We start from the raw sequence: 65,723 nt of genomic DNA on the forward strand, positions 1-65,723 counted from the left end.
ATTTACGAGTACAGTTCCCTTCAATAGCTTAGGGCCGCATCAAATAAAATAAACAAATAGGAGGCCTATATTATTATTTTCCAGCACAGTTCCCTATTACCCCCACTTGCTGCTATAATACTATATATAGAAATACTGCTGTTGGCCAAGGACAGATGGACATATAAAGGGCCCCCATTACCTTCCGCATCAAATAAAATAAACAAATAAAAACCTAGACACAGAAACAGTGTTTTGTGTTGTGTAGGCTCCTAGCATGTAAGCAATGGGCCCATTATAAAATGACTGTAGAAAAACATTCATCATTATTTTGTAGTAGTAGGCCTATATTATCATTTTCCAGCACAGTTCCCTATTACCCCCCACTTGCTGCTATAATACTATATATAGAAATACTGCTGTTGGCCAAGGACATATAAAGGGCCCCCATTACCTTCAATTGTTTAGGGCCTCATCCAACCTCAACCCGGCTCCTCAGTGTTGTCGCAACGGCCACATGACCCCGGGACCCCCCCCCCTCAGGCGAGGCGCATGCGCAGGCGGCGCTGGGGGGAGGGCGGCTGCTTACCTGGCGGCCAGGGAGGCGAACGCGACGCAAACCGCCACTCCCTCCTCCCCCTCCCCTCGAGCGGGTCAGTTCAAAGGGCGGGGGCGGGGAGGCGCCGGCGGCTCAAAGTCCGCATCCTGCGGTTCCCCCGGCGACCGCTAGGTGGGGCCCGAGATCCAAACAAAGCGGCCGCCTGGTCGAGAGAGGCCGGTCCCATCCACTAGTGCAGGGCTCTTGAGCGCCTGCTTGCTTGCTTATTATTCCAGGCGCCTCTATAAGAAACAAAAGCCCAGGAGCAGGAACGGCAGGCAGGACAACGACCCTAAGCAGGTCTACTCAGAATCCTACGCAGGGTCGATTCAATGGAGCTTGCTCCCAGGAAACTGTCCTCAGGACTGCACGGTCAAGATGCAACCTTAAAGACTCCGGACTCTTGCTTTTTCTAGTACTGCAGACTGACTAACACGGCTACCCACTGTGCATTATGATGCAACCTGGCTTGGAAATAAATGACTTGCTCCCCTTCGGGATCAGGGTGAAAATTTCACGCATAAAGTGAAAGTACGGGGAAAGTGCAATTTGAACTGGGAACCTTTGAAAAACAATACAACTGTACTAATCAACAGTAGAAAAGGGCAAGAGGCCAGGAGCACCTTAAAGACTCACAAGAATATTTTCTGGCAGGGTAGGAGCTTTCGTGAGCCACAGCTCACTTCTTCAGCTACAGCTTAAAAACAGAGACATACTTAAAAGACAGATGGATTCCCATTCTAGCTGTATCTGAAGAAGTGAGCTGTGGCTCACGAAAGCTCACACCCTGCCAGAAAATATGTTTGTTAGTCTTTAAAATCCTACTGGACTCTTGCTCTTTTCTACTACTGCGAATTATGTTTAGCGAAGTCTGTCTTTCTCACCGGGACTCAAAGCAGGTTGCAAATGCCGTTAAGACCTATCCGGTTCACCAGCGAGCGAATTACAAAAGCACGATTAAAAAAAAACAAAAAACCATTTGAACCCGAACAGCACAGATTTTCCTAATAAAACTGAATAAGGCGGTGGGGCTGAGCGGATTAGATGTAAGAGAAAGACTCTTCAGCCGAATCTACCCACGGAGTACAACATGGGGGTCAAACAGTTCGCTGCAAGCCCAAAAATTCTTAATTTAAAAAAACGACGCAGTAAGACGGTGATTTGAAGGATTGGGGGGGGGGACCAGTGCAAGCCCAAAAATTATTAATAAATAAAAAAACGCAGTAAGACGGTGATTTGAAGAATTGGGGGGGACACGACCACTGCAAGCCCAAAAATTCTTAATAAATAAAAAAAAAAAACGCAGTGAGACGGTGATTTGAAGAACTGGGAGGGGGATGACCACTGCAAGCCCAAAAATTATTAATAAAAAAAAAAAAACGCAGTAAGACGGTGATTTGAAGGATTGGGGGGGGGGGACCGCTGCAAGCCCAAAAATTCGCTGCAAGCCCAAAACTTCTTAATTTAAAAAAAAAAAAAAACGCAGTAAGACGGTGATTTGAAGAACTGGGAGGGGACACGACCACTGCAAGCCCAAAAATTCTTAATAAATTAAAAAAACGCAGTGAGACGGTGATTTGAAGAACTGGGAGGGGGATGACCACTGCAAGCCCAAAAATTCGTAATTAAATAAAAAAACCAACGCATGAGGACGATGATTGGAAGAATTGGGGGGGGGGACGACCACGTGGGAGGCCGACGCAGCCCTCAGCCGGCCAAACGCGACGCCCGGCTCCCTTCGGGCAAGTCGAGAGGCAGCGCAGAGCGTCCCTTCTCCTGTGTGACGCACCGCGATGACGCAGCTCGGAAGCAGCCGAACGTTCTTTTCCGGAAACAAACCGTTCTTTCCTCATCCCCGAGGCCCTGTTTCTGCCGCAGCCGCGCGGTCGGGCCGGTGAGGCGAGAGGCGGCCGCTGGGTCGAGATGCTGCGCGGCTGGAGCGGCTGGCTCGGCCTGAGCCGGGCGGAGGAGGAAGAGGAGCCGCCTCCCCTCGAGGGGGAGGGAGAAGCGGCGCCCGAGGCGGGGGAGGCGGCGGCCCTGGCCCAGGAGCAGGTGGAGCTGGAGGTGGATCCGGACCCGCTTCTCAACCAGGCCAAGGGGCTAGGCAGTAAGTTCGGGGAGGGGCCGGGGCTCAGTGGCTGGGCCTCTGAGGCTCGGCATGCAGAAGGTCCTCAAGTGCCATGTTGTCTTATATAGAGTCCAATGAAGACAACTAGGAGAGTTCACTGGTTCTTGTAGGCTATCCGGGCTGTGTGACCGTGGTCCTGGTATTTTCTTTCCTGACGTTTCGCCCGCAGCTGTGGCCGGCGTCTTCAGAGTCACACTGAAGGACAGGGTCTCTCAGAGTCAAGTGTGTAGGAAGAGTAATATATAGTCAGAAGGGGGTTGGGTTTGAGCTGAATCATTGTCCTGCAAAAAGTATCCAAGGTAATGTGCTAATCATTGTCCTGTAAGTATCAAGATAATGTGCTAAAGAGGGTGTGGTATGTTAATATGGAACCATTGTATCCTGAAGTGATCTGTCAATGTGTGAAATCCAAAGGTAATCTGCATGGCTATTGTGGACTGTAGTCTTTGTTAGTCTGGAGGTTTTCAGGACAGGAAGCCAAGCCTTATTCATTCTTAAACTCTCTTCTTTTCTGTTAAAGTTGTGCTGATGTTTATGAATTTCAGTGGCTTCTCGGCGCAATCTGTCAAAAAGTTGGTAGAATTGTCCAGTCTTTTCAGTGTCTTGGAATAAGACCCTGTGACCTGTTTGGGTCAGTCCATGTTCAGCCGCTGCTGATTTCTCAGGTTGGCCAAGTCTGCAATATATTTCATGTTCTTTTATCCTTGTTTGTATGCTGCATTAGCACGTTATCTTGATACTTACAGGACAATGATTAGCACATTACCTTTGATACTTTTTGCAGGACAATGATTCAGCTCAACCCAATCCCTTTCTAACTACATATTACTCTTCCTACACACTTGACTCTGAGAGACACTGTCCTTCAGTGTTACTCCTCTGAAGATGCCTGCCACAGCTGCTGGCGAAACGTCAGGACAGAAAATACAAAGACCACGGTTACACAGCCCGGATAACCTACAAGAACCAATGAACTCTGACAGTGAAAGCCTTTGACAATATTTTTAACTAGGAGAGTGTTACGGATTCCGTGGACTGCTCAAAAAACAAATCAGTGGGTTATAGATCAAATCAAGCCTGAACTGACCCAAGAAGCTAAAATGACTAAACTGAGGCTGTCGTATTTAGGTCACGCCATGAGACGACAAGAGTCACTGGAAAAGATAGTCATGCTAGGAAAAGTGGAGGGTCGCAGGAAAAGAGGGAGACCCAACAAGAGATGGATGGACTCAATAAAGGAAGCCACGGCCTTCAATTTGCAAGATCTGAACAAGGCTGTCAAAGATAGGACATTTTGGAGGACTTTCATTCATAGGGTCGCCATGAGTCGGAAGCGACTTCACGGCACTTAACACACACACAGGAGGAGGTTAAAAAGAGCAACAGTTCTTTATTTAGCTAAACACAGACCTGGGGTGAAATCACGCACAAATAAGATGCAGAGTTACTCACCCGAGAAACAAAGGAAAGTCGGTATCGTTTATGCATTCGCAAGGGGCAGGCCCATGGCTGCTGACAAGCAGATTGAGACACAAAAGCACCAATGCACATTAAGTGTCTACTTCACTCTAATTAGCATAACCTATAGATATGGCCGAAGGCTGTCTCTAAGCCTGTTCTAGGTCTTGTGACCTTAGTAACTAGAAAACACATTCCTAAGGATGAAGGTAATTCAGAGCTCTCTTCTGGTGAAAGGCCGTACCAAGCACAGAGAGCATGATTTGTTGGTTCATGGCTCCCGGATGCCAACTTCCCAAAGCTTCCCAGTGTGCGCGTATGAATACACAGTGTTCTAAACCAGCCCTTATATCTGGGCATTACATTCCTTGGTTGAATCCCCGGCACCTCCAGTTAAAGGGACCAGGCAAGTAGGTGATGTGAAAGACCCCTGCCTGAGACCCTGGAGAACCGCTGCCGGTCTGAGTAGACAGTACTGACTTTGATGGACCGAGGGTCTGGTTCAGCAGAAGGCAGCTTCGTGTGTGTTCGTGTGGCTCCCGCCCTCCCCGCTACTAACTCTAACCTGTTAGCATCCCTCTCTTAGAGCCACGAGCGCCTCCGGTGCAGCAGGTGTCCTTGTTTCTATGCTACCAGTCAAGTCGGCCCCTAAATAGTGTCATCGTCCCAGCCCCCTTAGCTCCTAAGCTAACCTGTTCAGACATCCTTTCGCTGGTCTCCCTTAAGCTGCAGTTCTGTACATACTCGTACCCCCACTTGGAAATAGTGATGCCAGCTGCCTGGAGAAAAAAAATGTCCTGTCTTTTAAAAAGATGATTAATTAGATTTATAACGTTCCTTCTGTGAAAAGCTCCAGGTGCCCATCTCCACATATTAAGGCCCTATAGGACATCTTTCTTTTAGGCTGTTGGTAACCCTACTTGGTAGTAAGTCCTGTTGAACAGAGCCCTCATTTTCGTTTTACTCAGAAAAAAGTCCACTGACGTCAAGGTGGCTTACTCTCAAGTAAGTTGTACCCACAATCATAACTTGAGGTAGCTGTCTACTGCTCATTTTATTTAGTTGAAGTGGCATGGATTTCAATAAAATAAATATATTGTGGGTTGTAGTTAAAAGGTGGAGTCTTGAATGCACTTAACTTGTAAGCTCATTGAACTCACTGGGAGTCACTCTATATGCCTCTTGTAATTTGACTTTGGAGACTTCTTCAGCTGTAAGAGCTACTGGGGTGCTTTCTGAATTACATCTGTAGTTTTCAAAATACATGGAAAAAGTAACATACTTCACTATTTTGATTATTCTCATCAAGGTTCATGAAATTCTGTGCCAGTGGTATTTGTTTAAAACATAGATTTATCACTGTTCTGTAATTAGGACATATATTAATGTTTAGATAAATTAGTCATTAATGAGAATTTCCCCATGTCTGCTAAAAGAGCAGTGAAATATGACAGGCACGTATTTTTCTGGTCTTGTAGTGCAGACCCTTTAAAAAAAAAAACAGTTCTGAAATGCAGTTGTTGGATATTTTACTGAAGCGAACTGCTAGCAGAATGTTATGCTTGTTCAGGATTGCCTATCAGTTCCAATTTCTGATCAAAATGATTAACCCTGAACAGTTGCAGTGAATATAAATAGCACTTGTGTCTTTGGACATGTACCTGTGCAGGTGTTTCTGAACATGTAAGGGTTTCATAAATTGACCAGCCCAGATAAAGTAGGATAGGTAGGGGTCTTTAAATAAACATAAAAAAGGATGTATTTTGACACATTGACAGTGTAATCCCAAGACCACTTCCTAAAAGCAAGCCTAATCTAGTAGGCCTGAGCAGGCTTCTGAATAGATCTGCTTATGATCACTCTCTGAGTTAAGTTTGAGGTTAGTGACTTGTCAATACTTTGAAGCTATAACAAAAGGGTTGTAGTGTTTAACTAAACATAGGGGCTAGCCAGGTTGTCATCACCCAAACAAAAAGATATTCTTTAATCCTAATTTTCCTTCAATTTCTCAAAACTTCTTGTTGCTTTAAAAAGCCCATTTAATTTAGTGTTCGAGCCACTATAGAAAACAACAGGTGAAGAATGGATTCATCCACCACCATTGAATGGTGTAAGATTTACAAATAAGCAACAACAAATTCTTCATGCACATTAATTTTTATGTGATACATCAAAATATTCTGATCCAAAGCGATAAACAAGTTTTGGGTCGGATCCAACTATCTGTTTAGATCAACCTTGGCCAGTTCCCCTCCTTATTCTATCTCTGTTCTACATGGCTTTTTTCTCTGTGGGTCCCATGGTCACAAAAATAGCCTTTTTGTATTTTACCTCCTTTTCTTACCAGTGGAAAACCTGGTAGGATCCAGTCCTTTATACTGACTGAAAACTGCTGAGAGATGCTACAGCAGTCATTGATGAAAATATTAGGTGCCACACTGAAACTTCTAGGAGTCACGGTGTCCTGGTGCCTGGGATTTTTCAAGCCCTCGTCTAACCACTACTACACTAGCTTTCTAAATTAAAAAACACCTTTAAAGTCTAAGCATGTGTGTGTGTGTGTAACTGTTTGACCCTGCATTATATTGGTATCTTGGGATTGTCATCATCCAAAATTGTGTTATAATTTTCTACACACAAAAAAACAAATATAAGGTGCTGCTTTTTTATTCAGTGAATCTTTGAAGTGGTCTCAGTTTTTGTTCTCTAGCTAGCACCATTTGAAAGAAGCAAGTCATTATATGGCACATTGGCCTTGTACATAGTATGTAGTCCTCATGTAATTGGAATATTCCTGAATTAATAGTAGCAACTGAAAATTATGGAACCCTGATTTTAACTAGTTATCTATGACTAATAAATGTTAGTTTATTCTGCATCTGTAAAGTTGAGAAAACTTCCTTTACTCTGGCTTTGTGTCTTAGCACAAGTTGTAAATGCAGTATCTCTGAAAAGAAGACACAGTATGGCTTGACATTCTGCATATGCACATTCCCCTTTGTGCATCATACATATCCAGAATTTGTCATATCTGCAGGGGGAGAGATTATTATGCGTGGTGCATGGAAGTGATATGCTGAAAGTAACTCTGAATGCAGATAAATGCCAAATAAGATGTGCTTAATGCAGTTTCTGAAGTTCAAATATAAGTATCCTTAGTTTACATGTTCTTTTATTTTCAAAAGGTTATCTGTTCAATTTTGCCACTACTGCCACAAAAAAGATATCTGAATCAGTGGCTGAAACAGCACAAACAATAAAGAAGTCTGTTGAAGAAGGCAAAATAGAAACTATCATTGATAAGGTACCTTCTCTACTGTAAATAGTGTATTTTGAAATCTGGTATGTACTCTTGCATGTTTTGCTTGAAAATTTCCAACATTTTAGGAATATTTAGGAATATAATTCAAATAATAAGATAGCAGCATAAGTGAGAATTTGACTTGTTCAATTGCAAGGATGGAATTAATCTTATAAGAAATGCTGCAGATACCCACTGAAAAAAAAATTTAAGTCTTCCTCCAGTGGAAGAGCCACAAGCTGGAGGACGTTTCAGAAGGGTAGCTGTGTTGGTCTGGAGTAGGAGAGCTAGATTCAAGTCCAGTAGCATCTAAGAGACCAACAAGAGCTGATGGAGGGAGCTTTGACTCTCTAAAGCTTTTACCCTGAAACTCCTGTTGGTCTCTAAGATAAAGATGGAAGAAGCTGTTCAGTCTACTGTATAATTCTGTCCAATATCTCATGGGTCAGCTGTTCCATCCTCTCCTTTAATATCTCTGTCCCTGCTTTTTCTCCTAATCCTCCTCCTCAGAGTAGTTTTCAAATGACATCCAAAGTGTTAGATGCCTAGATAGGATGATCCTTGTGCAGGTACCTTATTTCCTACACCAAAATGTAACATGTCACATCAATGTTTAGCTGCATTATTGCATATATACTAGAAATCATAGCAAGCATGGAAGTACTATGATATACAAAATGATTCAGTGTATAGCAATATCATTTGAGATGCTAATCTACATGAGGGCATTTTAGTTCTTAACGGTTATAACTTCAAACAGTGGCCATTATTAGCATAACCTACAAAAGAGACACAGATAGTAAAAAAAGTTCTAGCTGTAAAGATTGATAAAATCAGAAAATTAACTGGATAATTGCAGCATGTATTCTTTGATACAGATATAGTTACGTTTGTCCCAGAATTATGACTTTTGCATAAAAAACTATAGTTACATATCGTTTGTCATAGCTGGAAATAAGATTTTGGTTACCACTGGTGTCCGAAGAACGATACACTCTGTCTATCTGGGATGGTCGTCCTCTTCCACCGAGCGCACAGCTTCGGGAGGGATGCATATGGAGCGGTGAGGGAGGTAGGGGACACCCGCCTAGCCAGCCAGATCAGCCAAATCAACCCTGGCAATCAATGGGGTGACAGATGTCGCAGCCAGATCGCCCTCACATCCATACCACTAGTGTCCTATGTTAGCCTTGCTCTAGGGAAGGGAGGGAGAAATCTTCAAGCAGTTTTTCTACCTCATATTTTGAGATGCTGTTGGTTTCTTCTGCCCTAGCTTAAACTGAGAGGAAAACTTACTGATTGTCCTTTTCCCTATACACCACAACAGATAATTAAGTTGGTGGATGAAATGAAACAGGATCTGAGGCCCCATGAGAGCAACATCCATATTTACCTCACAGTTAGGAGCAAAGGACAGGAAAGATGCTGCCATGTATTGATCCTGAATATCTCTTTGTATGGAATGCAGCTGCACTTAAGTCACCACATCTGATGTGTACTGTTTAAAATTAAACATAGCTTCACATATTATTATTGCGTTTGACTTTGAATTTCAAGGCCATACACATACATTCCAAGAGCAGTTCTTGCTTAGAGATTATGTCCAAAATCTTTAAACTGTAGTATGTTATGACTGATTAGCCTCATTTTTGTTTTTGTCATTCTGTAATAACTTTAATTTTTCTTGTAGACAATTATAGGAGATTTTCAGAAGGAGCAAGAAAAATTTGTTCAACAGCAGCACACCAAAAAATCAGGTATTGTGTAAATAAAGTTAATTTAAAAGCTGAACTAACGCTCATATCCTTTGTCATTTTCTAGAATGACAAAGACATAAATGGAGCTTTTTAATAGCTGTTTTGTTAGCTTTTGCTAGAGGTATGCTGATGAGAGTTCAAAGAGTAGCAATGTCATACTTTGTAATTAACACTTTAATTACTGGCTGTTTGGCTTACCCTTGCAGATTCTGTCTTAATTATTTTCTGTAAGCAAACTGTGTTAATTTGCACAGGGTTATTTATGTCATTCTTTCTTTAATCTTATGCAGAGGTAGGTCATCTGTAGAAGAGTTTAGTTCTTTTCTACTGATGGTTCCGAGCACAGATACACAAGGTTAATTTTGCAATTTGTTTTGGACTATTAATGGAAGCTAGTAATTAAAAAGCTATACTGTCTTCACATCACTACTGAAGATGAGCCCTGACCTGGCAAACCGCCTCTGTTTGTCTCTTGCCTTGAAAGCCCTATGGGGTTGCCCTAAGTCAACTGCAACTTGATGGGCTGTCCATCACCATCGAAAATAATCTTGCCATCTTCATAAGTAAGATTGCTTTAAAACAGCTGAGTTTATTAAAATACTTATTATATATTGACTTAATTTATACCCAGACTTTCTCTCAAACATGAACCCAAAATAGCCCACGTTGTTCCCTCCTCACAACAAGCCTATGAGGCAAGTTAGCCTGTGTGACTGTCCCAGGGAAGGATTGTGGCTCAGTGGTAGAGCATCTGCAGACGGTCCCAGGTTCAATCCCCGGCATCTCCAATTAAACAGGCAGTACATGATATAAAAGACCTCTGCCTGAGACCCTGCAGAGTCGCTGCCTGTCTGAGTAGACAATACTGACTTTTGATGGACCACGGGTCTGGTTCAGTAGAAGGCTGCTTCTTGTGTTCAAGCTTCCATGAGGGGTTCAAACTTGGTTATCCCAGATTCCAGTGGTTATCCAGAAGTGGTATAATCGAAAGCATACAACATCTTGTCATAAAACTGAGCAAAAATTAAGATGCTTTTTAGAAACCGTAAAGCAAAAAGCATTAAAGTACTACTTATATGAGGGGAAACAGTATAATGAGGGCACCCATTGTTGCTTTTACAAGTATCCTTACCAAAATAATCATCTATTTTATCTTTACCACTATTGTGAGCCATTTCCTTATTCATCCCATAAGTCATTTTTCTATCTGAAAAGAAAAATTCATTTTGCAACCATCTCAAAGAACTAATCACTGCCAGAGGATGGAGTGATGGCCAACAGCAAAGATGGTTTAAAAAGATGATTAGACAGACTTATGGAGGAGAGATCCATCAATGGCTGCTAGCCGTGGTAACTAAAAAGAATGCCCACATTCATAGGCAGTAAATCTCTGAATACTGGGTCTAGAAGACAAAATCAGGAAGGCCTCAGCGCCCTGGATGTATATGCTTCAGGGCACCTGGTTGGTCAACAGGATGCTGAACTAAATGGACTATTGATCTTATGCAGCAGATTTCTTACATTCTCAAGTGAATAGGTTTTTGGTATTCCTAAAAATAAAAAAAAAACACTTGGGTCCATGTTTTGAATTAAGGATATGGGGTGGAAATTACCAGGAAATGCTGCTGGCCAAACCCCACTGAAATGAATGGGAGCAGTATAAGCATGCTTGGAAGCATTATATCTGTGGTGGGAAATCTAAAGAGATACTCCTGTGACAGAGATAGCCATGAAATACCATGAAAGTTAAAACACTCTCCTTGGCTAGCGAGGATCATCTGCTTGCAGTTGTCAAAGCTTAAAAACTATTCTATTCCACAGATAAATTGCTCGCATATGTTCAGTTAAACTGAGAATATTTCTAATAATTGGGATCTTTGATCCTAGATAAACATTTATGAGGGTGGTGACTGGGCTGAATGTGCACAGCTGTACTTACTGTATAAGGTCTTTTTAGCATTGAGAATTGGGTGTAGCAAACCGATGCACTATATGCACATATGGTTGGCCTGGAACTGCTACTTATCTCATAGAGAACATTATTTACTTTTATATCCAGCTTTATATCCCACATTCTTTATATCCTGCCTTCTGTCCTCATAAGGACCACCAAGACAGCTAACGATTTAAAACATACATGATAAAATTACCTTTTAAAACCATTGAAATCAACCATCCCACCACACCATTAAAATAATTAAAAACAAAGTTAAAATACAAATAATAAAAACAGCAATTAAAACATTGATTAGGAAGGCGAGGTCACTGAGCAAATGCCAAACAAAACAAAGAAGGCTTCATCCACTGGCAGAAGATGACAATAGAAGGGAACACATGAATCTCCTTGGGGAGAGAGTTCCAAAGGTTTGGTTGTATAATGAGAAGGCTCTCTCCCAGGTTGCCACCTGCCTAATCAGGTGAGGGCACCCGAAGCAGGGCCTCTGAAGATGACCTTAGTTAGATGGTTGGGCAGGTTCATAATGGAGTAGGTGATCCTTCAGGTATGTTGGTCCCAAACCATATAGGACTTTGAAGGTCAGGACCAGCACCTTGAATTGTGCCCAGAAATAAATTGAAGCCAGTGTAGATGGACCAAGACTGGAGTGATGTGATCCCTACAACCCACTCCAATCAACATTCTGCAGCCAGTTGAAGTTTCCAATCAGTTTGAAGGGCAGCCACATGTAGAATGCATTGCAGTAATCTAATCTAGATGTACACAGGGCGTGCATTACAGTGGCCAGACCTTTTCTACCCAGGAAAGGCCATAGCTAGCTAACCAGTCAAAACTGGTAAAAGGCACTCATGGCCACAGCTGCCACCTGCTTATCCAGCAGTAGGTCCAATAGGTCTCAGTCTGCAGACCTGTTCCTTCAAGGTGAGTACAACCCCATCCAGAACATGACACGTTAAATCCAGGGTCAGACCTTCTGCCCACCAGTCCTACTTCTGTCTTTTTGGGATTAAGCTTCAGTTTATTAGCCTGCATCCACTCCAAAACTGCCTCCAGATACTGGTTCATGGTTTCTACAGCCTCCCTGAGATCAGCTGGAAGCATAAGATAGAACCTTGTGAGACCCCAAGTCCCAAGGGGCTGAGCAGCAGTTCCCTAGCACCATTTTCTGAAACCTACCTTCCAGGTATGACTAAAACCACCGCAAAACGGTGCCTCCCTATCCCAGCCCAGATAGGTGGTTCAGAAAGATATCATGATCAGAGGTATCAAAAGCCATTGAGCGGTCCAGGAGAACCAACAGAGTCACATTCCCTCTGTCCATCTCTCAGCGCAAGCCATCCACTAGGGTGACCAAATCTATTTCAGTCCCATAACCAGGCCTTTAGAGGGCTTACAAAGTTGCATACACAGCTTTTTACGTATCTTCAGGTATTAAAACTGTTTAAAACTGTTGAGACATTTGCAGTGGTGCTCCATGGTGCACCCACTACCCTGTGTCAGAATTCCTGCAAACGCAAAAAGGCCTCGCAGTAATTGCTTTCTGATGCCCATCTTGAGATTTGCAACAAATTAAAGAATAAAAACAGTTTTATCCAAGCTGAATGCTCTTCTGATGGATCCTGGCATTTCACAACTTAAGGTAACAGTAATTCTACTTTCTACTAATACTGCCTGCAAATATTTTAAACATTCCCTTTTTGCTCACAGAGGCAGCTGTGCCTCCTTGGGTAGACAGCAATGAAGAAGAAACAATTCAGCAACAAATACTGGCCTTATCAGCAGTAAGTTTTTTTTATTATTTGCAAATATGTGTTTCAGTCATTTCTTAAAACAGAACTGTAAGCTAGAATATTATATGCCAATTAAAGTAGTAGGATCACAAAATTCCTAAAACAAAACCAGTTTTTCATTGAAAGGTGTTTTTCCTTATGGGTTCTGGCAGAACTATTTAATAGTCTAATTGCTTCGCTGAATAATGGATTCAGAGGGCTCTTTAGAGACATAATAAACATATTTACACTCTTGACTGACGTGCATTTTATTCTTCAAAGGACAGAAGAAACTTTCTGCGTGATCCACCAGCAGGGGTTCAGTTTAATTTTGACTTTGATCAGATGTATCCAGTTGCCATGGTAATGCTACAGGAAGATGAGCTTCTAAACCGAATGAGATTTGATCTGGTCCCGAAACAGTGAGTAATCTTTAGAAATGTCTTAAATGAGTGCAGCTGACTAAGAAATAGCAACTGCTCAAGTTTAAGGTGTTAACTTTCATCAATATCCTGTAATATTCCATTATTTTCCATTTACATTAAAAATGTGATAATTCATGGCATGCTACTCCAAATGTAAAAGCCACAAACCACATTTAAATATTAAATTTAAATTATTTCTAGAAAGATTTTTGTCACAAAGGAGTTTGTCAGATACTATTAGACCATCTCTGAAGAAGATGTATTGGTCATAGAATTTTATGTGAAAGTACCCACTATAAAATTTATCATGGGATTCTGTCAATACAGAGGTGTTGACTGAGAGGCACACCTAGGTATGGGTACTTCATGGATACAGCCATTCTCATAATTTAGGGGTCTCCAATATAATGCCTGCCATTACTTTTCTTGGTACCTGCCAAGTGTTTTTATGAAGCGGGCAGGGCCAGGTGGAGCTTTTGCCCAGCAAGGCTTCTGATTGGCTGTGTTTTGCCACCTACTACCACCAGTGCATATGGATCTTAACTGTCTGACTGAAGGTAAGCTATGGCAACAATTTTGTGTCTGGCTCCACTTTCTGTGACATCCATTTTGTGGTTGCACCCACCACCCTGTGTCAGAATTCCAAAGGTGCCTGCAAGCTCAAAAAGGCTGGGGACCCCAGGCATAATATATGCAATCTTTCCTTTGTCTATCAAGCAAAGAATTGCATAAATTGGGCTACAGATGGATATTCACGGCACCCTATATATGATGTCTCTATCCTGTTCCCATAAGAGTATGAAATGTCTTTAGTGTTACCAGGTAGAACTAGACATTGCCTTCATAGCAATCTTGCATTTAGATCTGTTAACCATGTCAAAAAATTTCTCTGTCCATTAGAGAAAGTCCCTTAAAGCTTACTTCCCATAGCAACTGTGCTGACATAAAATCAGTACCATTATCAAACTATACAATCTCTGTCTTTAGTGTAAAGGAAGAGGTATTCTGGAGGAATTACTTCTACCGCGTCTCTCTAATTAAACAGTCCGCACAACTCACAGCATTGGCTGCACAACAGCAAGCAGTAAGAAAAGAGAAGGATGGCAGTGAAGAAGGTATAGAGCTGACAGGTAGAGATTTTATTTTCATAAACAACTTGCTATGTTGGATGACAACCCCTTTTACTGATCTCTTATTTAAAGGTCTTTTACTTGAAATCCAGAAATATGAAACTTTAAAAAGCAAAACAATTCTTGTATTTCACAGCATAAATTCTTACAAAATGTTTTACTATAAAACTTTTCTCAGTGAGCATAAATGGTTCTGGGTAGGTTAGGCTGTGAGTGACTGGCCCAAGGTCACCCACTGATATTATTGGGGATTTGAACCTGGGTCTCCTAGTCCAACAATCCAACCACTGTACCATGTTGGTTTGCACCATTTTATTAAGGCAGCTATAATTAGACAAATCAAACTAAACCCTGAGAAATACAAATGTCAAAACCCCCCGATGTATCCATCACTCATAGGATTGGGTGTTTAGCTCACATATCAATTGATTTAGTAAATCTGAACCCTGTATTTCTTCACTTCTATTTTTTGTGTTCTGCAAGTATGTCTTCTGGATGCCTGTGTATGATTTAATGTTCTGTCAAGAACAAGTGTGCTCTGTGTTCAAAAATACATGAGAAGTTGCACCCAAGAGTCGCTTATACCTGTTACTAAAAGGAACTAACAGTTCAATTTATCTGGCTAGAGGTTAAGAGAAGCTGACGATTCCTAATCGTAAGATGAAGTTAGCAGATGGAACTCCTTTAACAAGAAAATACAGCTTTTCCTGCCCAATGAAACTCAACTTCTTAGCGCTTATAACACTATACAATTATACCACTTGAAACTAAATTCTTACCCCGTTAAATGCTCCACATAAACTGAAATAAGTCTTCGGAATTCTGTTTGTCTTTTCTAGAAACTGTGCGACCAAAGACCCCACCTGTGGCAATTAAGTCTCAGCTAAAACCTCAAGAGGTAAAGCTATTCTATACTCTTAATCAACATCTACAGCATAAATATCTTTGTTTGTGGTCAGTCAAAACTGAGTTCTAAAGAATTCCTTCTCAAGCAAAAGTCACAAGTTTATTAAGGGACCTGAGTGGCCATAGCATTTCAGACCACCCTTTGAATTGGGCAACTGCCTGTGTCATCTGCTCTAGGCAAACGGAAAAAGTGCATTTGTTTCCTCTTGCCTCCTCCAAATAGCACAGTGCTATTTCCCCACCTGAGAAAACTTGCATTGTGAGTACTGATCCAGTCCTCCTTAGGTCTTAACAATCTAGGTAGCCTTTGCTGTTGCTTTGCAGGTCTGGTATGGTAGAAGCACAAAAAGCACATGAGGTCAGATGGATCCATCAGGCCTCCTTTTTCTCTACTATCTGCCCTTTTTGCTACTGTTGTGATAATTTATGCCCATAAACCTGAGAAGAGAGGGAATCTGTTTCACAATTTTCCATGAAGACCCCATCCTGTTCTCAGTCTGTATAGAAATTCAGTGCCTGTTTCCTCAGTGTTTCCCCCCTCCCTATGTATGAGCATAACATTAAGGAGTACTAAGGCGATATTTACATTTTTCCACTTACATTTTAACATTTGAAGGAAGAAGAAGAAATTTCTACCAGCCCAGGTGTATCAGAATTTGTGAGTGATGCTTTTGATGCGTGCAGTTTGAATCGGGAAGATTTAAGGAAAGAGATTGAACAACTTGTGCTTGACAAAAAAAAAGAGGACACTCCAACAGTGGAAGGTAAAATGAACATTGTTTTTACGTCTATAATTTACATCTCTAAAGCCATTGAGTTAGATCCAACCAGGTTTTCCACTGGTGAAAAATGGAAGAAGGGGGATCCCCTTTGACTGTGTTGGAGGACCTATGTTACAAATCCATGTGGAGTGGGATTTTTAATAAGGAGGAGAATTGGCCAAGATTGAGTGAGGAAAGTTCACTGGATCCAACCCAGTATTTTCTTTGATTCTGCCTACCTTTGAATAGAAAATGGTGTGATAAAGTCATTCACTTCTTACTTCAAAAGAAAAATACAAATTTGTCTTCCTGCTAGTGTTCCTTTGCCTCAGTTGCAAAACGTAATACCTTACACTAATTTGAGTTATTAATAGATGTATGGTAGAGGTCCCCAACATGGTGCCTGTGGTACCATTGCACCCACCAACACCTTTCCTGGCACCCACCAAGTGTTTTTAAAAAGTGGGTGGGGCCAGATGGGGCTTTGGTCCAGCAGGGCTTCTGACTGGCCGTTGGAGATCTGATTGGCTGTGCATATCTTTTAAAATGTTGCTTTGGCAGCAGCTCTCACCACAGCATAAGGATCTTCAATACCACAGCTTCCTTTCAGTCACACAGTGAAGAAAATATTTTAAAACACTGTATTCATTTTTAAAGGCATCCAGTTAAACACATCTTCTGCCTGAAAAATGAAGAGTTACTACTGGAATAATGCATAACCATAACCAAACTCTGACATTTTGTGGTTAACTCCGCCTCCTGCAGCAGCCATTTTGGGTTTATGCCCACTGTTCAAGTGTAAGAATTCCAAAGCAGGCTTAAAAAGGTTGGGGACCCCGATGTATGGTATCTATTAACTTACTTTCTAGGAAAACACTGAGTAAGCAGGATTAGGCATCTTGAATGACTAACCTTGTCAAAAGTGGGTTATTTTATACATCTTAAAGTCAGATTAACAGGTGAAAAATGGCAGAAGACTCCAACTCACTAATAGCACTGTTTGTTTAGCACTGTTTAGTCTAGCTTACTTGCACCACGCATGTACGTAACAAAATCCCCAAACAAATAGTAATTTATTACAAGAATAAACTTCTGAGGCCCTCCAGCTTGCAGGTTCCCACTTTTCTCCTTGTACATGTTGCTCCTATAATTAAAGATTTTTTTAAAAACAGTTTGCTATCCACAAATTATGAAAAACTGTGGTTTGTTCTCTTTCTTAAAAATTAGGATTAAATCAGGCAAGAGAATAAACCACAGCATTTCACTGTTTGTAATAAACTACGGGTTGGAATCTTTAGACTTCGATATGTCAGCCATGTGTAAGGAAGGGTGGAGGAACATGCAAGTCAAAGTATTTCAGAGGTTCATTCTCATAAACCACAGTTTGCCTTTTACATTTGAAGGCTCCCAGTGTGTTTTTATATATGATCAGTCTTATTCTTTCCTGAAGATTCTTTCATATGAACAAGATTAATAGGCTAAGTAGGTGGATTTTTTTTTAAATAGCAGCATATTCCATACAAAAAGGTGTCTGGTCAGATATGGATAGCAGCAAACAATCTCCTGGTTGACATGTTATACTTGTCCATACAAGTGTGTGCTTAAGAAAGGTTGGAACTGTTCATGTGGAAAGAAAACTATGTGGGCTAGCCCACGTCCCCTAAGATTTTCTTTCACAGTTGATCCCAAGTTGAATCTGCTGATGTTCATTATTTTAGTCTTGAAATAGCATTGTCTGTCCCTTGAAGGTATGTCTTGCTGCAATTAATTTTCTTGAGATTTACTATAGAGTCCAGTGACCCAGATATTTGTTTCTGTTTAGAAGAAACTGCAGACTGGGAAAAGGAACTGCAACAGGAGCTGCAAGAGTATGAAGTGGTTACAGAATCAGGAAAGAGAGATGACAACTGGGACAAAGAAATAGAAGAAATGCTTCAGGGAGAAAATTAACCACTTTGCCTAAATGCTTACTGAAAACTGACAAGAACTTGTTTTTATACTTGCTTCAGAGACTTTCTTCAGGCACAAAATTGATTTTTGTAAAATAAGGCTCTGGGTGATAAGTAATCAGGTGTAAAAACTGTTCTGTGAAAATGCACTCTCTGCCATCCAGAGGACTACAGGGCAATTGGACCTGTGTTGTTAGGGATACTGAGAAGTATTCCCCATTAGAGCTCCACACTTAGTATGACAAGTCACTTGTGAAAATCGGTGGAATTACAAGAGAGGCTTTGAGTGCTTTGGGGAAGGGGAGACAGGGAGGTCCAGAGCAGATGCACACATTGCTTTGTTTGATGTTTTCTTCAGAAAGGTAGACATGGATATCGGTTTAAGTAAAAATGTTGTGAACAGCTTATCTGTGGTGAGGTAAAACATAGAGAACGTGTATTTAATTTCTTTCATGAAAGTAATGGCACATCATGTTAATATTTTGATTCTTTATAAATAACAGTTTATGAAAATGCTTCAGACTACTTGCTCTTCTTAGAACTTATGACAATAGGACACCATAGTATATATTTATCAGACTTTTATTTTCACTTCTTGCAAAACTTCAGTGCCTCAACATCATAAATACTGTCATGCAACAATGATTCTGTACAATATCGATAAATAGGATGTAAATTGAACGAGGTAGTTATGTTAATATTTTGTTGATAAAATCTCCAGTGACTTAATTGGGGAATATACTGGTAGACCATTTTGAGAATCATAAGAATGGTTGAGTTTTAAAAAGAAAATCAGCTGGTGTTATTGTAGTAAAACTATTTATTGAAACCATTTCTACCCACAGCCTCTAAAATTTCCTGTGGCAGCTTCTAACAGCAAAACTTAAAACAGGTTCCAAACCATAAAACACAGTAAAAGAAAGCTGTAATAAAAGTATTTCTTTATTTAAAAGTTAAGGTGTCCAATGTACTTTAAGGTGAGCCTCTTCACCTAAGTCCTATTCAAATAAACAATATAGCATGAAAGGCAGATGTTAAGTATAACAAGAAATTCAGGCCCAGTTTGTGTGGATGTGGCTGAGAAGTGTTGGAATAAAGATGGGGAAGAGTACACATCCTGGGATGTGGAGATGACTGCTGTTCCACAGATGTGGCCTGGAGACTGCTGCAGTTGGATAAAAGGGTGAGACTGAGGTTTTCAGTGATCTGTATAGCAGATGGCCTACTAAAGAAAGTAATAAGTTAAAGCACTGTTGGAGAAGAATAAAAGTCTAACTTAGGCCCAATAATTGGTTCTACTAACCTGTACATGAAATTAATAAATCAACTAAAATTTTGACCTTTAGCTAAGGACTTTGAAAAAGAAATTGACTACAAGAAATTGAGCAGAGGATGGCTGAAGGATTTATGCTTAGTGTCTCTGATGTCCAGGGTTTAAGGGTGCCTGAAACATCACTAATTCCCAAATAAAGATCTTGGTTGTCAGTAACCACTTCTCATGGAAAGGAGCCAATTGCAATGAACACTGAAGAATAATGAAGCCTCTGCAATTGTATTCAACATGAACACAGAGGAGGAGTGGTGCTTTTTAGCTAAGAGACCATCATGCATTACAATGCCGCTTTGAATACTTTGTTTCATTTATTACATTTTAGGCTGAAGAGAGAACTAAATAAAACCTTAAAGCAAAAAATCATTTAGTTTCAGAGCTAGGAAAAATAGTTTTTGGAAGGAAACTGGTGGGTTGAACCTGTGTTACAAGGCCAAAAAAATCTATTTGGGATACCATATAGGCAAACCATTTTTTCTTTGAATTCACTCATATTTTGGGACCAAGGTATTTCCTCCATCTAATTGGGGAACCTGAGATTCTCTTTTGACCTTTTCTCTCCAGATGTTGGAGTTAGCTGGGTATGTTCACCCATTTCTAAAACTTTAACCCAGCTCAGACACCCATTTATTAAAGTTAGCATAAAGGCTGAGACCCTCCCTGCCTTCCAGCACTGGTATTCAAAGGTTTTCTGCGTCTGTACATGGAGGCTCCCTTCGGACGCCATGGCTAGTAGCCATTGATGGACCTCTCCATGAATCTGTCTAACCCTTGTTAAATCTATCCTCATAGCCATCTCTACCTCCGTTGGAAGTGAATTCCACAGTTTAGTTAACCATCCAATTACATATAGGAAATCACCTCAAGTAATGGTAGATAATTGTCTGCTGATGTAGTTAGGTTTTGAAGCTGAAAATGATCATATTTGTTACAGTATGCGTCATGGTCTCACCAAGACTACAGTGTCTGAAGAAATTATCAGCCTAGTTATAAGCGTTTGGTGAAATCTGATGCATCTAGATGATGCTACATACTTAGCCAATCTTAATTAACCATAATTCTGTGAGTAATCACTGATGTGGCTCTAACTGGTCCCCTAAGAAAAGACGTTTTAGCAGGATTAAGTCTTTTATTGGCAACATTTTTAGTATTGAAAATGCCACTTCCCTTTTTAAGAAATCTGCAGTGAGCATCTGTATTTGGGAAATGATTTTGTTGAACTGAGTGAACAGTTGAAATTCTACATTTCAAATGTGAAGTTTTACTAAAGAGCACATGTAAGATTTCTTTTGCCAGCATTGGTGCAGTGCATTGTTGACGAACTTCAAATAATGACGTGCAGAGTAAATCCTACTGCAGAATCCTACTGTAGCACACTATCCAATTTCTGGTACTTCACCTAGTATTGAGTCACTGGAAAAGACAGTTATGCTAGGAAAAGTTGAGGGCAGCAGGAAAAGAGGAAGACCCAACAAGAGATGGATGGACTCAATAAAGGAAGCCACAGCCTTCAATTTGCAAGATCTGAACAAGGCTGTCAAAGATAGGACATTTTGGAGGACTTTCATTCATACGGTTGCCATGAGTCGGAAGCGACTTGACGGCACTTAACACACACACACACACACACCTAGTATTTGTTGCTGATATTGTTTCTAATAATTGTGGCTTTGGTCTGATGTAACAAGAGTGTATAATCTGGCTCGCCCCATGCCTTGAGAAAAGGAAATTTAAATGTGCACTCCAGCCTTGTAGGTTACAGTGAAATAAGCAAGGCCAATTAGTAGGTGAACTCTGTTGGCCAGATATAATATATTCCCTTCAGCTGTTGTTAGTGGTAGATACAAGGGAATACCACACGAAGCAAGATGTTGTAGGTGTCAATGCAAAGAACCTGACACAATACAACATATTCTCTTGTACTGTCCACTTTTCACACAGCTTCGATGCAGCTTAATTAGCTCTCTTCCTCAATTTACTACTGCAATGACTGGAAACATACCGTATATACCTGGGTATAAGCCGACCCGAGTATAAGCTGACCCCCCAAATTTGAGGCCAGAAAAGGGAATTATTGACCCGCGTATAAGCCGAGGGTCAATAAGAAATTCCCTTTACCGGCAATGCTGCGCTCTAAAATGGCGGCCCGGAGGCCGGCGGGGGGGCGACCCCTGCCCGGGGTCGCCCCCCCGCCGGCCTCCGGGCCCTCCCAACCCACCCCAACCCACCCCGACCCCAGTGCCATCCAAGGGGGGGAGGGGGAAGAGCCCCTGAACCCCCTACTTACCTGAAGAGGCGGCAAATCGGCGGCGGCGGCGGTACGGCCTTCCTGGGCTGGCAGGAGGCCCCTGCCGGCCGGAGGAAGGCGCCCAGGCGGCGAGGGCCTTCGCAAGGCCCCTGCCGGCCGGAGGAAGGCGCCCAGGCGTGTGGTCGGCGGCGGCACGGCCGGCGGGGGCCTCCTGCCTGCGCAGGCAGGCCCCTCCCGGCCACAGGAAGGTGGCCAGGCGCGAGGCCGGTGGCGCCGGAGGCCCCTGCCGGCCGGAGGAAGGCGCCGCGGCCGGCGAGGGCCTTCGCAAGGCCCCTGCCGGCCGGAGGAAGGCGCCCAGGCGTGTGGTCGGCGGCGGCGTGGCCGGCGGGGGCCTCCTGCCTGCGCAGGCAGGCCCCTCCCGGCCAGAGGGAGGCGGCCAGGCGCGCGGCCAGCGGCGACGTGGCCGGCGGGGGCCTCCTGCCTGCGCAGGCAGGCCCCTCCCGGCCAGAGGCACCGCGGCCGGCGGGGGCCTTTGCAAGGCCCCTCCCGGCCAGAGGGAGGTGGCCAGGCGTGCGGCCGGTGGGGGCCTCCTGCCTGCGCAGGCAGGCCCCTCCCGGCCAGAGGAAGGCGCCTGGGCCCGGCGGCGGCGGTGATGGAGGTAAGTTCCCCCCTCCCTCCTCCCCCCTCTACCATATTGACCCGCGTATAAGCCGAGTTCGGCTTTTTCAGCCCCTTTTTTTGGCTGAAAAACTCGGCTTATACGCGAGTATATACGGTAGGCCATTTATTGGATGACAAAAGCTTCGAAGTTACCACTCAAGTAGCCGAGTTCCTGGCCAAGGTCCTAAAGGAGGGAGAAAGAAGGAGGGGAACCCTCATTTAATTGTTTATTATAAAATTTACTGATGAACTGTGTATTCATTCTTTTTTTAGATCCATATCTAGCTTCTTTACCTGTTTGTTTTGTTACTGTAAATGCCCATAAAGGTTCTGTATTCTGTAGTAGGTGAACTCAAAGGGCACAGAGTTTTAGAAAGACAAAGCAAGTTTAGTCTAAATAAATTCGATGAAGTTGTCAGAGTATCAAGTTGATTGTAATAATCTGACAGTAACAGCTGTGTGAGAGCTGTCAGATCTTGGAGATCTGGGAGGTCAAAGATGATGTCAGCAGAAGCAATAGCCTTGCTGGTACCAAAGGGAACTGCAGGAATCCGGATCTGGGCAGTTTGCTGATGCAATGCTTTGCACAGGTCCACAGGTGGCCTAATTCAGATCAGCTGCAGTAAGTGTATATAAGGCTGTGCAACTGTGCTTCTGTAACACCAATTATACCAATGGTTCCCAACCTTTTTTTGACCAGGGACCACTAGGACTTTTTTGTTCGGTGCAGGGACCCCAAGGTTCAAAATAAAGATTCAGAGAATTTGAAAATCAACTTTAATCATAACTGTTAGTTAAACATTAAACTTAGAATAATATTTGAATATATATATTTTTATAATAAGAGAACTTTTAATTGAAAATATTAATTTATTATGGGTTTATAACTTTGTTTCGCAGACCTTAATTTAGTTCTCGCGGACCCCTGGGGGTCCATGGACCCCTGGTTGGGAACCAGTGAATTACAGCCTGGAAGTAGTAGTGGAGAAGTGTACGTGATGGCATGTTTTATCTGTGCACTGTAAATAAAAGACACTTTCTTATAAAGCAAGACTGCTGGTGGTTATGTCCTGGAGCAGTGGTTCCCAACCTTTTTTTGACCAGGGACCACTAGGACTTTTTTGTTTGGTGCAGGGACCCCAAGGTTCAAAATAAAAATTCTGAGAATTAGAAAATAAAGTTTAATCATAACTGTTAGTTAAACATTAAACTTAGAATAATCTTTGAATATATATTTTTATAATAGAGAACTTTAAATTGAAAATATTAATTTATTATGGGTTTATAACTTTGTTTCGCGGAGCTTAATTTAGTTCTCGCGGACCCCTGGGGGTCCATGGACCCCTAGTTGGGAACCAGTGTCCTGGAGGAACTCCTAAACCCACTTGCTTCCACGTCAGAGGTTCACTACGATTGCAGCCTGAACACTTTGGTGCTCCCTCTTTGACGCCTGTTCTTGCAATGCACGGAAATCCCAACAAAACCGTCCTTGCACCGCGAACCAAAAATCAGCGCTTCATCGTCGGTATCCCCACGCTGCCTGTGCCGCCGAAAGGGGAGGAACTGCCCACCAACTTACTCTCCCTCTTGAAAAGTGTTTCGCCTACATTGCTGGCCGAGAGCAAGCTATCCCAGCTATACAGAAGACCAATGGTGGGGTAATTATAGACTCACCCTGGCCCGGGGCGGAGCGCCTTCCCGAGCGAGCGCTTGAACAGCAGCCGGCACCCTGCGGGAAACAGACGCATCTCTCCACCACGTGCCAAAGACGGCAGCGCTGCGGAGACACTACATGTCCCAAGAAGCACCGCGGCGGGATTAGCGCGCGGCGCACCTTTCCGTCGGGAGAAGCGAAAAGGGTTTTCGCGTCTCTTCCCACGCAGGGTGCGCTGGGAGTTGTAGTCCTCCGCCGGGCGCGAGGCCCCCAGGGGCCGAGCCCGGAGAGGGACCTTGGAGTTTTCGCTTCATCCGGGTCCTGGGAGGCGGGAGCGCACCGCCGCGGCGCATTGACGTCACGCCAACGCTGTCCGGCGATTGGCCGAACCGAGAACGAGGCGGCGGGCCCGGCGTCCGCACGCTGACTTCCGGCGCGCTTCTGGTGTGGGCCGGCTTGTTTGGGTCCTGCCGTCACGCTATGGCGGCGCGCGGAGCCGGACTCGCGTGTGGCGGGGGAAGCCGAGCGGCGGGGCCCGAGGGGAGCGCGGAGCCCCCGCAGGAGCCCGGCGAGGGAGAGGCGGCGGCAGGCGGCTCTGAGGTAACAGCCGGACGTTTCGGTTCTCCTCAACCCGGACGGTTGGTCGGAGGGGGGGGGGGGGAGGGCGCCTCATCTCTCGGAGGGGGGCGGGGCGCGCGGAGCGGTTTTGCGCGGGAGGCTCGGGGGGGGGGCGACGCACGCACGCACGCGCTTGCTCCCAGTCCACGTGACTGCGGTGGGAGCAGCTCAGGCGCCGGGGCTCACCTGGAGGGATGTCGGCTTCGGGTCGGGAGGAGGCGGCAATAGGCGAAGAAGCCCCTTAGCAGCGCAGGCGAAGAACAAACAAAAGTGCAAGCTAGAGTGAGAGGGGGTGATCTTTGCTGGACACCCCCCCCCCCGCATATTTCTTCTTGCTGCAGACCTTCCTACTGTATGAAATGATTGATGCGGTCCCAGACCAACAATAAAAACCTTTACATAACAGAAACAGTAGCTGTATACATCAATAAATATATAATCAAACTTCCGTAGGGGAACTATTAAAAACATAAGCGTCACTAGAACACAGTTTACAGTTGATATTCAAACTAAAGTCAATGCATTTACCTGGGCTGAATAAAGACCTTGCATTCGTGGCCCATTACCAATGCTGATTTCTCCACACCCATCTCTCCCCTGGACATCACAGACTCTTCTGCATATCACACCTAATCCCATCAAGCCTGCTATTCACATTTACATACTGTTCCTCTACTTAAAGACCGACGGATTCACATTCTAGCTGTATCTGAAGAAGTGAGCTGTGGCTCACGAAAGCTCACCCCCCTGCCAGAAAATATTGTTTTTGGTCTTTAAGGTGCTACTGGACTCTTGCCCTTTTTGACTAGAACACAGTTAAAACTCATTTGTGGGGTTCGGCCCGTGCTCGTCCAGCCTTCATGATTCGCCATCCAAATTTGGCCATTTTAAAAGTCTTTAACTGAGAGCAAGTCTGATGCGGAAGCCAAGCGGATGGGCAGTCTGTCCAGGATACCCATCAGAAAGTCCACGGCTACTTAGAAAAAGTGTAGTTTATTGTACAGTGCAGAAATATCTACAGATACTCCTTTCACACTCTCCGCTCATAACATCCCGTGTAGAACTTCGGTTTCACTCCAATATATACACCTGGTGGACGCAGCCACCAATCACAGTAGATACCTAATCAATGCAATGCTACTGCATTGCATCAGCCACCTGGCTATAACTGGATCAGGCCAGCTTTCTCTAGCTCCCCAGGGACTTTCCAGGCTGATTGCATCATCATTAGATCTCACTGATCTATCCTGCCCTGTCAAATGAATCTGACAGACTTGTAATCTTGACAAAGTCATACTGTATGACATATTGTTCTGGAAAGTCCCTCAATCCTTGTGTGTGTGTGTAAAGTGCCATCAAGTCGCAGACGACTTACGGCGACCCCTTTTTTTTGGGGGGGTTCATGGCAAGAGACTAACGGGTGGTTTGCCAGTTCCTTCCTCTGCACAGCAACCCTGGTCTTCCTTAGTGGTCTCCCATCCAAATACTAACCAGGGCTGACCCTGCTTAGCTTCGGAGATCTGACGAGATCAGGCTAGCTACGCTTACTTTATCCTTGGCGGCGCGTCCGAGTGCTGCAATCGGAAGGTATTTATCTTTTCAAACACACGATCGGTTCTCAGCTCGGTTTAGGTAATGTAGATGCCCCCGGAATGTATCAAATATAAGCAATCTGCAAAACTGGATTAAAAAAAAAAAATACAACAGATGCTACGGTCAGCTAAAGACAAAAGAGACCCCCTCACCTCTGCAGGAGTATATCGTGTACCTTGCAGTTGTGGACAAGTTTACATCGGGACCACACAACGCAGCATACACACTGCTAGCAAACGAAATGAAATCAAGGGCCATTAAACCAAACCAAACTCAGGAAAAACAGTCTCCTATAGGAAAGGTATTCTTGCCATTTATTAAAGGAGTCACTGATAGGATGGAGAAACTTTTGAAAAAAACATAACCTACAAACAGTGTTTAAACCCACCAAGAAAATACAACAGATGCTACGATCAGCAAAAGAGACCCCCTCACCTCTGCAGGAGTATATCGTATACCTTGCAGTTGTGGACAAGTTTACATCGGGACCACTCAACGCAGCATACAAACAAGGATAAAAGAACATCAAAGGTACTGCAGACTTGGCCAACCTGAGAAATCAGCAGCGGCTGAACATGGACTGACCCAAACAGGTCACAGGGTCTTATTCCAAGACACTGAAAGACTGGACAATTCTACCAACTATTTTGTCAGATTGCGCCGAGAAGCCATTGAAATTCATAAACATCAGCACAACTTTAACAGAAAAGAAGAGAGTTTAAGAATGAATAAGGCTTGGCTTCCTGTCCTGAAAAGCTCCAGACTAACAAAGACTACAGTTCACAATAGCCATGCGGATTAGCTTTGGATTTCACACATTATCAGATCACTTCAGGATACAATGGTTCCATATTAACATACCACATCCTCATTAGCACATTATCTTGATACTTACAGGACAATGATTAGCACATTACCTTTGATACTTTTTGCAGGACAATGATTCAGCTCAAACCCAACCCCTTTCTGACTATATATTACTCTTCCTACACACTTGACACTGAGAGACCCTGTCCTTCAGTGTTACTCCTCTGAAGACGCCGGCCACAGCTGCTGGCGAAACGTCAGGAAAGAAAATACCAAGACCACGGTCACACAGCCCGGATAACCTACAAGAACCAAAATAGTGACATTTGGGAGACTGGAAATAAAAGAGATATCATTGTTTTGTTTCTTTAATATCTTGAATTTTTTAGGCCTAAAAAACCCTACGCATGATATTACATTGTCTTAATTACTTCATTCAGTTCCTCTTTTTCTTGGCTGCTTCCTTAACATGAGAATTGTTGTACATGGTGTGTTTGTTTTGTTTTCCATCATTGGAACAAGTCTGTCAACATGGTGTTTCTGCCTGCAGATATTTTAATGGAACAAAATAGATGTAATGCTGTTAAATAAAATATCTTTTTAAGAGCATCTTGTCATAATGGATGAGGGCTGTATCAGAATTGCTGTAATAGTTACACTTCATCACAAGAAAGATATGATGTGATTGGTAGCTTTGGATGCACAAAGCAGAATACTCTGTACAATCTAGTGAAATCTCAAAAGTAGCCTTAATACTGCTACAGTAGTACATTTCACTTCTACGTCTTGTGAACTTGGCTAGCTAGGATATTTTTCTGCAGTATCCTATCTCATATCTACAGAGGTTTTTGGTAGCAGTTATTGTATCCTGCCCATAGGCAGGATAAGCAGGTTTAAGATGCATTTCTCATGTGATCAGTAAATAGCTGTATGCAAGCAGCAGAGCTCTCTTAGAGTCATTTTTAGTCTTTCGTAGAACCCTTTTGTTCTTAAGGCAGAACACTACACAGCTCATTGTTACAGAATAACAAAGCTTGCACTACATACATTCTTTATTAGATCATAGAAAAGAGGGGTAAAGGAGAACCTAGTAGTCCTGCTCATTTTTGCCAGCAATCTCATTTCTTTCCCTGATTGTATTTGGGAATAGAACTCACTGCAGAGTGAAATTAAGAAACTGCCCACCAATTTGTTAATATTTGGCATGTGCTACATCAGTGTGAGATGTCATTACCCCTTTGCTGTTCTACGGCAATTACATTCTGTCCTTGGCCAGTCCCCTCTACAACAGTGTTCTTACAGGGAAACACCCTCTTTTCATTATTATGAGAAGGGATTTACACTTGGATTTCTCTATTGTAAAGTGTTATTGACAGGATTTTAAAAACCAAAACCTGTGAATTTTTTCCTACACAGTGAAGCTCCTTTCTGACATGAAAAGCTATAGTTTTTTTGTTTTTGGTGGGGACATGCTAGTTCTTTTAATTTTAGGGTGCTTGGACAGCTAATGCTTGTGTATCAGCATGTTGGATGTTAATATGCTAACTGGCTGGCTGGTTCATCCGTTAAGTCTTGAGTTTAGTAAAGCTATATTCTGTGAAAATAGGCAGTATGAAAGTCTCAGGCTTTTCATCCCACCCTGCCTTCAAGGAACTTAGAATGACATACATAGGGTTTCTTCTTCCATTTTATTTCTACAGTATTCTTGTTAGGCTGAATGATCGTGACTGGGCCAAGGTCACTCACCTTTATGACAGTGCAGAAGTATTAACTTAGGAAATTCTTGTCCTAGCTTGACACTTAAGCAACTTCATTATTATTCATAACCTTATTTATTGGCATGATAGCTAAAACATCAAATACAAAAATAAGACATCCAGTGCAAAATGCAGAACAATTTTAAAATGGCCATTCTTTGGCCAGACATATACAAATAGTAACCACTTGAGCAACTATAACACTGGTTTTATAGAATTCTCACCCCCCCCCCCCCAAATAATCAGACAGGCACAGGCATGCTATACTTTAAAGCAGTGCTGGCCAAAATAAAATTATCAAATAGGCTGCAGTTCTGTATGGTCCACCAAAGCCCTAGGCAATCAAGGTGACCAAGTAGTGATTAATTCTGAAAGGACTGTTAAATCATCTCACCCAGTTTCTGCATATTATGAAAATAGCTGTCTGATCCTATGTATATTAAAAATTAACTTGATAGGTCACTTTCAAGTAAACTAATTGAATTGTGTCGTAAGAGGCCACACAGAACATGGTTGCACAGTGGCATGAGCTCTTCTCTGTTTTGTTACTTGCTATTCTTTCTATACAGTGTGTGAGACTTGTTTATGTCCTGTCACGTTTTCTTGCAAAGACATCTGGGATAGTCTTAGGTCATAATATAACAAAAAAGAGCTTTTTTTTAATTAAATGGCTTACACAGTTCTTTCTTTCCTGCAGTGCCTAATTCTTACTACAGAAGACCCAGAAATCTGTGAGCTAATGAACAGCAAGTGTACAGGACTGAATGCAATGCTGCAGTGTTCAGAAACAAATTATGATGGCACAGAAAATGCAGGTGCATTGGAGGAGGTTGTGGATTACATAGCCAGAAACAGAAAGCTGTTGGGACCTGCATTCTGTGCTGAAGATCTGCGAGAAGAGACTCCTGGGAGAGAAGAAACTCGTATTGACCCACCTGATGGCCAGCAAGACCCAGAAGTTGAGAAAAACAAAGAGAAAACCTTAGGTATGTAGTTGTACTAGAAGAGGGTAAATAGCTGCTGTTGATGCTCCCGGATTCGAAATAGATCATCAGTTTCTTTGTAAAAAATTTAATCCTTTTGTCTTCTGGCTTTGATTGAACTTTGCTTATTACTTTGAAGGGAAAAATACTTGCTGTGCTTTATTAAGCAAGAAAGGCAGACTATAAATAAAGTACCTTAAGGAGTTCTGCAGGGCCTGCAAAACGGAACTATTCCGCCAGGCCTGTAACTGAGGGCAGCCATGCTGGCCTCCCCTTCTTCCCCCCCCCCCAACTACTGTCATCTGTGAGGGTCAGTCTGATTGACCGGCCCACAGTGGCTACTACGTTTTATCTGAATGCCATCTTTTTTATTGTTATAATTGTTGGGTTTTAAATTGATGCTTTATTATTTTATGTGGTTTTAAAGGTTGTTACTCGCCCTGAGCCCAGTTTGACTGGGAATGAGGGCAGGCTATAAATATGAAAAACAAATATAAATCAATGCGGGAAGGATTTTTACTTTTGTTAAAGTATGGAATGTTATGCTGAATTTGAGTAGAAAACGTTGATTTCTGTAAACTTTCTACTTTATAAATATTGGGCATGATAAATAGAATGACAACATTCATAGACATAAAAATATGTTTCTTTTTTAATACTGGACTGGAGCCTGCAAAGCAAAACCGGAAGGTATTCATGGTAGTAGATCTTTCCCCACCTTCCTCTAGAAGACCAGTACTCCATTGGGGGATCCTTGCAGACAGAATGCCACTGGCTTGAGTGAAGATGGGAAACTGGGCAAAACTGCCCATTTTCACCTCTGGAAAGCTTGTTCCACTGTATTTCTGCTTGATCTCCCCCCCCCCCTTTGAGATCCTCCATGTTTTGTGGGGTTTTGTCCACAAAGTTCCCCTGATCCCCCAGCATTGTCTTTGGGTCTAAGAAAGATGGAAGGCAAGGCATAGGATCCAACCTGTTATATATGTTTGTAGAAACAAGTAATCATTGGGCATTGTTACACATGCAATTATAGTGGTATACTTCACCATGTATTGCAGTAGTCGCACTGCAAGGCTTTTATTTATGTGCTGTGTCAAAGTTTCTTTTTTTGTTGATACTTGTGCAGTAGTTTACAGCTCTGTTGAGAAATTGTAAATAATAAATTAATTTATGTGCTGAAACTTCAGAGCCAAACTGTTTGGTGCTACTTACTGAAGTATATTATACTTTTCTGCATCGTCCATAGGAAAAGAAGTATTATTACTGATGCAGGCTTTAAATACTCTTGCCACTCCAGAAGAAAAGTTGGCAGCCCTCTGCAAGAAATATGCTGATCTGGTATGTGCCACAATAAAAGTCAAAAGTTTTTAATTGCTGCACTGCTTCAGATGTTAATAGATATGTAGAAGTGGAATGAAGTACTTTCTCTGAGAATTAAATAAGAACAACTAAATTGGTAAGACGCATTTTGAGCATGTTAGAGATCAAGCTACATGTTTTTGTGCATGAATTCTTTTGGATCTGTTGCTACTCATAAAATTGTGCGGGACCCTATTTTACTTAATGAAATTAAATCCTAACTGTCTTTGGATATGATATGTAAGTGAGGGAAGCAAGAGGTACAACTGTGTTGTTTCCTATTTTCTGATTGGAGTGTGCATAAATACGGCCTTCACATTTGTTTTGGCCTAGATGGTATAGGCTTAAATCCAAAGGGAAGCTATGATTCATAAGCCAGTTTCAAATGCAGTGATGACTGTACCCATATCCTCATTGGCAAATAAGTGTACTTCATGTACAGTGAAGAATTGCCATGTGTGCTCAGAACTCTTTTATAGAAAAGGACATATCCTGTCTTGATGCATATGGGATCATATAGCTGCATTTAAAAAAATGCTGAGTATATGGAAGACCTCACAGAAGGTAATTCTGAAGTTAGAAAGAAGCATCAGTGGGCCTGTCTCTGTATTCCCTTATGTTATGGCTGTTAATTCCTAATAGAACCATCGGCAGGAAACAGACCCTTTATAAGTTTGTGGAGTCTAAATCATAACATTCTGCAGGAAAACTAACACTGAATTTAGATGGAGATGCAGACAGGATGTCCGTTTAGACCACCCATGCCTTTGGCAGCACAGCCTCACAATTAAGCATGCTTCTTTGTTCCTTGCTGGTTTATGGCTTCCACAAAGTCTTTGGGTTCAGCCCCAGTGGACTGTTATAGTAATCAAGCTTTGTGGTTATAAAGATAAGGACAGTGACCAGCTTGGTGGAAAGAGAACACTTGGAGTTGCACTTCAGGGTTTAGAAGTAACCAGGACTGTCTAGGAAATATTGGGTGTCTAGGAAATATTGAAGCTCTTGGCCAGTCTTTGCAGTAGGATTTAGCTGCAATCTTCAATCATGGCTAGTTATAGGCTGGAACTGTGATAGAATGAAACTTTGATAGCATGTTGAGGCTGTGAGCTTCTAGCTGCGGTAGTATTCAAACCCAGACTGTGGGTTTTAGTTGTCAGTGTGCAGTTTTTAAATTAATAAATCTGATCGGCTACAAAATATCGCTTGCTTTTTGACCCCTCTTTATTTTTCTTTTTTAGTTGGAGGAAAGCCGAAATGTTCAACGGCAGATGAAGGTGCTGCAGAAGAAGCAGGCTCAAGTTGTGAAAGAGAAGGTTCACTTGCAGAGTGAGCATAGCAAGGCCATCCTAGCGCGCAGCAAACTGGAATCTCTCTGTCGTGAGCTTCAGCGCCATAATAAAACTATAAAGGTCAGTTTGAGATAATGTTGACTACTCTTAAAAGTTTATAGCAGGGGTCCCCAACCTTTTTGAGCCTGCGGGTACCTTTGGAGTTCTGATACAGTGTGGTGGATGCAGCCACAAAATGGCTGCTGCAGGAGGTGAAGCCAGCCACAAAATGGCTGTCGCGGCTTACCTTTAGTCACACAGTGAAGATCCTTGTGCTGTGGTGGCAGCTAATGCCAAAGCAACATATTTAAAAATTAAAAAATAGAGCCCACAGGCACCACGTTGTAAACCCCTGGTTTATAGCCATGTAACTTCCTATTTTTTAATCTATTTTATATTAACAGTACATATAATAGAGTAAATTCAAACAAAGAAAAATATAAATTTACATACTTTTTCTTTGTTTGAATTAATGATATGTATTATATTGTCTGATCTGTACAACATATTAAATAGGAAACAGACGAGAACTGGAAACGAATGGAAATACAAGGTACTTGGCATTACTTTCTAATTATTCCTTGACATTAGTTGATAACAAAGAAGACTGGTGATCACAGGGGTGGGGAACCTTTTTTTTGCCAAGGGCCATTTGGATATTTATAACATCATTTGCGGGCCATACAAAATTATCAATTTAAAAATTAGCCAACCAAGCCCCAGCAGGCAGCTGCTCCAGATGACACCCCCAGCATGAGCAAGCAGGCAGGCATCCAACCAGTGGTGCACTCACCCACCTGGTGGCACAGGATGGTCTGTTGCACCAGCCAGGCGTAGATGTCCAGCTGCACGCCGGAGTTGCTCCTCCACATGGTCGGGGCCGCATTCTCCTGCAAGGGTGAAATGAGGACACACTGGCTAAGAACCCCCCATGCGCATTCTGGCCCTGCCCCCCTTAACCCCTCCATTGTCGCCACTTCCGCCCCCAGCCCTCTTGTAGTACAGAGGGAATATGTTTCTCCATGGCCTGGGTGGGAAAGGGTTAACACAGTTTCTTGAGCAGTCCTATCAGCTCCATAGCTGACGACTCTTCTGCAAGAGGGAAAAAGGGTTCCTTTTCTCAGCAAAACAAACTCACATCCACCTTGAATAGAGGCTATTCCTGTCCGCTGGAGGGGGCGGATTACCAGTCTTAGATCCTTCTGAGCTAGAGATCTGCCAGGACCCACAAAGGGCCCAGACCAAATGATTTCGCTGGCCTTAAATGGCCTCCGGGCCTGATGTTAACGAATGATTACTTTGTGCTATACAGGCAGGGGTGTTATATTGGGAGTCCAGGGAGGAAACGTTTAGCTAATCATTGCTCTTTTGAAGGAGTTTATGCATTTACTTTAGCCATCAGTTATTTTTATTGGATTGTATCCAATGAAATGCAAGGGTCCTGAACAGAGATCTATTGTTCCCTCCCCCTTTTCTCTGCACTCCACTGAGACCTCTGAAAAGATGATGATTGAGGTTGCAGGACATGCACGGACATACAGCCACTCACCCCAGAGGGTGGGTGTTTGTAGTTACCCTTGTTCCTGTTTGAAAACTCTGTTGGCACAAGAGTGATGTGAAGATGATTTCATCTGGCTCCCCCCTCTTCATGACTGCTCCCCGGCCTTTGTGTATGTTGTCCATGTAACTCTTATGACCTCCCATGTAACTCTCATGACCTCTAGCATCAACTTTTCAGAGGTTTCTGGGGAAAGGGGGAGACAGGAAAGATCTGCATCAGCAGATGCTTTCCACTGGCAACACATAACTGGTTTCAGTACATTTTGTCCAGGTATACACCTCTGTTAAATGCAATATGTTCTTGCAGCTGCTGTGTCACAGAGCCTTCAGTTTACATAGGACCATAGAAGTACTGTCGTCTATGTGGAAATGGCCAACAATATACAAGATAGTGTAGACTAGGTAGTGATCAGAAATACTGCATCCGTGATGTTTTCTAAAGGGTTGATACAAGGGACTTCTACTGGCAATAGAAAGGACAATTGTTTCCCTGAATTGCCAAAGAGTTGGAGGAGGTTTTGGATTGCAACAGAACTTGGGCCAGGCTGGTGTTGGGTAAATTGGTTGCAGTGCAAAATTATACCAACTGGTGCAGTTGCTGCTTGGCTCTGATTGTGGGTAACTGCCCAGAATTCCCTCCCATAGTAGGAACTGTGTTTCTATAATCATGCCATTTATAATCTAGTAGTTTGAACCCTTAATCTTTTTGCACTCCCTCCCCAACCTTAAGACAGGAAGCAGTGACTACAGACATAAACCTCAGCTTCAGTCCGCCTTTGTATATGCATGAAATAAGTTACTTCTTTAGGGCATACCCATCCTTTTCATTACAACTATTCTAACTATGGAAACTGGTCATCAATATGATGTCCAAAATTATGAGAGATGCTTCCCTTCTTGACAGTATAGGGGGTCACCCTGTCAGCAGAAGAGCTTAAGCTTCTGTGCTGATGCCTGCCACTGCATTTCTAGCTTGCATGGTAAGCTAGATGCCCTAGGGCAGGGGTGTTGAACTTATTTGTTACAAGGGCCGGATATGACATAAATGTTACTTCGTAGGGCCAGGCCATATGTAACATAAAATTTAATCCCGGGTACCGGAGATACAAACTTTATCCAAGACACAGGTGAAGCCAATTAATGATATTATGTTTTACTTTGTTTTTTACTTAAGATTGGGACTCGGGAGGGATGGCTGCCTCAGCTGGCAATCCCACTGTGGGCTTGTCAGGTCAGGACTGGAAGGAAAGAAGCATTCTCAGTCTAGAATGACAGCCCCCAGGGTGGAATCACAGCCACTGGTAGAAGAAGTGTTCTGGGACTGGAATGGCAGTCTCCAGGACCCTTGACCTAGAGTATGGGATGGAATTTTTCAGAGGAAGACTATGGGAGGGGTGTTCTGGGTCAGTGGTCAACAGAGTGGGCAAAAGTGCAAGGAACAGCACATCTTGGGGTTGGCACATTCCAGAAATACAGTAGACAGAACACAACAAAATACCTTCTTTCCTAAGAGTTGGCAGGCAGCTGCAGGATTGCAAGGCAAAAACCAAAAGCAGCCAAAATAAGGGCCAGCTAAAATAACACCAAACGGTGTGCAAGCTTCTGCATTCTCCAAATTTATCACATTTTTTTTCATAAATGCTGTGGCTGCAGTCCTAATTGCTTTTACTTGGGAGTAAGCTCCCTTTAGCTCAATAGGATTTACTTCTGAGTAAACTTGCTCAGTATTGCTTTGCAGACAATGCAATGGAAGAGAAGAAAGAGACTTGAAAAATCCTGCTTTATTGGGCGGTAACCAATCAGCAACAAGATAAAGTAATTCTGTCCATGGGCCGAGACATTGCAGGCTCAGCGGCCAGCTCCAGTGTGCAAACACACTTTCCTTCCCCCCCCCCATTCCACCCTTGCATCTGTTCCTGTGGCAGCACTGCTAGGCTGCGCAGAGGGAGGAAGTGAGTGCGGCGCTGAATTGTGAGGAGGCAGAGCAGCCGTGTGGGCTTCTTGGCTCTCACCTCCATTCCCTGTTCAGCTCTGCTGGGCAGCTGCTCACATCAGCAAGAGAGCACCGCTGGTACCTGGAGAGAGGCTGCCGCCTTGGCTTTCTCACATCTGCAGGGAAAGATGCTGCACGGCGGCCGAACAATTCCTCAGGGAGAGAGGGAGGGAAGCAGAGACTTTCTAAATTCCTCCCTTTCCACCCAGCACATCGACCCATGAAACAATTGTGAGTGGGATCTGGACACTCCAGCAACAGTTTGTAGCCCACCCACGACTCCCAGGGCAGGCTGAGGCTGACCCACTAGACCGAGGTCACCCAGAGCCTCTCCCAGTGGGAGGGGTTTCGCATTGCTGAGCGGAGAGACTGGGGGTGAGTGCAAGAAAAGAGACGCCCCGTCGGCAGCTCACCTTGCCGGTCCCCTCGCAAAGTCTACAGCCCAGAGTGGTGGCAGGGGAGTGGCTGCCTCGCAAGTTGGATAATCATGCTCAAGGGGGCGGATCTTTGATGCCCCTGCCTTAGGGGCTCCTCTTACTTTGCTTTTGCTTTGATGCAGCCAGAAGAGAGGAAGGAGAGTATGCCAGTCTGGTGTTAGTTTTGGCCCCTCAACAGATAGCAAATCTGCCATTCCAAGCTGTACCCTGATTGCTTGGACTGAGAGCTATAATACTGGATAGGCTTTTACTATATGTCCATTGATATGCAGGTATCACAGAAAAAAATGACTTGAGTAGCAGCAACACTGTACATGAGCTCCCGTTTGTCAATCTCAGCTGCATTCTTCAAGATTGCACAGATGGGACTGTTAAAGTTTTCTGTTGATCCTGATTTAATAATGCTACAATTATGAAATTTAATATTTATCTCTTATCAAGCTTGACCTATTAGATGCTAGAAGTAGGAATTCATTTTGTATTTGTTTTTTGCCTTTTTTGCCTTTGTTGAATCTCTTTGGATAAAAGGAAGAGAACATGCAGCAAGCTCGTGAAGAGGAGGAGAGGCGCAAAGAAGCAACTGCACACTTCCAGATCACACTGAATGAAATTCAGGCTCAGCTGGAACAGCATGGTATACACAATGCAAAGCTGCGCCAAGAAAATGTTGAGTTGGGAGAGAAACTGAAGAAACTCGTAGAACAGTATGCACTGCGAGAAGAAGTAAGTTATCTGTGCCAGTGTTTCCTAACCTGTGGGTCAGAGCCAGAAGTGGGTTGCAACACCTCTGAAAGTGGGTTGTGGACCAGCCCTTTGTACTGGCCACCCCTGCCCTTTCCATGGCTCTCTTTTGGAAACCAAGATCTGACTTTGGAAACAGTATCTTCCACAACATACATGAGTTGGTATTTTTTCTTCACTGTATAGATAGTTGATTTAGAGGAAGCAACGGTGAAGCAGAGGATGGTCAGAGCCATATCCAAAGGCTGTGTTATGTCAGAATGCCACTTGCTAGGGGTTCATAGTGGGGGTAGCTCCACCTTTTGTGAGATGTTTGATGGTTTCTCAGAAACATCTGGTTAGCCACTGTAGAAAATGATATGCTGAACTAGATGGGTGCAAAGGTCGTAGTTTGGTAGGGTTCCAAAAAACCTTGGGCTAGTCCTTGATGGTTCACCATACCAAATAAATGTGGACTGGTGGGTCATCATATCGAAAAAGTTAGCATACCAAGTAAATTTTACTGGCGAGTCACCATACCACAAAGGTTAGTAACCTCTGCCTTAATCCGCTATACTCAGCCATTAACATAGCAAATTGACTGTTCACAGTCTATAACAACAAAATGGAAAACTCATTCTATATCTCTACCTAGATAGGCTTTTTAAATGTTTTTTTTAACCTTGGTTCTATGAACAGTCAGTTGGACTGTGACCCAGGAGGCTCCGCCATGAAGTTCACTGGGTGACCCTGGGCGGGGTCTCGTATTTCTAGCCTTAACTATTGCACTGGGTTTTTGTAAGGTTATATTGGAGTAGAGAGAACCCTATATGCTGCCCTGAGGTTCTTGAGAAGGGCAGGATAAAAAGTATGTAGGTATATTTGGCTGTTTACATGTAAGTTCTGTGTCCTTCATCTTTATCCTATAGAACTTTGGTCATATTTTTACTGTTCTTCAGTCCATTTCTAATAACATTTAGTATTTCATTTTGGGACATCACCACCATTTCTGGTTATCTTGCCTAAATATGTTTACTCGTAAATTTCAAATCTAATTCAGTAAGTAGTTTCTTGGCTGTGAAACAATGCTTCCATTATTAATTAGGAATCAGTTCTTAGCTACAGGCAAGTAGCAGCCATTTAAAACCTAGTTACAAGTGTAAGCGCGACTTATCGATTCATAGGAGAAAAATGTGCTTACCTCAACCTAGAGCAACGACTTGCTTTGTAGAAGCATTACTTGTATGCTCTGCTTCTTGCAAATACTGACTCAGCAGTATTTTTGGTGTGTGTGTTTTTCCAGCTAGTGATGGGCTTTTCACCTCCAGTGGATTTTAGCAATGGCTTAAAATTTGATCCTGTTTTAAAAGTGCCATGCTTTTTATTAGAACTAGGCAAAACACAGCAGTATGAGCTTCTCTGAGATGGCTCAATAAAGGAAGCCACGGCCCTCAGTCATAGGGTCAACAAAAGTTGGAAGCGACTTGACAACATGTCACTCACACATGAAGATCTCTTAAAGGAAGAAGGTCTGCTGTTGTAGTTCCTTATGCTTGAAGACTTTGTCCATATGCTAGAGGAAAAAAAAGAATATTAGAGCTTAGAAGCTATAATAGTGTTTTGTTCCTAACCAGGAAAAAAACACTATTTTAGCAGAGATCTCTTAAAGATCTCTTAAAGGAAGAAGGGGGTTCAGTCTCTGCCTTTTGTCTTCATCCTATGTAGAATGTTAGGCAGATTAGAACAGATAAAGGACCAATGCTTGCATCCTCTGTTGTCTTTATCTAATATTGCCAGCTACATTTTACTACTGATATTTTAGTGACCAGTTCTATATCTGTCTCAGCATTTGCTGCTTGAATACCACAAATGCTATATCTGAATATGGTTCAGGTAGATCTCCATTTTTTTAAAGCCCATCTTCAGGAACTGTTAAAATAACTGGCTTTGAATGGAATAACTTTGCATAAGATTGCAATCTTAATTTCTTTATAACCACTTTTCTTCAGTGTCATCAGGATTTAGCATTTCAGTATATGTTCTAAACCCATGTCTATGTTCCGATTATTTGTAGTTTGTCTAGGTTTCTACAGGGCCTAAATCTTTTTTCAGATCCAGAGAAGCTGCTCTTTCTCCTCTCAGTCGCTGATCCAGTTGTTTCCTATAGTGTCACTCTTTGCCTTAGCAGCCAAGAAAATCCGGGTTAAAGCTGCTTTTAATCATGGTCTTTAATGCATTTAATTATTAGCTTTTTTTTTTGGTAAGACTGTTTTAATGTTATTATTTATGACTGGGTTTTGTATTACTGATTTTGATAGCCTTTGGCCACAAACAATCAACTTTTATAGTATTGTCGAGGCTTCTGTGTTTGCCTTGGTGACTATCAACAATTATAATACCCAGTAAAATGAGAATGCCTCTGCTATATAATAGTGTTTTTTTCCTGGTTAGGAACAAAACACTATTATAGCTTCTAAGCTCTAATATTCTTTTTTTTCCCTCTAGCATATGGACAAAGTCTTCAAGCATAAGGAACTACAACAGCAGCTGGTGGATGCTAAGCTTCAGCAAACGACACAGCTCATAAAAGAAGCTGAAGAAAAGCATCAGAGAGAAAGGGAGTTCGTAAGTGTATCTGGTCCTAAGCCAGTGATGGTGAACCTTTTAGAGACCGAGTGCCCAAACTGCAACCGAAAACCCACTTATTTATCGCCGAGTGCCAATGCAGCAATTTAACTTGAATACCACCCCCAGAGGGGGCCCAGAGGGAGAGGCTAGGGTTGCCAAGTTCTTCTTCGCCATGAGTGGGAGGTTTTTGGGGTGACGCCTGAGGAGGGCGGGGTTTGGAGAAGGACTTCAGTGCCATAGAGTCCAATTGCCAAAGTGGCAATTTTTTCCAGGGGAACTGATCTCTATTGGTTGGCGATCACTTGTAATAGCAGGAGATCTCCAGCTAGTACCTGGAGATTGGCAACTAGTTCCTTAGTGTTTTCTCTCTACATATCAAGACAAATGGAAAGGTGTTTGGAGGATGGCTTGTGGGCACTTCAAAGGTGGAATAGGACTGCACGCCCCTCCACCCGCACAAACCCAGAGGGCGCCTGAGAAGCCGCTGGAGGGAGGGAGGGAGGGAAGGAAGGGAAGGGAAGGGAAGGGGGAAAGGGAAGGAAGGGAGGGAGAGAAAGAAAGAAAAAGAGACAGAAACGGAGAAAGAAATGGAGCGAGGGAGAGAAAGAAAAGTAGGGAAAGAAAAGGACAGAGGGAGACAGAGAAAGAAAGAGGCCATTTATGCATGGGAGGTTTTGCCTTGGATTTGCCACTCTCCAGATGCACATTTTCCCCATCCGGATTCTCAAAACTCTGCATGGGGACTTACTGATGATTTTTGAGAATTTGGATGGGGAAAATGTGCATCTACAGAGCGGCAAATCCAAGGCAAAACATCCCATGCATGAATGGCCAGAGACAGGAAAGCCTTCCCGCTTCTCTCTCTCTCTCTCTCACACACACACACACACACCCCTCAGCTGGCAGCAGAGAAGGGGGGCGCGTGCGCAGAACAGCCCGCAGCGCATGGGCGCTGGGAGACCCTTCCCTTCCCGCGGAGGCTCGGTGTCCTGCCCTGCTGACAGCTGCCCCTGCCCAGCCGGGCCCGCTGCCAGCGAGGGAGGGGAAGGAGGCACCCCAGAGCCTCCGTCTGACTTCCTGCCCCGCGGCTCGCCAGCCACCAGCCCTGCCACCGCGCCCTTCGCCTGTGCACGGGGCTGGGCCCCCCCGGCCGCCTCCCACGTACCCGGGGTGAACAGCAGCAGGAGGAGGATCCCCCGCCCGGCTCGGCCTCGCCGCCACCGCCAGTGATGTCGGAGGTTCCCCACCCCTGGGCTACAGCCTCCCCCATCCGGGGAGGGGCAGAGCCGGAAAGGCCAGCGGCTTGGAGGAACCGCGCGTGCCGGCAGAGAGGGCTACGCGTGCCAGAAGTGGCACGCGTGCCATAGGTTCGCCAACACGGTCCTAAGCTGTATCTGGTCCTGGCTGTATCCTTTTACTCAGCTAAAAGCAACATATTCAGTCAGCATAGCAGGCTCTTCGGCCAACATAGCAACCTCTTGTGTTGGTGCAACATGCCTTGCCCCAACTGAACACACTACCCTTAACTGAGCAGCGTAGTCGAATACAGTAAAGACTCTGGTACAATTTTCCCCCCCTTCAGTTAGTAAATTGATACAGAAGCACATTTTAGACACCAAACAGTGGTACTAACACAAATTGGAAATTGCTTTATTTGAATATATCTGGGTAGTATTTATGCCCACAAGCTTGGATCAAAACTAGATGTCCCCTTCAAATGCCTCCCCTCTCCCCCAGAAACAGGATTTCTGGAGGGGGCATTTTGGCAAACCGTGCTCTGTGGGCTTGCATCTTCGGAAATGCTAGTCAGTGCCCAACCCCCGTTGTATAACCCCATTACTCCCTATCTTTAATAAACCCATTGGGTAGGAGGAAATCAAATTGCTGAGTAAATTCCTATTGCCACTTAGCAATAAGTGCCTGCCTTGGTAATGCTTAGTCTTGATCTTAAGAAATCTTGTTTTTGAGTTTGTTGGAGGCGAAAGATTGAATTTACAGATCTGTGTGTGGAGCTCCACTTGCAGAATGAGTCCTTGCGGCCTCCCTGTTGTTGCCACAGCCTCTTGTGTGATATGGTGCTGCTCATGCAACAACATGGGAAGATGATGCCTGCTGATTCCTTCTATACCACATCCCTTAGAAGCTGGTTTTGTTTTTTGTTTTTTTTGGAGCAGGAGAGGATGAAGGTGATTGTATCATGAAAAAGAATACAGCAAAACTCCATTCCAACAACTGAGCTCCTCTTGCTCTCTGGCTGCCACTTCACATATAGGCTTGTTAAATCTTGATGGCGTGGACAGCCATCAGCTTTCTGAATGTGAAGATGTTAAACGTACTGTTCCTTGTGCATTTTTATTGAAGAATATGTAATGAATTTCAAAATATTTAAATGAAAATTCTCTCATTGCTAAAAGTACAACACAGTTACAGAAATGTGTCACTTTAAGTGAAAGACAATATTGTAGTAAAATTAAAAAACAGTTTCAGATACTGTGAGATCCCTAGTGTACGTAACCTCAAAGCAGATCTTTCCGCTAACTTGCAGTATAATCCTATGCAGGTTATTTCAGTCTAAGACCATTGAAATCAGTAGCCTTAGACTGCAATAACTCTTCATTAGGTTGCCCTGTTAAGTAAAACCAGACTACTGTGTGCATCTGCTAAGTGAAAAAAACTGAAGAGTTGTCAAAACAAATACCAGTTAATATAACATTTCCTCCTGAACAGGATGGCGTTCATTTGTAATGGTGTGACTTGTTGCCCCTTTTTTTGTATTAGAACACTTCAGGTAAACTTTTAAAATGAAGAGACAGTGTCAGTTAAATATATAACTATTTCCTGTTAGTTTTGAAACTGGAAAAGTGAGTAGTGTACAAATTTCAGGTAGTAAATAACTTTGAAATAAACTTGTTTGTTACGTAGTAGTCAGAATAAGAAGATGTGGGTGATACGTTGTCAGATATTCCAAAATATTATAGAAAGGATACAGTATTTTTTTTTCTTTAGTTCTTAAAGGAAGCTACTGAGTCCAGACACAAATGTGAACAGATGAAGCAACAAGAAACCCAATTAAAACAGCAGGTAAACTAAAGTCTGCCTATACATGTTAACTGCATTAGGTGTTCCCTTGATGTTAATGACTCTGTTACTGGCATGTTGGTTGACTAAATGAATTTTTCTCTTGCCATTAGGAATGCTTTCTGAAACTAAAATTAAAAATATTCTCATAAAACAGTGTATTAGAGAGCATTGTGCAGTTTAGATTTAGGTTTTTTTCCATGTTTTTCCCTATCTTATTGTGTTAGTATTGTCTATACTCTGTGTCACTCTAAGGTGGTGTTTATGACAGATGTATACGACCATTAGTGCTCCACAGGGTGGCTTTTTAGTTGGGGTGCTGAGGCTTCCGAAACCCATTCTCAACTTATTATATTCCTAGCTGCTCTGCGGTGTCATGATAAACAAGTTGCCAAAATCATGCTTTCCAAGTATTTAATCTGTTCACAAAGTCAGCATAAACCTCTGTTGCAAGGCAGCAAAACTGGTATTGGGCATCAGCCTTTAGTATTCAGTTTGCTTTAGTCCTACCTAAATTGAATTCTTGTCACTGCTACTATTTCTAAAATTTCTTTTTTGTTTATATTACTAAATTATTTGCCATCATTTTCCACTATGGTTTTTACATAGGCCCTATGCTTCATAGAAAGGGAATTCTGCAGTCCATAATTACCTCACTTACTTAGCTCTTGCAGATGTCATACCTGTAATATGAGGGAGGGGGGGTCTTGATTGGTGATGGTTCAGCAGTGCAGTTTGTCTTGCTGTCTGGTTTTCTAGCATTGAATCTGCTGGCAGTGTGATTTATCCTAAGGATTCTGCTGAAAAATTTGTCTGAAGTCTGTGTTGAAAATTTGAAGTTTAGATGAATGTCTAATGGAATATCTTCATTGTTCACAGCCCTGCCACTCATGAATTTTTTACTTTGTGTTTTTTTTTTAATTTTGTGTTCCATCAGTACTTCCCCTCTACCATACTTGTCCTTCTGTAAGAAATTCCAAAATGCAAAATGGTGTGTTTTCACTTTGTGTTGCTTTTCATCACTTCTCAGATAAGATCTGGGGAAATGAATGATTTGCTTGAACTTGACATTGAGACAGATCATACATTAATTTTTAAGGTGGTATTGAGAATGCGTGCATAGGTGGTTAAGCTGCAAAGTTTGGATATAACCAGATAATGTAGAAGACTTAAGTATTTTTCCCTTTAGCTTTCTCTTTACATGGACAAATTTGAGGAGTTCCAGACAACAATGGCAAAAAGTAATGAACTTTTTACAACTTTCAGACAAGAGATGGAAAAGGTACGTAAGTGACAAGGCTTTTTTTTTATTTTCCTCATTTCACCAGCCTACAGTGGGAACTACGGAATTGAATTACCTGATATTAGTCAGCTGTTAAATTTTGCGTATCTATCGACGAACCTGATTTGATATATTCATTTCCATCGGAAGAAGTGTTTAGGTATCTTCTTTTGAAAAGTCAGGAAAAAAGGTTAACGTTCTTTCCCTGCTGTTTAAGAAATCTTAAACAATGGATTGCAGTGATTTAAGGATTCAGCTGAACATAAGAATCCTGTGGCACTTTAAGACTAACATTTTACTCCAGCATAGGTTTTTGTGGACTAGAACCTGCTTGTTCAGATGCAGTGGATAAATTTTCTCCATGATGTAATTTATGCTGCCTATAGAAAGAATAATGCCAAATACCAGAGTCAAGTGACCATGAAATTCAGGAAGTACAGAGTGCAACAGGCTCCCACACTTCTGTCATTCCACAGAATGCGCAAAATAGAAATGTTCAGAGGGGTGTTTTCATAAAGGGGCTAGGGCATAGAAGTAAGAAGCAATCCAGGAAGGCACTGTTGTGATGAAGATACCATCTTGCATTTACTACATTTATCTTAAGAACATAAGGCCCTGCTGGATCAGACCAAGGCCCATCAAGTCCAGCAGTCTGTTCACACAGTGGCCAACCAGGTGCCTTTAGGAAGCCACAAACAAGACGACTACAGCAGCACCATCCTGCCTGTGTTCCACCGCACCCAAAATAATAGGCATGCTCCTCTGATACTAGAGAGAATAGGTATGCAGCATGACCAGTATCCATTCTAACTAATAACCATGAATACCCCTCTCCTCCATGAATATGTCCACTCCCCTCTTAAAGCCCTCCAAGCTGGCAGCCATCACCACATCCTGGGGCAGGGAGTTCCACAATTTAACTATGCGTTGTGTGAAAAAATATTTCCTTTTATCTGTTTTGAATCTCTCTCTCTCTCCAGCTTTAGCAGATGACCCCGTGTTCTAGTATTATGGGAGAGGGAGAAAAACCTCTCCCTGTCCACTCTCTCCAAACCATGCATAAATTTATAGACCTCTTATCATGTCTCCCCTTAGCCGCCTTCTTTCCAAGCTAAACAGCCCTAAGCGTCCTAACCGCTCCCCATAGTACAGTTGTTCTAGTCCCTTAATCTTCTACCTGTATAAAACATTTCTTCAGTTGTTTTCAATATTCTTGTTTCCATTGACAGGCGTATTGATTCTTGCCCAGTACATTTGTTAGTCACTATAGCTTTCTTTGTTCCTGGCTAGGATATCAGAACAAAGAAAGCTGTAAGCAGAAGCTACTAACAAATGTACTGGGCAAGAATCAATACGCCTGTCAATGAGCTCCTCTAGAGGAGATGGTCCGTCTTGTTGTGTGTTTGCACATGAACAGATGAGACTACACCATGTTATTCTTACTACTACTAAGGACATTGAAAATAGGCGACCAGCCACTATTGGATACTCTACTTTTATGTGTGTGTTCTATTTTTGTATTTTTTAATGTGTTAAGTTTCGTAGATATACCAGTAGTTATATCTCATTTATAGGATTCACGGGTGTGTTAGAAGTCACTGTTTGGTTGTTAATAAAATGTTGTATTACTTCATGAGTAGCCACTATGTGTGAGTTCAGTACTACTAGTAGGTTATGTCTAGGCACTAGTCTGGCTTTATTGGTCTGTTTCTTTACATCATTGGATAGGTATTTTAATCTTAGGAATGACTGAAAATCCTCCATGTATGTGTCCCTGTGTAAGGCACTGAAGCAAATGCAACATAGTACATGGTGTGGGGATCACCAGCTTTTTATAGTTGAAGAGCTAAACTACATCAAAATTCAGAGCAAGTAATCATCAGAGCCAGTAGGAGTCTTATTTGCAAAACTGAAAATATTCATTACTGACATGTTAAAGAACCATATTTGGTTCAGTACTAAGCAATATTTAGTTCTAGAATCATAGGTTGCAAGTCCTATGGCAATGGATGTTGTACTGTGTTCGGTGTGGTTTCTGAACGTGTGTAGATGTATTGGGGTTGGTGGTTCTTATGTGTCCATCACATAGTTGTACAGTGGTGTTCAGAAAAAGAACCTGTTGTGTGGACCGGTCCACACTAAGGATGGTAATGGGATGGAAACAACTGAAGTCCTTGTGGAATCTTTTGTGCTTCCTTCCAAGTGTCCAGATGATTAAAATGTTGCTGAGAACTCTCAGGTGCAGGAAAGGTGTTAGCATGTAAGAGCCGAGGAAGCACTGCTGTGAGACATTAATATTTCACGTACTGTGCGGTCAATGCCAGTGCTGATTGCTGGGCCATTAACTTTAAGGTGCAAGCTGTTGCCAAATGTGAATTAATTATGGATAAGCACCAAGTGACAAAATTTAGTAGCAAGATGTGTTTTAATATCAGGGATAATGTTCCTGATGGCATTTAGTTTGTCTTTGTGGGAGATACTGGTATATAACAGCTCACTGTCCATAGTGGCCAAGATGGCATTCATTGGAAGAGTCCCTGTGGATTGAAGTATCTGACTAACTGGGGTACTGATGGCATGGGACATAATGAAAGAGTCCATACAGCCAGGCCCTCGTATGGTGATTGTGTCAGTAATGATGGGGCACCCTGGGTTTGTCATTCGGGTGTATTTTAGATAAAGCATAGAAGGTTCCTGGGTTGTATCCAGATTCGTTCTTATGTACTTCTAAGTAATTCCTTCATTATTTTAATTAATTCTTCCTGGTATTCTTGGTGGGACTAAGGATATTGGCTTGTAAAATATGGTATGGGAAAGCTGTCTCAGCCTCCTATATGTAGTTCAACTTGTTCATGATGACAACTGTCAATCCTTTGTCAGACTTTTTGATTGTGATGTCAGATTTTTTGGAGACTTGGTTTCACCCCTTTTTGCACAGTTGAGGTTATGGTGTAAGTAAAGTTGTTTGCTGGTTCCTTCGGCCTGGGCGCTATGTCCTGGGTAAAAGTGTCCTGGCTAAAAATCCTGTGTGGCATCACAGCAATCAGGTGTGCATAATGAGGCAGAAGTACAGTCCCTTTTAAAACTTGATGGACCTGGACCAGCCCAAGATATGTTTGTGGGTGGGTTTTGTTGTGTGTGTTTTTTTAAAATGATGTTGTATCCATTGGCTGCTGTATTTCTGAGGATTTTCTATATGTTACTTCGGATCTCTTTGAAGAAAAAGTGTTATTGAACTGCTCTAAATAAGTAAGAGATTTCTGCTTGGCTCATTGTGTTACAGGAGTGACAGTATTGCTAGGTTAAAGTATTACTTTGGTCCATGTACCATCCCTAAGTTTAGAATATTTATTGCAAATTTCCATCCCTCATAGCTAATAAGGAAGAAACTGCTGAATTGAGATTCATAAGGTTTCACACTATCCTGTGCTCTGGGTTGAGCAGGAATTTGGGATTTTTATCTCATTTTAAGCGTTAGCTACCTTAATGAAACCTGAGACTTCTCTCTCATTACTGGTGATAACTAGCTTAGCATGATTAGATTTTGAAGTTTACATCACTACGTTTCGGCCTTCACTTCCTGTATTCCTTGGCTCCTTCACCCTGCTGTGTGTTTGCTGTTTGTTTTTGCTGCAACAGACTAATGTGACTACTTCTTTTGGAACTGAGGGACTGGTGAAGTTTATAAGTAAAGAAATGTTTGTATTCAGGCAGGGTTGAAAAGTCATATTGTTTAACATTACTATTACATTTTAGATGACCAAGAAGATTAAGAAACTGGAAAAAGAGACAATAGTTTGGCGTACAAAATGGGAAAACAACAACAAAGCTCTTCTGCAAATGGCCGAAGAAGTGAGTGTTGGTTTTCAATCTCTTCCAAGTAGCTAATTTGTGTAACTTCATAGGCTGTGAGAAGCAAAGCAGGGCTAGCTGTTACCTACCCAGCTATTGAAAAGCAAAGCACAGTAAGTGCAGTTTGTACCAGATCGTTGGAGAGAGGCTTTAGATTTTTCAGAAAATGATAACACTTATTGACATTTCTATTACAGATATGTGACCATCACATTGGTGAATAGACTGTTAGATGAAGTGGAAGTTGGCATTATCAACCATCTTGGAAAGCTGTGCAAAAGCTCTGTTTGCCTGGACTGCTTTCATTACAGCTTCCAGTGAATGCTTTAACAATTTAGTTGCCTTGAAATCGCTTCTGAAAGTTGGAGGATGAGTTCTACTGAGTAGAGTATTACCTAACTGGAAGGAAGGAGTGTGTCCCACAAACAAATATTTTTAAAATAGTTGGGAGATGAGGAGACGGGGGGAATGGATTTGGTTAAGCACTAAATGGGCATCCTGAGAAGCGTCGCTTTAAAAGGTTTCTTGTGCAAGTTGTAAATTTAAGCGTGTTTTCAGTTGGTTGCTAATGGTTCTGCAAAGTTATGTTGCATGGAAGTCACCCTCATCATGTGTAATCTTTGTTTCCTGCAGAAAACAGTTAAAGATAAAGAATATAAAGGCTTTCAGATAAAACTCGAGCGTTTGGAAAAGCTGTGCAGGGCTCTTCAAACAGAGAGAAATGAGCTGAATGAGAAGGTGGAAGTCCTTAAAGAACAGGTTGCTGTAAGGGAAGCGGATGTTGATCTGGCTGTACGGGTGTTGCAGTCATGCACACTCAGTTCCCATGAGAAGCTGGGGATTTCTACCAATGGAGCAGAAGAAGGAATTCAACCAGATCCTGGATTGACGGTGGCAACTGAAGGAAATAGCTCTGAAAAAACTGTCTGCCTAGATTCCATTCCTACCACAGATTTTGTTGACTAAAGTGTAAACACTGTATTGAGAGATATATTTTGTGTATAACTTTAACTGGTGGTGGTAACTATTAGTTTTGTGGTGAACATTTTCTTACTTTTTCTACCATATCTGTATTTTCTTAGAACAACAGAACTTGCCTGGTACAGTAAGCTGCATAGCGGCTATTGAATAGCTTATCTATAAATTTTCCACAACTGTGTTGCACATCTGCCTCATTTTTTTTTAAAAAAACAACCCTATCATAAAGGATGCATGCAAATTCCTTCCTTCTGACTCCATAACACACACCGCCATGCTAACCAGACTCATGTACAGATTTGACATCATGTGAAGGGAATAACTGGTTTGGAAAAAGCAACAGCTTGCTTCTGTTAACGTGAATTAAGGTTTGGTATCCAATTGTAATTACCAAATAAGGTAGTGAACTTTAATTAAACAGAGGTGGATTAACCAGTGGAAATCTGTGCTCCCTAGATTCATATTTGCTTGTACAAACAAAGCTGAAAAATTGTGCAGGGTTTAGTGTAGCTGCAGTCTTGTCTACTGCTTTGAAATATGTGTAATTTTGCAACTGGAAAAAACAGGGTTTACAACTGTCTTTCATATTTCTCAGGATTGACCTACAGGGTTAATTCATAGATAGGGTGACTGCTTCCCTACTTCTTAAAGTGAACAAAAGAGGCAGATTGCTGCAGAGGCACTCAAATTTGATCCAGACAGCCATTAACTAAAACCAAGTTACATTGTAAGCACCCTGCCCCCAACTTCAGAGGATAACATCTATTTTAAAAATTGTAATTTGAAGCATGCTGCCCATAAATGTGTACCTGAAGTTGCACTTTAGTTATTACTTATCCTATGAAGTAGTAGCTGTGTGCTCAGAATGGTTGGGGCTTGGGTTAGTGGTTGTCTAGTCAAAGTATTGGTATTTTTTGTAGTTTTTTCTGCCATTTTGTCTTTTCAGAAGATCATAATACCTACTTGACTGAAGACATGTTTTCATGACATGAATGTGCATATTGACAAGGATAATTCAGAATATGGGCGCGTCTTTGTGGTGATGTGTTACCTAATCCAGCAGAGGGATTTAGAAAAAACTACTCTGAACTGCTTTTTTTAGAATAAAACATCTTGCTTGTCAAAGCGTACCAGTAAGTAAAAGTGCCTTCTGGTATCTACAGGTTACCTGCTAAATTTGGCGTATCAGTTGGTATCTTAACCAAGGCCCAGTGATCATAGCTCCATTTTATTTTTGCCTTGGGATTAAAGTTCTGAGTTGTCGGCTTGCTTTGAAAAGCTCCCCAAATATGATTTTTAACACAGGGACCAACAGCATGTTTACTTTGATAGTGTAGGCATTGTGCAGAACGATCCCAGCTGCTGTTAACTTTGCTTGCTGGCATTCACTTTTTAAGTTGTAGTTGCTATTTTGAGGGTGTGCAAATGTTCACATTGCTGGGACCTGATTTGATCTTCGCTTTAGAGAGAGTTCTGATTCAAGCACATAATTGTTGGTAGTTATTCTACTGGCCTACCCTGGCTCTTTGTCAGTTTAGTTGCCAAACTACTTGAATGTTCAGGCTGCACTGAGCTCTTCACCGTTTCCCTGTTATGATGTACGGTGGGATATAAATGTCTTTAAGCAAGGGAAGTTTTGAGAAGAACCTTTCGAATACTAGCTCATACCACTGATGAGCAAAGTCGATTTTTTATCTGTTGTGACCTAATTCAAGAACTGGCCAGTTGTATTTCTCCCAAGTTGCATTTGCACATTTCTATTCATTCCGAGTACAGTGAAGTTGGCTAGGCTGATGGGGACACGCCCAGTTGAGGGCAAAGGCTTGACTTTACCAGTTTTAACCACTTGGTGGTATCAGAGATACTGGAGAGAATCTTACAGTGTTGCATTAAACACATTTGACTGCTTTTCTAAAGCAAAGATATAAAAGCAACAGGGTTCATCTTAACAAGTGCAGAAAAGAACCAGTTAGAAACAATGCAAATTGCAATGCTTCTGAAAGGTTTTTTATGTACTTTGTTGCCCTTCCCTCTTGCCAGAATGGTATCGTACCTGTTCTGCCTGTAGGCAACAATAGATCTTGGTTTCTATTGAAAATATTTTTTTAAACTTTCAAATTTCAGTAGATTAAAAACCAGTGTAAGTATTAGGTTTAGTGATACTTGGGGGGAGGGGAGGAATTGGAATGATACATATTTTGTTAAAAATATGCGTGTGCACACACAAGCCTTTCCACTTGGTCTCTCCTAAATCTAGTTAGGCTAAATTTAGTTACCTGACACCTTATAGTCATTCCATGCACTGACTGGGGTGAGGGCTAGTGTAGGACAAGTTCAGAACTCTGTTGTTCTGCCATACATTGCACTGCCATTCTCCAACAAATTTGCCCATGTACTTCTACAACACATGCTTTCCACAGGCAGCTGCTTTACTGTGTGTAAACCAGTAATCATGTATTTAAAAAGAAAATTAAGGCTATTGCTTATACCGTCCAACTCAGTATACATTTTACAGTGAATTTGCAACAAGTGTGTTCATTATAGGGGTTGTGTACTTTTGCTACCCTATAGTTCACAGCTGACTGACTAACCCCTAGAACAATAGACTAATTTCTCACTGAACTGTACAGTCAGTAAAAGTCACCTTTTATTTGTAACACTGAAGTGTAGTTACAAACACAGATGCTTTGGGGCTGTATCTTCCCAATCCATTGTCCTTCCTTGATTACACCTGTTTATTTTACAGTTCAATTCTCAGGTGTTGCAGAAAATCTACCTCTTCAGACTATAGATGGAAATAACTGTGAAAAGTGATGCAGAAATCTAGTTTGTGCTGAACACTCTGCTTTATTTTTACAACCCATATCTGCTTTCATGGAGGAAAAAAAAGCTGAATGAATAGGCAGTCTTGTTTTTTTTTGTTTTTTGCTTTTCAGGAACATTTTGTAGAGATTTTTCACTAATGTGAATCTGAAATTTTATCTACTCCGTTCTGTATAGATTAAGTAAATATGTATGCCTAATATCCAAGACTCTGTCTTTTATTTCTATGAGCCACTTAACCCTCAATAAGCATCAGTTTTCTGGACTTGAGGCTTGCTTGTGAGGACACCTCCACTTCTCAGGTAAGAAGATTAAAAAAAAAAAACAACCTCTGGCATGATGCAGCCAAAGAGTATCCTAAACAATTTTTGCCATCTTCCCTAAGAAGCAGTATGCTGCATCTACAAATCTTTCATCTTTTCATACACTAATTGAAATTGGCTCATGGAAAAAACGTTTTCACATATGAAGTCATATGCTTCAAATGTGTGCAATGGCCTCTTGTGAGGAGCTCCTGAAGTGTAGCTGTTTGACAGCTGGCTAGGCCAGGGTATACCCCAAATATGGAAGGTGTGCTTGTTGTGTGGATAATCTGACAAGTTCAGGGTACACTTACAGCCGAGTTTCTTAGGGTCAAGAAGTGACTTCTGAGAGTTCCATGTTTGGCGCTTAACTGGCGTGTAAGCTTTGTGTATGTTGATCACAGGGCAGATAGCTTCCCAAGGCTAATTTTGGCTGGGAAAATGGTTCAGAGAGAAGGCTTAAATCCATCTTCCGACTGTGCTGCATGCCTAGTCTGGATTGGGGGCCCTGTACGTGTTTGGGTTTTGGAAATTGTGACTCTGCTCGTCATAATGTAGAACAAGTATCATTTATTAGGATCCATCCATCTGAGCAAATTTTTGCTCTGGCTTGCCAGAATATGAAGCTCCCCAATTTCCTGGATTGCTTTCCTGAGCAGGTTTGTACAGATGTTTGCAGTTCTATGTTTCAAAGAAGATAATTCACAGTGGGTAGCCGTGTTAGTCTGTCTGCAGTAGTAGAAAAGAGCAAGAGTCCAGGAGCACCTTAAAGACTAACAAAAATATTTTCTGGCAGGGTATGAGCTTTCGTGAGCCATCTGAAGAAGTGAGCTGTGGCTCACAAAAGCTCATACCCTGCCAGAAAATATTTTTGTTAGTCTTTAAGGTGCTACTGGACTCTTGCTCTTTTCTATGTTTCAAAGGTAAGGGCTTGTAGGTCAGGTATGGTGGGTGGGAACATTCAATACGTGATGCTTAAAAGCATGGGGGGAGGTAAAAATCTAGTATGCCAGAGAACACAGAAGAGCATTTTTCAATCTGACAGTGAAATCCTAAAAGGGGGGTTATTGCATCGTTCCTGGGGATGGCACAACTGCGCCCCCTTCTGAGCAGCTTGCCGAACTTTGGCCAGCCAGCCAGCCAGGAAAATATCCTGAAGATTGTGAAACTGCTGTATGCAGTTCCATAGGCTGCGCCACCAGTTTTGCAGACAAAAGGCGTTCCCAAGGCGAAAGGGCTCAGGGAGCTAATACCCCTGCCCCGGGAACCCTGCTTTTGACGCTGGCGCAAGCCCCTGCACCAGAGGTACACTGTCGCCGCAGCTGTGCTGGCACCCAACACCAATGTAAGTGGCCACGTGCACATTTAAGTGGCATTTAAGCCTCTGTCAAGGTCACACCGCCTCCAAAGCCCTTTTGGCCCCCATCCTTAGGATTACATTATGAGAGTACGTGGTGGTCAGTATAGCTTTTTGGTGATCTACCCGTCTGCAAACATGCTAATGTATATATGTTTATTGTGTGAAAATAGGGAGCCAGTGTGGTGTAGTGGTTAACAGCAGTTATTTGGAGCGGTGAAGTCTGATCTGGAGAACCGGGTTTGATTCCCCACTCCACATGAGCTGCGGAGGCTAATCTGGTGAACTGGATTTGTTTCCCCACTCCTACACATGAAGCCAGCTGGGTGACCTTGGCCAAGTCACTCTCAGCCTCACTCACCTCACAGAGTGTCTGTTGTGGGGAGGGGAAGGGAAGGTGATTGTAAGCCGGTTTGAGTCTCCCTTAACTGGTAGAGAAAGTCGGCATATAAAAACCAACTCTTCTTTTTCTTAATTTGTTTTATATTTTCTACCACTTGTCAGTATGGCTAGGAGGAACGAACCCTACAATCACCCCAACAAGGATGTACAGTGAGGGGGAAAAGTATTTGATCCCCTGCTGAATTTGCCCTCTGATGAAGAAATGACCAGTCCATAATTTTAACGGTAGGTCTATTGTAGCTGTGAGAGACAGAATAACAACAGGAAAAACCCCAGAAACCCAGAAGACAAAAGTCAGAGATTGATGTGCATTATAATGAGTGAAATAAATATTTGATCCCTTTGCAAAAGATGACTTAGTACTTGGTGGCAAAACCCTTGTTGGCAATTAAAGAGGTCAGACGTTTCTTGTAGGTGGCCACCAGGTTTGCACACATCTCAGGAGGTATTTTGTCCCACTCCTCTGCAGATCCTCTCCAAGTCAGTAAGATTTCGAGGCTGATGTGTAGCTACTCGAACCTTCAGCTCCCTCCACAGATTTTCGATGGGATTCAGGTCTGGAGACTGGCTAGGCCACTCCAGGACCTTAATGTGCTTCTTCTTGAGCCACTCCTTTGTTGCCTTGGCCGTGTGTTTTGGGTCATTGTCATGCTGGAATACCCATTCACCCATTTTCAATGCCCTGGCTGAGGGAAGGAGGTGCTCCCCCAAGATTTGATGATAACATGGTCCAGTCCATCGTCACTTCAATGCGGTGAAGTTGTCCTGTCCCCTTAGCAGAAAAACACACCCAAAGCATAATATGTCCCCCTCGATGTTTGACGGTGGGGATGGTGTTCTTGGGGTCGTAGGCAGCATTCCTCCTCCTCCAAACACGGCGAGTTGAGTTGATGCCAAAGAGTTCGATTTTGATCTCATCTGACCACAACACTTTCACTCAGTTCTCCTCTGGGTCATTCAGATGTGCACTGGCAAATGCAGACGGGCCTGTACATGTGCTGTCTTGAGCAAGGGGACCTTGCGGGCTCTGCAAGATCTCAGTCCTTCACTGCGTAGTGTGTTACCAACTGTTTTCATGGTGATTATGGTCCCAGCTGCCCTGAGATCATTGACAAGTTCCCCTTGTGTAGTTCTGGGCTGCTTCATCACCGTTCTCATGATCATTGCAACTCCACGAGATGAGATCTTGCATGGAGCCCCAGACCGAGGGAGGTTGACAGGGTTAGGGTTGTCACCTTCTCACCAAGCTGCTTGGCAATAGTCTTGTAGCCCAGTCCAGCCTTGTGCAGGTCTACAATCTTGTCCCTGACATCCTTGGACAGCTCTTTGGTCTTGGTCACGGTGGCTAGTTTGGAATCTGATGGATTGATTGCTTCTGTCGACAGCAGAACCCTAACCCTAATGTGGCTGGTTGATAGGGGATCAAATACTTATTTCACTCATTATAATGCACATCAATCTCTGACTTTTGTCTTCTGGGTTTCTGGGGTTTTTCCTGTTATTCTGTCTCTCACAGCTACAATAAACCTACCATTAAAATTATGGACTGGTCATTTCTTCATCAGAGGGCAAACGGGCAAATTTAGCAGGGGATCAAATACTTTTTTCCCTCACTGTAGGACTAAGATGGGGTGGGGATTCTTCAATGCTGGGGTCCCCAACCTTTTGGAGCTGCAGGCACCTTTGGGATTTTGAGGCAATGAGTGCAACCCCATATGGCCGACAGGGGAGACAAACCCATTACCTTCCTCCTCACTTTATGGAACATTTAGAGAAGGAGAATAAAAAGAAATTAACAGCTGGAGGGGGAAAAACAAATGAGGGAATAAAGGGACCGGAAACTCTACTGATTCTCCAGTGGCTGTGGCAACTGTTGCTCCTGTGAAAACCTTTTCATTTGAATGAAGGCAGCCAAAAATAAGACGTGCCTTACCACAGCCCCACCCACTTTCTGAAACATTTGGCAGATGCCAGGAGAAGAAATGTCAGGCACCACAGGCTCAATAGCCCAAACCATATTGAGGAGCCTTGCTGTAGGGCAGTGATGGCGAACCTTTTAGAGACCGAGTGCCCAAACTGCAACCCAAAACCCACTTATTTATCGCAAAGTGCCAACATGGCAATTTAACCTGAATACTGAGGTTTTAGTTTAGAAAAAACAACACATACATTATTAACATCTTTTGCCTTAAAAGAAAAACACAATAACAGAGCTTTCAATTATACAACCAACTTTTTATTGAAAGGTAAAAGTTTGCATTTGGCATGCTTTTGAACAATTAATGTTTGTTCAAAGCCCCTAAGCTGGGCGGCGGGGAGTCCAGGGAAGGCAGACGCGACGGCTGCTCAACTTACCCGCTCGTGCCCATAGAGAGGGCTCGGCGTGCCAAGTCCAACACGCGTGCCATAGGTTCGCCAACACAGCTGTAGGGTTTTCATACGGGTGAGGAGCCAGTTGCTCAGATTGCACTACTTGGGCTGGCCGGGGCTATCTCTGGTCAGCTACATCAAGCAGAGACAAATATAGTTCAACTACCTTGTATATCTGGAGTGTAAGGATCTGGGAAACCCCTTACAATGTAGTTGGAAAAAGCTGATCTACTTGGTCTGCAGTGCTTTTGCTGGTGTATCAGCTGCACCACCTAGTGGCAAAAGGCACAATTAACTTCTCAATAGGTGTGTGCATTCAAATATGCTGAACCAAAGAAAGCCCTTTCAGCAACAACACCAAAAAACCTCCAAAAATCACCATTTTCATGGAGCTGATAAGGTAAAGCTGGAGAAAGCTGATTTTTCCCCAGAATATTTTGTCTTTTTCAAGTCCATTATTTGTGCAGGGCTCGGGGGTGGGGGGCGTTGAGGTAGCGCCACCAAATTTGCAGCGTAGCTGCAAGTCCCTCTCCTTACAATAACCTCAGAGTTTGGTGAAGACTGAGTCAGGGGGTCCAATGTTATAGGCCCCCCAAATGTTCCTCCATGGTTTCCAATAGGGAAGGATGGGGCACCCTTTTGGGGGGCCCATAAAATTGGACCCCTTGACTCAAACTTCATCAAACTTGGGGGTTCTTGTAAGGAGAGTCACTTGCAGCTATGCTGCAAATTTGGTGGCTCTACCTTAACCCCCCCCCCCCGAGCCCCACAAAGTTTTCCCACAGGGTTTAATGGACCCAGAAATTTTTGGATATTCAAAAGAAGTTTGAGGGGGACCCATACTAGCATGAGGATTAAACCAGAATTCAAAAAATACCAGGGGGGAATGGTGCACACCTCTACTTCTCAAATGTCCAGTAAATGAATGACTAGGTATAATGTTACTCTGTATACGGTTCAGCCTGTCTATTTTGTTTGTTTATTTTGGTCAAAGATGCATGTGCTCCAGATGAAACACATTGCCTTGGATCCTGTGAAAGATCTCTGCAGGTGGAAGGCATTTTCATCAGTGGAGTAGGCCTACTGCTGCAGCTCAAAATGCTTCCTGAAATGTTGCTTGGGGTAGGCTGATTTGCAGCAGGGGGAGAGGTGGAACCTACCCTTTTATCAGTAGAAGTTTCCCATTGTATCCAATCCATCGGATGTACTATTTTATTGAGTGTAATGTCCATAAGAAACAGGGCACTGAAAAAGTTGCAAGGGGACATATGACATTAATGTCTGTCTTGCTGCTGTCACAGGCTAGGGCGGCAATACTGTTTCCTCCCTGAGAGTTCTCTGTGCCTGGCTGGAGGCAATTTGATTGAATGAAGCCATCCGTGCTGCAGTTAAAGGTGTCTAATGTATCATTCATTGGCCCCTCAATTCCTAAGGTGGTGCCAGATGTGTTTATCATATTTGAAAATTGTGAAAAGAAAATTAGAGATTTCTTCTCCCTGTGCAGCTGTAGCTTTGGGAGACATCTCCTTGCGAATTCATTTTGAGAAATCCTTCTAAACTTTTGTTGGTCACTGCAAAACAGTGAATGAGTGCAACACGACAGTCTCTGGTAAGAGATTGACATTTTTCTAGTTGCCTGGCAATGGGAGAATTATGAGCAAACCTTGCAAATGATGTGTTTGATAGATCGCTCTCTCTGACTTTCGAATTTATCTTGTCGCCCAGCCTGTATTCTATTGCAGTGAAATAAGAAGTGGGGACTATCTTTCCAGGATTGTTGGATGAAGCCATCTGGGCAGGATTCAACCACCATTTCCCTTGGCCCAGAACAAGCCTGTCGTGTACATCACACTCCTTAATTCCATCACCAAATCAAGTACATTCCAGGCATGCATAGTGCAATAATCAGGGATGCTGCACTTCAGTCTGCCTCCGTGATTGTTTTTCATGTCTTTCTAATAATATGAGCATGAGTTCACCTTGGGAACAAAGGACAGACTTACTCCCAATGATGCAACAGCACCATTTCATTCACACTTCAAGGGATTCACCCAGAGTTAAAGAAGGCAGGTGTTGTTAACACCACATTCACTTGGGATTATAGCAGGCAGGAAAAATCTTATGGTTCCCCCCCCCCCCCCAGTCAGCAATGTGTCTTATAGGACTCCTCATTTCCACACTTCCTTCAAACTTTTCTAGATCTACAGAGGCAACAGCAATATAGAGAAGCAGCCAAGTGATTTCAGTTATGTAAAAATTCTTATGATTGTTTTATTTGCTGTGTAGTTTCTAAGATTCTTCAAGATCTGTGGTATGTGGAATTAGTTATACACACATACTGGGGCAATAATATTTCTAACAGGAAAGGAAAAACCGGTTAACAATGCAATCTTATGCACATTATGGCATTAGTCTACATAGGACTGCACTATAGATCATCTTGATATGCTGACATGCACTTCTAAGAATTAGAAAGCAGTCAAAAGGTTTCTTACAGAGTCAAAACTGTTGGGCCAGATTTAAAGAAAAAAAATCAATTTGAAGATCAAAATACCCATCAGTCAGACCAGAGCTCCCCATTTCTCCTTAGCTTCTCTTATGAAATTCAGAAAATGCTTCCCCCCTCACTTCTCTCTTTCCTACACATACGCAACATACATACACGCTTTAAGACTGTAACCTCCTTTACATCTCATCGGCCTCTGTCCTGGTTTTTGAAGCTCTGTTAACATCAGTAAGGATACTTCACATGTAATCCTAAGCAAGAGCTCCCATGCCTCCTGAATCTGTATTGGGCTGCACATTTTCTGTCTGGCTGGATGATATTTGTCTGCTCAGATTCTGTTGAGTCTATTGTTGGGTTGTTAAGATGTTCTGGCTTGGAAATTTCCCCCTAAATAAAAGTCTACACCTGACACATGTAACAATTTCAGTTCTACCAGCATTCCAGATACAAAGGGTGTGCTCTGTGTGTGTGTGTAGCCATGATTCTTCATGCAAAAATTTGGAAATGAAAAAAATGGCTATTGGCAACACAGGATTAAAGCTTAGAAAACTGGTGACAATAAGTTGCACTGTATGTAACCTGCTGGACTAAGCAAACACGGTGGTACAGTGATCAGTATGCAGGTAACTTGGATTCAAACCTTGGCCATGCCACCATGAAGCATACTAGATCCTTTAGGATGGTCACTCAGCCTAATCTTGCAACTGAGGCAAGGAAAAAATAGATTATGTATTTAAAACAATTTTATGCTGCCTTTTAGGAGAATCATCTACGCTGACATGAGCCTTATGGAAGGAGGGTAGGATAAAACTATGACAGATTTAAATACCTATCCCCATGTTTATCATGATGTTTATTGGGTGGTCTTGTGAAAATGGCTATTTCTCAGATTAGTGGCATTATGAAATTAGTCTCTTTAGTCTCTGCCTTGTTGGGTTCTGGTCCTAATTTAATGGTGAATGGGTTAAAGATTAACTAATGTATGAATATATTTAAACAAAACTGCTTTTGACTGAAGGGGAAATTTCCATTAGTCATCATTCTGTTCCATCTATGCAGTTACTTGCTCTGCCTTGCATACTGTTAAAAGGCAGACTTCATGATGGGATTGAGGGGGTTCAAAATGTTGTTTTCAATTTTTTTTCAAGTGATCAGAAGGAAGTTTTACAAATAAGTGATGTGTGTTGTCTATACAAGGCATCATTTGATATATCTCCCTTAGTAAACGAGACCAAGCATTTTCATCTACATTAAGATACAAGACCATCAATTTACATAAAACATTATAGAATGATAGTTAAGCAACAAGTGCTGTTTTAACAAAATATAGCGTAAAAGTTAACAACGAGAAACATCTGAATGTAGAAAAGACCCGAAGGCACTTCAGAATAGTATAAGTAGAAGTCTTTTCACATGCATTACTTCATGCTTCTGTTATAAAAGCATCACATTTTCCTAGCAGACGAAGTTCCACATAATGAAAAATATGCTTTCAAGGGGAGGGGATTTTTTTTATCGCTGTTCTCCCCCCCTTTTCTATCCCAGAAGCCATTGGTGCATCTGGAAATTTGCTTTCCACCCAGCACTACCTCTTATAACCCATTTTGACTACTACCAACTTGATCAATGGGGGCTGATAGCATACGGGCCTGCCTAAATCTCCAGGACTGGACCTGGCAACCCGGTATGCAAGCGCACTGACTGCTTTCCAGCCGCGCGCCTGCCCCAAACGCTACTGGGCGGTCGCGGCGCAGCTCATTTGAAACTGACACAGCCGCTCTCGCCAGCCCGGGCAACCAGCCACTAGGAACTTGATGCAAAGGGCCGTCTCTTGTGAGCCTGAGAGGAGCCATGTTCTTGCAAACCTCTGTTCCAGTAGCAGCCATTTCGCAGAGAGCTGACAGCCACGTACTCAATGCGAGCTGCTTCCCCCCTCCCAACTTCCTCCGTTGCTCAATGGGTCGTTAGCAGTGATCCTGATATCAAGATGAGTCATCCCCCCTGTCCAGCTGCAGCGACCCCAGGACATTTGCACAGATCACACCCATTGTTCCTGAATGCAAATCACATCAGCAGAGAGATTCCAGACCATCACGGGTTGCGAAAGCCATTGGAATTATAATAGATTTCCATATTCTCACTACCCTGCCCCGGTAGACACAGCTTAATCCTCTTGTCACCTTTTGTCACCTGGGAACCTGGGAGGGGTAAAATCCCTCTTCCCGCCCCCAGAAAATAGTATAACTGGGATGCCCCTGGCCCATTCAAGACACCTTAGGTCTTTCCTGGCACCTTTGCCGTTACTCTGTTGGTTTGGTTTTGCGCAGCCTTACCACGCTCCCTCCCACCTTGCTGGTCAAGTCTACGGGAACCCCTACCCCCATCTCGGTCTTCCTTTTCAATCTGTTATTAGTCTACGTGAAATTTGGACAACACCTCGTCTAGATAAGGTAAATATTTGGTCAACGATCCTGCCACATTGGCAAATGTCTCTGAACTCCTCTTTAATTTACTAGTCTCTTGTATGTTTGTACTGCACCATTTGAATGCTTGAATACATAAACACTGTTTAATTTGGATCCCCTAGTCTCTGTCTTTATTCAAACGTCTCATTAAACGGATTCTGGTATAGTTGAGTGCGAGATCGCTATAAAAATACATAGTTACCAATTGCTCAGCTAATTTCCCCATATAAAGGAGCATTTCGGCTAACAGGGCTTTCCATCATGCTCTGAAGCATTCTTCTCTCCCCCTTCTTTTTTGTTCTGTATAGAAAATTCAGCCTGATAAAGTTCCATGAAGTTGTAAACTTGTATTACTTCCATTTACTACCTCACTACATGTTTGTTGGTCCTAACAAAGGTGTATTCCAATGACAGGTGAGGGTCCACCAATTGACAAATACACTTACCGTAAACCTTACATTTCGCATGATATAGTGATAAGTAGTGTATCTCTTCCAACCCCAATTCCGGTACTGTTTTGTTGACCTTCTAAAGACTCTGCATAAAAGCAGTGTGCTTTGGTAGTTTCCTCCCCAATTACACGTGTATTTACAGATGGATCTACAGATGAAGGACTACCTTCTTTCACATTGTCCACCCCTCCCCAATTAAGATCTTCTTCTGAATCTCTGCTCTCTGCGACCCCTGCAGAGGTGAGATGGGTAGTAACCAGAGCCGGGGCTTCTTCAGCAATGGCACCTCTCTTTTGGAATGCCCTCTCTCTTGAAGCTTGCCTGACAGCTACCTTTCTTTATTTTGGGCACCAGGCCAAAACATTTTCCTGTACCCATGCTAAGGGGTTTCTTTTTTAGTTCTTTTATAACATATGCCTAGCCTGTTTCATTAGTATAATTTTGGGGTGCTGCATTATTTGATTTTTATGGTCTTACTAAAATTGGCTTGACTTCTTTGAATTAGCATGTTTTAGCATATTTTTTAAATTGGCTTGGCTTGTTTTATTGTTTTAAGTACAAGGCACATGCAGCGGGGCTGCAGCAGTCGCATACAGATTTCCTCAAGAAATAATAAGCTTATGAATACATTTATGCAAAATCACAAAAACCCCACCCCAATAGAGGGGAGGAAAGAAGAAGAAGAGCAGGCTTCTTCCATCCTCACCCCCACCCAGTCCATTTGGGGCTTGAACCTGTCAGAGTAACAAGTTGCCCATAATAATCTGACAGAGACAGCTGACAGGTAGCTGTCAGATCAGAGGCATCTAGGATGATGCAAGAGGCAGCAATAGCCTTGCAGGTTCTAGGGTGAACTGCAACTAACTGGTTTGAAGCAGTAAGGATGATGTAATACTGTGGCCAGGTCTGCAGGTGGCCTTATTGGTTTCAGGTGGAGTTCTGTATATAAGCCTATGTAACTAACTCTGTGTTGGGAAGTTTGAGTGGAGAAAGTGTACGTGATGGTTTGTCTTTTGTATCTGTGCACTGTAAATTAAACAACACTGTTTTCTATAAAGCAAGGAGTTCTGGTGGTGTGTCCGCCTGCTTCCACGTCAGAACCGCTCACCCACAGCAAGAGCCACTCCATCCAGGGGTCAGGCAGCTAGCTCGACCCCTTCTGGGTCCTCTGTGGCTTTGGCACCTGCTTCCAAAGACAGGCCCGGCTCGCCTCCCATGGGGTGAGGAGGACCACCCTTTCTTGAATCCGTGGGGTGGCAGTGATCCTAGGCCCCACCCTGGACTTTTGCCCAGGGCCCCAGAATCACTAAGACCACCACGATTGGGTCTTGGGAACATGGGCTTGGCCCCTTGACTGCAGTGATCCTACCCATGGGTGGGACTTTTCCTTTGCCAGATTTGGCCTTCCAAAAGTTGGCAGGCTCTACTCAAGCCTGTGGCATCAGAGGCCAAGAGACTGGCGAAGGGCCTGCGGGACAACGATCATTTGGCTCCCCCCCCTCCACCTGGGGCTTTGGAGCGCCTTTCCAGGAAAGTAGTTGCAGAGGGGAAGGGGGGGTTGCCCCCGAGGATGCCTCTCTTGCAGAACCCTGTCTTGGTGCCTCGGATGGGGCAGTTCATGGTCTAGTGGTTAAGAGCGGTAGTTTGGAGTCTGACCTGGGGAACCGGGTTTGATTCCCTACTCCTCCCCATGAGTGGCGGAGGCTCATCCGGTGAACTGGATTTGCTTCCCCACGCCTACCAAGCAAGCCAGCTGGGTGCCCTTGGGCTAGTCACAGGCTCTCTGCCCCACCTCCCTCCCAGGGTGTCTGTTGCGGGGAGGGGAAGGGAAGGCGACTGCAAGGAGGTTGGAGTCTCCCTTAAGCGGCCGAGAAAGTCGGCATAGAAAAACCAGCCCTCCTCCTTCCTCCCACCACAGAGGCTGTGCTGGAAGGAAGACCAGGGGATTAATTCACAGTGGGTAACCGTGTTAGTCTGTCTGGAGTAGTAGAAAAGAGCAAGAGTCCAGTAGCACCTTAAAGACTAACAAAAATATTTTCTGGCAGGGTAGGAGCTTTTGTGAGCCCAGCCACTTAAAGACAGATGGATTCACATTCTAGCTGTATCTGAAGAAGTGAGGTGTGGCTCACGAAAGCTCATACCCTGCCAGAAAATATTTTTGTGAGTCTTTAAGGTGCTCCATTATGGTATATTTCCTTTCTGGCATTGCCTTTTTGCCCAGATAGTCTTACCATAATGGAAAGAGCAAGAGTCCAGTAGCACGAAAGCTCCTACCCTGCCAGAAAATATTTTTGGTTGCAGTTGGATCCAATAAAAAATTCAGATGGGGGGGAAAGTGCATCTGGAGAGTGGCAAATCCAAGGCAAAACCTTCCATGAATAAAAGAGTTAAGTTTGACCTTAATTTTCCCACTGAAATCAATGAATTGTATTTTTGTATTGGATCCAACTGCAACCAGGTTATTAGGGTTTTTAAAGTCATCACTCTAGTCAAGGTTATACTTATGTAGGATTACACTTATGTAGGATTATACTTATGCAGTATAGTCCTATGCATGTTTATTCAGAAGTAAACCCATTTATTCATGGCAGGCTTTGCCCCTCTCCAGATGCCCATTTCCCCCCATCCGAATTCTCAAAACTCTGCAGGGGGGCTTATTGTTGACCTTTGAGAATCTGGATGGGGGGGGAGTGCATCTAAAGAGTGGCAAATCCGAGGCAAAACCTTCCACGAATAAATGGGTTTACTTCTGAATAAACATGCATAGGATTATACTACATAAGTGTTTAACCTTGACTTGACTGATTTGACTTTAAAAACCCTAATAACCTGGTTGCAGTTGGATCCAATACAAAAATACAATTCATTGATTTCAGTGGGAAAATTAAGGACAGACGTAGCTCTATTTTCGACATTTACTCATGGAAGGTTCTGCCTTGGATTTGCCCCTCTCCAGATGCACATTTCCCCCCATCCGACTTCTCAAAACTCTGCAGGGGGGCTTATGGCTGAGTTCTGAGAATAGGGATGGGGGGGAAAGTGCATCTGGAGAGTGGCAAATCCAAGGCAAAACCTTCCACGAATAAAAGAGTTAAGTGTGTCCTTAATTTTCCCACCGAAATCAACTAATTGTATTTTTTATTGGATCCAACTGCATTAAAGTCAATCACTCTAGTCAAGGTTAAACACTTACGTAGTATAATCCTATGCATGTTTATTCAGAAGTTAACCCATTTATTCGTGGCAGGCTTTGCCTTGGATCTGCCACTCTCCAGATGCACATTTTCCCCCATCTGAATCCACGAATAGAAGAGTTAAGTCTGCCCTTAATTTTCTCACTGAAATCAATGAATTGTATTTTTTAGTGGATCCAACTGCATTAAAGTCAAGGATCCAACTGCAACCAGGTTATTAGGGTTTTTAAAGTCATCACTTTAGTCAAGGTTATACTTATGTAGGATTACACTTATGTAGGATTACACTTATGCAGTATAGTCCTATGCATGTTTATTCAGAAGTAAACCCATTTATTCGTGGCAGGCTTTGCCTTGGGTCTGCCACTCTCCAGATGCACATTTCCCCCCCATCTGAATTCTCAAAACTCTGCAGGGGGGCTTATGGTTGAGCTTTGAGAATAGGGCTGGGGGGAAAAGTGCATCTGGAGAGTGGCAAACCCAAGGCAAAACCTTCCACGAATAAAAGAGTTAAGTCTGTCCTTAATTTTCCCACCGAAATCAATGAATTGTATTTTTTATTGGATCCAACTGCGTTAAAGTCAATCAGTCTAGTCAAGGTTAAACATTTACGTAGTATAATGCTATGCGTGTTTATTCAGAAGTAAACCCATTTATTCGTGGCAGGCTTTGCCTTGGATCTGCCCCTCTCCAGATGCACCTTCCCCCCCCCCCCATCTGAATTCTCAAAACTCTGCAGGGGGGCTTATGGTTGAGGTCTGAGAATAGAGCTGGGGGGGAAAGTGCATCTGGAGAGTGGCAAATCCAGTGCAAAACCTTCCACGGATAAAAGAGTTAAGTCTGTCCTTAATTTTCCGACCGAAATCAAT

At 42.9% G+C, this 65,723-nt stretch overlaps 2 protein-coding genes across 2 annotated transcripts; both read left to right on the forward strand.

Moving 5' to 3' along the window:
* The first annotated feature begins 2,500 nt into the window (after positions 1-2,500).
* On the forward strand, positions 2,501-18,277 carry SYAP1 (synapse associated protein 1). The gene is made up of 9 exons (XM_056861912.1): positions 2,501-2,684; positions 7,349-7,467; positions 9,155-9,221; positions 12,886-12,959; positions 13,230-13,369; positions 14,360-14,502; positions 15,342-15,400; positions 16,025-16,172; positions 17,992-18,277. Exons 1-9 carry the CDS (start codon positions 2,501-2,503, stop codon positions 18,117-18,119), a joined length of 1,062 nt encoding a protein of 353 aa, XP_056717890.1. The 3' UTR covers positions 18,120-18,277.
* Positions 18,278-29,525: 11,248 nt separating this feature from the next.
* TXLNG (taxilin gamma) lies at positions 29,526-49,187 on the forward strand. Its single transcript, XM_056861749.1, has 9 exons — positions 29,526-29,771; positions 31,015-31,106; positions 32,366-32,536; positions 36,974-37,168; positions 39,671-39,790; positions 42,800-42,874; positions 44,061-44,153; positions 47,910-48,005; positions 48,639-49,187. Exons 1-9 carry the CDS (start codon positions 29,555-29,557, stop codon positions 48,969-48,971), a joined length of 1,392 nt encoding a protein of 463 aa, XP_056717727.1. The 5' UTR covers positions 29,526-29,554; the 3' UTR covers positions 48,972-49,187.
* Positions 49,188-65,723: the final 16,536 nt, after the last annotated feature.

The sequence above is a fragment of the Euleptes europaea genome, chromosome 16 (assembly GCF_029931775.1).
Source record: "Euleptes europaea isolate rEulEur1 chromosome 16, rEulEur1.hap1, whole genome shotgun sequence".
NCBI classification, from domain to species: Eukaryota; Metazoa; Chordata; class Lepidosauria; order Squamata; family Sphaerodactylidae; genus Euleptes; species Euleptes europaea.

Bases quoted from the DNA above. Each gene is read 5' to 3' on its own strand.
- TXLNG (XM_056861749.1), top strand. From the start codon at position 29,555: ATGCTGCAGTGTTCAGAAACAAATTATGATGGCACAGAAAATGCAGGT. The intron at 37,169-39,670 runs GTAAGTTATCTG...TTTTCCCTCTAG, and splicing joins AGTATGCACTGCGAGAAGAA to CATATGGACAAAGTCTTCAA. The intron at 48,006-48,638 runs GTGAGTGTTGGT...TGTTTCCTGCAG, and splicing joins TTCTGCAAATGGCCGAAGAA to AAAACAGTTAAAGATAAAGA.
- SYAP1 (XM_056861912.1), top strand. From the start codon at position 2,501: ATGCTGCGCGGCTGGAGCGGCTGGCTCGGCCTGAGCCGGGCGGAGGAG. The intron at 7,468-9,154 runs GTACCTTCTCTA...TTTTTCTTGTAG, and splicing joins TAGAAACTATCATTGATAAG to ACAATTATAGGAGATTTTCA. The intron at 16,173-17,991 runs GTAAAATGAACA...GTTTCTGTTTAG, and splicing joins GGACACTCCAACAGTGGAAG to AAGAAACTGCAGACTGGGAA.